At 39.9% G+C, this 72,089-nt stretch overlaps 2 protein-coding genes, 1 non-coding gene and 1 pseudogene across 4 annotated transcripts; all 4 read right to left on the minus strand.

Annotated features, from left to right (window-relative positions):
* Window positions 1–15,375: 15,375 nt before the first annotated feature.
* On the minus strand, window positions 15,376–27,678 carry MEPE (matrix extracellular phosphoglycoprotein). Of its 2 annotated transcripts, XM_062199168.1 has the most exons (4): window positions 27,625–27,678; window positions 23,184–23,237; window positions 21,791–21,883; window positions 15,376–16,836 (listed from the first exon to the last, which is right to left on the minus strand). In XM_062199168.1, the coding sequence occupies exons 1-4, from the start codon at window positions 27,676–27,678 to the stop codon at window positions 15,376–15,378; spliced, it is 1,662 nt and encodes a 553-aa protein (XP_062055152.1). The 2 variants fall into 2 exon arrangements, with proteins under 2 accessions (XP_062055152.1, XP_062055153.1); XM_062199169.1 differs by lacking the exons at window positions 21,791–21,883; window positions 27,625–27,678 and having other exon boundaries at window positions 23,184–23,252.
* LOC133766158 (U2 spliceosomal RNA) lies at window positions 27,075–27,299 on the minus strand (annotated as a pseudogene).
* A 19,305-nt stretch (window positions 27,679–46,983) lies between the features above and the next one.
* IBSP (integrin binding sialoprotein) lies at window positions 46,984–58,946 on the minus strand. Its single transcript, XM_062199170.1, has 7 exons — window positions 58,869–58,946; window positions 56,548–56,615; window positions 56,425–56,475; window positions 56,252–56,329; window positions 51,644–51,706; window positions 48,736–48,888; window positions 46,984–48,152 (listed from the first exon to the last, which is right to left on the minus strand). Exons 2-7 carry the CDS (start codon window positions 56,599–56,601, stop codon window positions 47,616–47,618), a joined length of 936 nt encoding a protein of 311 aa, XP_062055154.1. The 5' UTR covers window positions 56,602–56,615; window positions 58,869–58,946; the 3' UTR covers window positions 46,984–47,615.
* On the minus strand, window positions 51,912–51,983 carry TRNAM-CAU (transfer RNA methionine (anticodon CAU)). The gene has a single exon. It is a non-coding gene; the product is annotated as a tRNA-Met (tRNA).
* Window positions 58,947–72,089: the final 13,143 nt, after the last annotated feature.

Consider the following 72,089-nt stretch of genomic DNA (forward strand, 5'->3'; position numbering starts at 1 on the left):
CCCCCAATACTATTGTATTGGAGTCTAAGTCTCCCTTTAAGTTCCTTAACATATCTTTTAAATAACCCAGTGCCCTGTAATTAGGTACATATATGTTTATATAGTTACATCTTCCTGTTGAATTGATCCCTTAGTCATTATATAGTGCTCCTCTTTGTCTCTCTCAACAGTTTTTGTGTTAAAGTTTATTTTGTCTGATATTAAGATGGCTAAGCTCCATTTATGATCTCATGCATTCTTACAAGTCTCAAATTTATATCCCTTGCTTGATTGTTCTTAAATCCCCAAGAAAGAGTGGATATCTCTTTCCATGACATTGCCTTTTGGGTGTCTAACAGGTATTATTTTAATTTCAGTTGCACCAGAAATAGACTGAGAAAGGATCTAGGTGCTTGGCTTTTGTTGTTGTGATTTTTGATTGTTTTGTTTTGGAGGAGCAGATGATGATAAGGTAATCAGGAGGAGAAACCAAGCCATGAAGAAATCCAATAAAGCATTTATGGAGTTTGGGTTGGTGTGCACTGGAGTGAACAAGAGGACAGAGTGTAGAAGTATCAGCTGTCTGTGCCACAGACACTTCAAATTTAACATCTTCTGGTTTTTTCTACTTGCCACTCTGTTCCTCCTCATTTCAGAAGTGCAGCTCTGGGACTGGCAGCAGGGAAAGCTGCCACCTGCAGTGCTGGCATCCCATATGGGCGTTGGTTCGAGTCCCGGCTACTCCACTTCCAATCCAGCTCCCTGCTGTGGCCTGGGAAAGCAGTAGAAAATGTCCCAAGTCCTTGGGCCCCTGCACCTGTGTGGGAGACCCAGAAGAAGCTCCTGGCCTCTGTCTTTGGATAGGCCCAGCTCTAGCTGTTGTGGCCATCTGGGGAGTGAACCAACTGATGGACTACAGACCTCTCTCTCTCACCCTCTCTCTCTGTATCTCTGGCCTCTTTATAACTCTGCCTTTCAAATAAATAAATAAATCTTTAAAAAAAGGAATGCGGCTCCATCCTTTTATTGCTGAGGCTGAAAAGCTGAGACTCATTGTTGGGTCCTTTCCATATATCTCACACCCCAGATCCAATCCACCAGCAAACTTTATCCACTTTGCCTTCAAAATATATTCTGATTCCAAATGCTTCTAACTCTGTTACTACTCTGAGCCACTCTTGCCTCTTGCTGCCTTACACTGATGGCTTCCTAACCTGCCCCATTGTCTCTGCCTTTGCTTTAGTCTTTGCCTGGCAGCTGGATAATCCTATAGAAATATAGGACAGATAATGGCACTGCTTTGCCTGAAACACTCTGATGGCTTTCCTCTATGACTTAAACACCAAAGTATTTTGTACGAAACATAAAACCATTTGTTTTGGCATTCTGTCTGCCCTAACTCCGTTATACCTCCAGTCTCATCCCATAGTCACCTGGCTACAGTTCAGCTCTACAAGTCGTACTTGTTCCTCAAACATGCCAATCACACTCCAGCCTCAGGATCTTTGCACTGTCTATTCTTTCTGTTTGAAGCATTTATTCCACCATCAGTTTATCATCTTGCTTGCCTCCCTACTTTCTCTGGGCTTTGATTCAAAAGTCATTTTTTCATTGAGAGCACTTCTTGGTACCCTACATAAAATGTTAGCCCTTCCCACACAATCTTAGCAGTCTTTCCCAAGTTAGGTTTTTTCTTAGCATTTGTTGTATATACCATATATTTTACTTGTTTATTCTCTGTAACCAACAAATTTGTGAGATTTTTCTACAGGCAGGAATTTTAGCTGATTTTGCACAGGGCGATGTCCTACTTTGATGGCTTTCAATAGATACTTATTTATTAAATGAGTATAATTCTTACTGCTATCCTTTTGTTGAGATCATTTAAATTTGAAACATAAGGCACTTAACATTAATTTTTGTGCAAGATTAGACTACGGAAGACCATTTTGCCATGGCAAAAAAATTATTCAGTAAAAGAATAGACAAAGATTGACATACATTGGTATAATATGCATGGTTGGCACAATGTTTTAAGGGTGATGAAAAAGTAGCTGCAATGTTTCCCCTTTTCTAACCACATCCTTAGTTATTTGGGTGGTTATTGCTTAAGTAGTCGTTTGTCTTAGAGCTCAGCTTTCTGATTTGCTTTTGCCAATGAGTCTTTAGCAATCATGAACCAGCGGCACACTGGAAAGTGCTTACACATAAGATGATTGTGAGTGTACGCCAGAGATAGCCTGCTGGAGGTCGAAAGGTCACAAACGCAAGAACTGAGGCAACTGCCTACCAGCCAGCAGACCTGTGAGTGCTACACTGCATCATCCAGCTCCCAGCTGACAGGTGCTGAGGACAGCCTTGGCAAGGTCAATGGAGCAGCCCAATCAGGAAGGAGCACTTACATAAGCCAAAGGTCTATGAGATAAAAAAAAAAGTCAGTATTTTAAACCCTTTAAATTTTGGTGTGGTTTGCTGATATTTTAAATATATTTATCTGATGACTCAAGCCTACATTAGTTTTTATGTTATCTGATTTTCCTTTAGTTCCTGTCAGTTATTGTATTTATTTCAAATCTTCAGGAAGTGGGGCTCTACTCAAATATTTAATTCATATAGGTAATAATTAAGTTCAATTCTTAGTATTTTATGTATACACTATATATTTTATCTATACTCTATATTCCTCTACATCTAAACCACATAATATGATGTTTCCTGCAGGAAATATATTACCACTAAATAAAGAGGATTGGTGTAATATATTACAAGTATACAACCTATAAAATGTATCCCAACTATTTAGGCTGTTTGTTTTAATATGCTTGTATTGTATTATTGTGAATGGCCTAAGCTGATCCTGCTATTCACAATTCTCAGCTTCTTCTAGTGTGTGTTGGTAATACCCAGTAACTAGGAGTGTTATTTCTCACACCTTTACTGCATGGTGGTGTCTAAGAGTGAAGTTAAGTCTTCAACAAAATTCTGCCATACGTTTAAGCTCCTATCAGCAAGAAAACAACAGTGAAAATCCTGATTCCTACGGCATAATAAAATCTCCACCACTAAATACTCACCAATAAGCAACTTGCATGAAATACTCCCTTGTGGTGAATGCAAGTGTTATGATTCTGGAAACCTTCTAGTTAGGTCAGGAAATAGATGCCTCCATTAATGAGAAGATCCGATGATCTTACTGTGGAACAGTTACGTGACTGAGTGCTTCAGATTCTCTCACTTGGTTCATTCAGAGTGGGCAAATTTGTATGATTTTTCTAGCTCATTACAGATTTCTCTAGGGTTATACTGTTTGGGGTTCACTCAGCTTTTTGAATCTATAGGTTTTTGTCTTTTGCCATATTTGGAAATTTCCCAGCCATTACTTCATGTACTTTTTCAGCCTGGCTCTCTGTTTCATCTCCTAGAACTCCAGTGATACAAATACTAGATCTTTTGTTATAATTCCACAGGTCACAGACCACTAAGGCTCTGTTCTTTTTTTTTTTTTTTAAAGCCTATTTTCTGTGTTCAGACCGAATATTTTCTATCGTTCTATCTTCTAGTTCATGGGATCTTTCCTTTGCTCCTTCCATTCTTCTCATCTACTAAGCTTTATTTTTTTAAAGATTTATTTATTTATTTGAAAGTCAGAATTATATGGAGAGAGGAGAGGCAGAGAGAGAGAGAGAGGTCTTCCATCCACTGGTTTACTCCCCAATTGGCCGCAATGACCATATCTGTGCCGATCCAAAGCCAAGAGCTAGGAGCTTCTTCCAGGTTTCCCACGCGGGTGGAGGGGCCCAAGGACTTGGGCCATCTTCCACTGCTTTCCCAGGCCATAGCAGAGAGCTGGATTGGAAGTGGAGTAGCCGGGACTCGAACCAGCGCCCATATGGGATGCCAGCACTGCAGGCGGTGGTTTACCCGCTACGCCACAACGCTGGCCCCTAAGTTTTGTTTTTTTTTTTTTTAATATTTCTGCCATTATTTTTTCAGTTCTAATATTCCACATGGTTCTTCCTTATATTTTTCTATTTCTTGACTAGGAGTTTCTGTTTTTCATTTGTTTGAAGTGTGTTTATGAAGTTATCATTGAAGAATTTTTATGATGGCTTTAAATGATTTGTTCAATAATTCTAACATCTGTGCCTCTGAGTTGTTGGTATCCATTGACTGCCTTTTTCCATTCAGTTCAAGATCTTCCTGTTCCTTTGTATGATGACTGATTTTCAACTGAGTCTTGGATAGTTTCACCTTGTGTTATGAGGCTCTGGATCGTGGGTACTTCTGATTCAGCTGACTTTCTGTGACACCACTCCAGCAGAGTGGAAGTAGAAGCCTGGCTTTCCTCCATGGACATCTGGGGTCGGGGGAGTGGGCTCCTTCCTATCTCCAGGCAGGGGTGAGGGCACTGGCTCCCCATATGGTCTCTGCTGATACCCTGCATGGGAGGCATCCTTACTGATAGGCACTGGCTAATGACTCTCCACTAGATATCCTCTGCTCCACTCCAGCGGGGAGTTGCCAAGTGGAAGTGGTCTGCCTTGAGCTCATTTCAAGTTGGCTGGAATGGAAGTCTCAGCTCTAAGTTTTCTCTGATCAAAGCGTGGTGGTGATAGTGATGGTGGTGGTGGTGATGGTGGTGGTGGCAGCAGCCACGGTAGTGATGAGTTGGAGGCACATGTGACAGCCTCTCAAGAGCAGAAGTCTAGGCTCCCAGTTAGCCCTGATAAGACAAAGTGATCCTGCTTTAGGTAATCACTGTACCAGATGACCCCTAAGCTTGCTTCCAAGAGAGTATGAAAGAGAAAGTCAGAGTTGAGGGGTTTAGTCTCACAAAACTGAGCACAGCTGGTCTTCAGCTTTAATGACATCCAGACATTAGTAAGAAAGACAAGAGATATTTTTAGTCAAGATAAATTCCAGCTACCATCAAAGGAAACAGGAAATCCAGGCTTTTATTGGAGAGATGTGTGCAAACAAAACCGGAATTAAAAATTTCCAGGGAAAGCTATCACTGTTTTTTAAACAAAAGAGCCCTTATTTTTGATTATGGAGTTGAAACATAATGGGATATGGACATTATAAAAGAGAGGCACCTGCTTGTATATTTACACAATAACACAGTAAGGGAGATAGTCTCCTCCTCTTAATTTTCAGTACTTGAGAAAAGCATGTAAGGTTGCCATCTAGTGACGATTTTCTCGTTTTCAGTCACAGAGGCTCTTGAATATGGCTCTCCATGTCATAATCAGTCTCCAGTTCAAACCTGGCTCTGCATCTCAATAATCCTATTGTTTGTTTTGACAGGCAGAGTGGACAGTGAGAGAGAGAGACAGAGAGAAAGGTCTTCCTTTGCCGTTGGTTCACCCTCCAATGGCCGCCGCGGCCGGTGCGCTGCGGCCGGCGCACCGCACTGATCCGATGGCAGGAGCCAGGTGCTTCTCCTGGTCTCCCATAGGGTGCAGGGCCCAAGCACTTGGGCCATCCTCCACTGCACTCCCTGGCCACAGCAGAGAGCTGGCCTGGAAGAGGGGCAACCGGGACAGAATCTGGCACCCCAACAGGGACTAGAACCTGGTGTGCTGGTGCCGCAGGCGGAGGATTAGCCTATTGAGCCGCGGCGCCAGCTTTCAATAATCCTATTGTAAAGTGAAGATACATGAAGTAAAAAAGGCATTCAATACACTTACCATACTGAACATCACAGCCTAGCAACACTGTACACTGAGGAGCATCTGCTGTTTCCTCTCCTGATCACATGGCTCACTGGGAGCTGTGGTTGCTGGACAGAGAATTGCATCGCATGTCATTAACTGGGGAAAAGATCAAAAATCTAAATCCAAAATACAGTTCCTTCTGCCTGCCTGCCTTCCTTCCTTACTTCCCCTCTCTCATTCATTCATTCATTTTTAATTTGAGAGGCAGAGAGAGAGAGAATTTCAATCTGCTTGTTCACTCCCCAGATGCCCACAATGGCTAAGGCTAGAGCCATGAATTCAATCTGGGTCTCCCATGTGGGTAGCATGAACCAATTACTTGACCTATTACCTGCTGCTTCCCAGGGTCTGCATTAGCAGAATCCTGGAGTCAGGAAGTGGATCTGGGAATAGATCCTGAAACATGATTTCTACTGAATATATGTTGCATTTGTACATCCTGCAGTCAAAAATCCCAAGTTCAATCATTGTAAGTTGGGGACCATCTGTACTCACCTACTTGCTTTAAGAATCTAGTTTTATGTGCCAGGGGATTCCAATACAATCCCATCAAGGTGGCATGTACCAATGCCATCTCACTAGTTCAAGTGATCAACTTCAGTTCACAATTGATCACACTGATAGGTCTAACAGTCAAAGGGATCACACAAACAAGACTAGCGTCTGCTAATACTAACTGATAGAATCAAAAAGGGAGAGAAGGATCCAACATGGGAAGCAGGATACACAGCAGACTCATAGAATGGCAGATGTCTTAAATAGCACTCTGGCCTCAGAATCAGCCCTTAAGGCATTCGGATCTGGCTCAAGAGCCCATGAGAGTATTGTAGGCATGGAAAGCCAAGACACTCTGTAAAAAAAAAAAAAAAAAGACCTAAATGAAAGATCTCTGTGAGTGAGATCCCAGTGGAAAGAACGGGGCCATCAAAGAAGGAGGTACCTTTCTCTGAAGGGAGGAGAGAACTTCCACTTTGACTATGACCCTGTCGGTATAAGATCGAAGTCGGCGAACCATAAAGGCTTCCATAGCCTTGGCAACTCATGACTAGAGCCTAGGGAGATTACTGACGCCATAAACAAGAGTGTCAAATTGTTGTCAACAACAGGAGTCACTGTGTATTTACATCTCATGTGGGATCTGTCCTTAATGTGTTGTCTAATGTGAAGTAATGCTATAACTAGTACTCAAACAGTATTTCATACTTTGTGTTTCTGTGTGGGTGCAAACTGATGTGATCTTTACTTAGTATATACTGAATCGATCTTCTGTATATAAAGATAATTGGAAATGAATCTTGATGTGAATGGAATGGGAGAGGGAGCGGGAGATGGGAGGGGTGCGAGTGGGAGGGAAGTTATGGGGCGGAAGCCATTGTAATCCATAAACTGTACTTTGGAAATTTATATTTACTAAATAAAAAAAAAGGAACCTAGTTTTAGACATATGCAAGTTTATGATCCGTTTTTGTATCTGATATTTAAAACAAATCCAGGAATTTACTGTCTAGCTATACATGAATAATTTGTAACCAGAGATGTTTATTTTAATGCTGGTTTTAGTCATGATTAACAAAAAATATTTTTTTGACAGGCAGAGTCAGACAGAGAGAGAGAGACAGAGAGAAAGGTCTTCCTTCCATTGGTTCATCCCCCAAATGGTTGCTACAGCCGGCGCGCTACACCTATCTGAAGCCAGGAGTCAGATGCTTATCCTGGTCTCCCATGCGGGTGCAGGGCCCAAGCACTTGAGCCATCCTCCACTGCCTTCCCGGGCCACAGCAGAGAGCTGGACTGGAAGAAGAGCAACTGGGACAGAACCGGCACCCCAACTGGGACTAGAACCCGGTGTGCCGGCACCGCAAGTGGAGGGTTAGTCTAGTGAGCCATGGTGCCTGGCAACAAAAAACAATTTCAATGTCCATTAATAGAATTTAGCTAAAAATTGTCCAAGCAGTGAAGTGCTGTGCAGACATTTAAAAATAATGGACTGCTGGCCGGTGCTGTGGCTCAATAGGCTAATCCTCCACCTGAGGCGCCGGCACACCGGGTTCTGGTCCCGGTTGGGGTGCCGGATTCTGTCCCGGTCACTCCTCTTCCTGTCCAGCTCTCTGCTGTGGCCTGGGAGTGCAGTGGAGGATGGCCCAAGTGCTTGGGCCCTGCACCCCATGGGAGACCGGGAGAAGCACCTGGCTCCTGGCTTCGGATCAGCACAGTGCGCCAGCCGCAGCATGCCAGCCGTGGCGGCCATTGGGGGGTGAACCAATGGCAAAGGAAGACCTTTCTCTCTGTCTCTCTCACTGTCCACTCTGCCGTCAAAAAAAATAATAATAATAATAATGGACTACCATGATATACAATTTTTATTTGCCAATACCTCTTCAGTGAAGCGGAAAAAAGGTAGAGTAAGTATTATGGATAATGATGAAATACTAGTGGCATCAAGAGTTGATGTAAAAAAACAACCTACAGGGGAAAACACTAAATATTTTTTAATATTAAGCTAAACAAATTGTGATAGATTCATATAATGAAATTTTGAAATGATTTGAACATATTTAGTCATGCTGTAAAATGACATATTGAGATAACAGAACAAGATACCAAAAAGAATAAAAAGTTTTATTAAAATCTATGTAAGTAATACCTAGAAAGAAGACTGGAGAGAAAATGTGTTGAACCTAATTTTTCCTTTGTATTTTTCTTCACATTTACATTTTTGTAAGTTTACATACTGAAAACTTATTTTATGATTAGAAATATCATTTTGAAAAGCAAATCCATGCAAACAGACTCAAGGCTTACTGTCACGTGCTTTTACTAAGAGAAAGGTGAACAAGCAAGAGGAATTTGAAACCATGAGACCTCCTCATTTAACAGTCCCTGAAAGACCATGCACCCTGTCGCAGATCAAGTGGAGAGTTGGGTCTGCTGGCTTTGGGAGGGATTGGAGGCCTGGGCTTTCACAACTGTATGCGCCAGCTTCATTGGCACTGACCTCCAGTGGTAGGCCGGCGCTGCGGCTCAATAGGCTAATCCTCTGCCTGCAGCGCCGGCACACCGGGTTCTAGTCTTGGTTGGGGCACTGGATTCTGTCCCGGTTGCCCCTCTTCCAGGCCAGCTCTCTGCTGTGGCCAGGGAGTGCAGTGGAGGATGGCCCAAGTGCTTGGGCCCTGCACCCTATGGGAGACCAGGAGAAGCACCTGGCTCTTGGCTTCGGATCAGTGAATTGCGCTGGCCGCAGCGGCCATTGGAGGGTGAACCAATAGCAAAGGAAGACCTTTCTCTCTGTCTCTCTCTCTCTCACTGTCCACTCTGCCTGTCAAAAAAAAAAAAAAAAAAAAAAAAAAAAAAAAACAGTGGTGCAGCTGTGGGGGCTTTCCCTGGCAGGGCTCCATGGCTTAAAACAAGCTGATCTCCTGTGGAAAACACTGAAAAAGCACCGAACAAGGAGAAAAAGCAGATTTCATACAGCAACACTGACGCATGGGTCATTGCTCAAAAACTCTGCTAACCCAAGTTGCTCTTTGCAGGGAAGAGTCTACCAGAATGCAAACGTTTGTGCAAGGACAGGCAGCAAGGTCAGTCCCAGATCAGCACGCAGACTTGCTCCTCTGCACTTTGAGCTTTTACTCCCTTAGTTCCTTCTTTGTTTCCCTGTGACACTTTCCATTCTGTCTCGTCCAGAGACATAACTTTGAATAGTGTGGTCATACCCTCTTTGAATGACTGATTCCTACGTGACCTGCAGCACACCATGCATACATAACCACCAGAGGAGTTACCATGGGGCAGTGAATGGGGGAAGCTGTGTTCACACTCTGAACAGTTTCTGTTTCACAAGAGCCTGTCTACTGCTCGATTTTTGCATGCTGGCTTAGACATTCCATTTCATTTGTATTTTTATTATTTGTTGATGTTAATACAGGGAAGTTCTGGACTGGCCTAGACCACCAACAGAAGGACAACACTGGTTTGAAGGTGACTGAGAAAGATGGCCTTACAAGTGGTTTCCAAGCTTGGCCAGTGTTAAGTCATTTGAGGATCTGCTGCCAATGTAAAACCCTGGATTCTATTCATGGCCTTAGGCCAGCACCCACTAGTTAGTGTGGTGTTTCTAAGATTGTCCCAAGACCACCTGCACTAGAATCCTCTCTGGCTAAAAAGGAAGATTGCTTTCATCATATAATAGGTATCTTGTTATAATCTGGATTTTCCAGTAACCTTTTGAGGAAATTTCATATGTGTGGATTTCAAAACTTTTTGCAGCAAAATAAACTTATCTTTTCATCTCACGTTCTCACTAACTTCTTGAAGTACTCTCCTATCCCTGGGGTAATATACAGAGACCTTCTATCTTATTATTTTAAGTAAAAAAAGTTTAAATGAAAACTGTTTAAATACTGTTACAATCCATTAAATGAACAATCAAAGCAAACTGCTTAAAATTCAAATAGAGCAACAGCCATAATTCTAACTAGGCAACATGTAAGCTATACTAAACTGTCCCCATAAATCTATAAATTTATATTTAATGAAGCAGAGTCAGCTTGCAGCTCTTCTTAATCTAAGTTACCTATGTTCATACACATTTTCTAATAGATACCATGTGAGTCCACTTACCATTTTTACTTTTTTCTTAACAGAGTCTCTTCCCTTAAGATTGTATTGGAGTTTTGTTCTACTTTCCAGACTATATCATTGTTTTTTTCTAATCCTTTCTCACCCATCCATTTGCTTTCTCCCCCCAGTTCCCCTTTCATGTTTTTAAAGATTTATTTTATTTATTTGAAAGCCATAATGAGAGAGAGAGAGAGAGAGAGAGGGAGAGAGAGAGAGAGAGATTTTCCATCTGCTGGGTCACTCCCTAAATGACAACAATGGCCAAGACTGGGCCAGTCCAAAACCAGGAACCTGGAACTCCATCCAGGACTCCCTACATGGAGGCAAGATCCCTGTCCACTACTTTCCCAGGTGCTGCCTTAGTCCCCAGTTCCCAGGGAACTAAATTGGAAGTGGAGCAGCCAGGACTTGAACTGGTGCTTATATGTGGGATGCTGGTGTTGGAGGTGGTGGCCTAACTGCACCATAATGTCCCCCCACTCCCACAATGCTCCATTTGGGACTTTCATTCAGACTCACCTATTTCTTCTCTTTTTCCTTTGCGATGTCTATGACTGTATTTTAACACTGACAGTTTTAAGTATCAGTATCCTGACTAGTGGGGGCTGGCATTGTGATGCAGCAGGACAAGCTGCCGCTACAACACTGGCATTCCATTTGGGCACCAGATTGGTCTCAGCTGTTTCACTTGCCATCTAGCTCTCTGCTAATTTGCCTGAGAAAGCAGCAGAAGATACGCAAGTGCCTGGGCCCCTGCACCCATGTGGGAGACAAGGATGGAGTTCCAGGTTCCTGGCTGCAGTCTGGTCCTGCCCCAGCCATTGCGGCCATTTGGGGAGTGAACCACCGGACAGAAGAGCTCCCTCTCTCTACCCCTCTCCTTTTCTCTCCAACTCTGCCATTTGAAGAAATAAACAAAATCTTTTTAAAAATCTAGCAGAGATCATGTTTATAGAAGTTGTTTTTGGAAGCTGGGCTTCTGTGAGAGGGCCTTAGTGACTTTGAAACTTACATCATCTGAGTTCCTGCTTCAAAGCTTGTCCTAAAGCCCAAGTGAGGAGATACCATATTTGTTGTAGTTCTTTACAGCAATAGCCTGTTGTGTGACCTCCTGACAACCAGATTGCTTCCTTCCAATTCTCCCGGCCCCTACCTCATCCACCACCTCTTTCCAGTCCTCTGGAGGGGGTGATCTTTATTAATCCCTGAAACACTCATTGTAGAATTTATGATCACCTGCCATGAAGGTTCTTACTTGTTGAGACTTATTACTGCCTGTATCCTCTCTAACAGAATTCTGCCTTAGGGAAAATGGATTTTTACTATATCCTCACTCTTCCCTGCAGTTACTGTTCATCCTTCCTCAGAATGTGTGTGCAAGGAGATTTGCCAAAATTCCTGGAAAACAGGAAATAAAGAACTTTATTTTATTGCAGTTTTTAAAAAAATCCATGCAGTTTTTCATAATACTCATTTTCATGAACTATTGGAATATCCCTTGAATGTATGTATTTCATTTTTTAAAGATTTATTTTATTTATTTAAAGGCAGAGTTACAGAGAGAGAGGGAGAGACAGAGAGACAGGTTATCCATTCACTGGTTCACTCCCCAAATGGCCACAATGGCTGAAGCTGGGCCAGGGTGAAGCCGGGAACTTCTTCCTGGTCTCCCACATGAATACAGGGCCCCAGTCACTTGGGCCATCCTCCACTGCTTTCCCAGGTGCATTATCAGGGAGCTGGATTGGAAGTGGAGGAGCCCGGACAAGAATCGGCACCCATGTGGGATGCTGGCACTGCAGGCAGCAGCTTAACCTGCTGCCCCACAGTGCTGGCTCTCTTTCTCTCTCTCTCTCTTTCTTTCTTTCTTTCTTTCTTTCTTTCTTTCTTTCTTTCTTTCTTTCTTCCTTCCTTCCTTCCTTCCTTCCTTCCTTAATTCCTTCCTTCTTTCCTTCCTTTCTCTTTCTTTCTTTCTTTGCACCAAAATAAACTTATCTTTTAATTCAATTTTCCAGGACCTTTTTGAAGTACCCTTACTTTCTATTTTTGTTATTGAACTTACTGCTTTCTATCTTGGAACTTTGAATGCCTTTCTCCCTGACTGCAAGATCCCATTGATAAACGTCAGAGCATCTCTTCTGTTAATTCCCATAGCATTTTGCACAATATGATTGTTCAGCCAACCCTTTTCCACTGGGCTGAATGTTATGCTAAGCAGGATCAGCTGTGTTCCCTTGATGGTTGGCAGATGCCAAGAACAGAATAGTTAGGGCTAAGACAGCAAGGTAGATTCTTCCAAGCAGGGAAATCTGGGTAAGGAGAGGTTGGAAACAGTGGCGGGTGTGCAAATCGGTGACAGAGCCTGGAGCCTGCTCCCAGGGCTGGGCACAGTGAGCTTTTCCTTGCAGACACAAGGTGGCAGACTATGTCCACGTCAGTCATCGCTTACAGGGCAGTCACACAGAGCTGATGTTTCCTGTGTTCATGGGCGGGGAGGAATCAGGGAAGCTGGTGCAGCTTGCTGGCTGAGACATGAGTTTGGACAAAGCACAGGCCAGTGGCCTGCGTGCCGGCTGTCCCTGAGTGTGCTCTCTGGTCCTTCCCTGTCTGGAAGAACTCACCCATGTCTGCATCTGAGAACAGTGCCTGGCAGATGTGGAGCTGCTTCCAGTTTTCCTTAAGCTGGGGAAGGAAGCATGGATCTTGTCAGTGTTTTGAAGAAACAGCCACGAGCACTCAAGGTAGAAGACAGGAGACAAAACAGGACCAGGGTACAGAAATGTGCGATTTCCTCGCTAAAGAGCAGGCCAGGCAGATGACCTCTGGGAGGCCTCACCCAGAATTACCTGCAGAAAACATTTGTTCTCTCCAGAAGGTCGCATTTCTCCTTTACCACACCAAGTACTTTTCCTGTGAGCAGACCTCTCACACGGAGAAGTCTGATATAACCTGGAATACAAGTAGCAGGCTGATTTCAATTCATTTATCTGCAATTCCTATTTTGATAGTTTTATTCACTTCATTCAGCTTTTTTTTAATGCCAAATTGTGTTTTATTTAAAAAGCAAAGTACTATAAATAGTTTCTTACAGAACTGTGATGGTGACATGGGGTGATATGTTGTCTTTCCATTGATACTGGCCTCTGTTATGTCTGGAAGATGGAAAACACAAGAGAGAAAAAAGCCATATTCCTTGTCTTCAGATTCTACTTAGCATTTCTTCCCTCCCCCTCCTGTGTACACACATAGTCTTTCAATATCCATGTGTGTATATGTGTGTATAGAAGTCCCTGTACATCTGTCTACACATATGGCATCCATTGTATATTATGTATATCTATCTTTGTAATGTATGGCAGTGCAGGGAATAGGGGACAGCAGTCTCTGCAGCAGACTCCCTGGGCCCAGATTCCTGCTAATGGTTGGGACACTTACAGTTCTGTGTCTGCTTCCTCATTTGCAGAATGCGAAAATTCCCAGGTAACAGGGAAGCTGTGTAGACTAAAGGATTTACAGAAGCATGGCATTTGGGAGCCACTCAAGCCACGGCAGCCATAGTTACTTGTATGTATGTGGAGAAACTGACTTAGCCACAGCTCGTGCTCTCATTTTTGCTTAGGAGAGAAGCACTTCTAACTATCCATTGAGGGTGTTTGGATTTTTTTTGAAGGCATCATAATACTGTGCTGACATTGACTTGTATTTACACGAGTAGCAGACTTAACTCAGTAGCCTAGTGCTTTTTGCTGCTTGGAAACTTACATGTTAAAGAGACCAGAGACATAACATGCACCTTTCTCTCTCCACCTCCTACCTGTCCTCTTCTTTTTCCTATTGTCCTTGTTTAGAGGAATGTTCTGAATGGAGAGGCATATCATGAATTCAATTTAATAGCAAAAAATGACAAACACATTACAGCAAAGTGAATGGTAGCTTAGCCACTAAAGAACTATTTTTCTCACAGAACATAGGGTGCTGAAAGACGGAGCATGATGAAGTTGATTCAGTGGCATCTCTATGATTATTTTGTTCACTTCCTTATGGCCACAAAATGGCTGCTGCTCCTCCAGGTGTTATGTTCGTGCTGATCCAAGAAGAAGAGCATTAGAAAGGAGAAAGGGTTGTGGTTGGCTTTATTTTTATCAGGAAGATTAAAAGCCTTGTAACATGCCTTCTGTTCTTTTACTGGGATTTTTATATCTAATTGCCAGAATGGTGTTGCATTGGTAATGATGTCACATCTACATTAAATGACAGAAGAAAGAAGTAGGCTAGAAATAATTTAGGAATGGCCAGTGAACAGTATCTGTCTACCTACATTTTGTTTTGCCTTTGTCCTTGTCTTCCTCCTCAAATTTCCTGTCTTCTATCCACCCTCCATCTGCCCTATTCTCTGGAAGGAGGTAGAATTGACAAAAGGGCTGAGATTTATTTCAGGAAATAGCATTTGTGTTATAAGATGTTGTAAAAGAGCAAGGGGGAGGAACGTGGAAGGGTATGAAGTAGGAGATCTTCACCAGGGCATAGAGTCAGAGGGAAGAGGAAGAGGTAGCTGAAGCAGAGTGGTGGGGGAAGCACCTTCAGACTCCATCCAGTCTTTAATTACATGGGTGCTGCGTTTGCTGGAGGTGGGACTGATCTCCCTGCCTGGGTAATGATGCACCACAGACAACGGCCTTTCCTATAGATCATTTAATTAGAGATTATCACAGAGAGAGATCGTTTATCTTCAAGGCTACAATACAACCAACATAACAAGATGTTTGTGAGAGTCACAGACTATGTTTTAAATGACATACATTCAAGCAAATATTACTTATCCCATAAATTCTTAATAAGATTTTTGTTTTGCTTAAAGAACCTTATAACTTGGAATAGAATTTCATACTGTGACCATTAAAGTTGTGAAAGTTCCCTGGAGGAGACCAGGCTCCTTGGTTCACTTGGTTCTCCCACTCTATCCTCCCTGGCACTGGTTTGCTGTCGGGGTGGCTCTGGGCTGTTGTCAACTTGCAGGGAGCTAGGTATTCAGACCATGACCTGCTGGCATTCCTGGGGACTAGTCACCGTCACTCTCACTTGAACTGCCGCTGTCTGATGATTCACTGCTGTCGTCCTTTTTACGGAGCCTAAAACTCCTATTGGAATGGGATCTTCTGTAACCCCAAGAGCCTTTCCTTTGTGGCACACCGTTATTCCATGCCTCATTGTCTTGTGGGTGAGGTACATAATGATTTTTTCTGCTGTGTGTTATTGTATTCCCTTTGTTATTGGGGCCACCATGGGAACCTATTTCATTTTTCATTTCATTATCAAGACCATGAGAAGGACTGAGCAAGTCTTGACTTTTGCCCTTGGCAGAAAATCTTTGGCTTTCATGTGCTTTTACTTGGTTTCTATCAGAGTGTCCCGTACCTTTTCTGCTGCTCCCTTTGCCATTCTTAGGAATTTCATTGTAATTGGTACTTGGGGTTGCATCACGACTGCCTTCTTTCCCTTTTTCTTTTGAGGGTGCCTGAGGGAAATGAAATTCGACTTTTCCTTGGTGGGCATTTTGGCTGTCAGCATCCACTCTGTTTCCTTCTTTTCCGGGGAGTTTCTTAAAATTGGTACTACCTATGATGTCATTGCTGCCCTCTGCAAGGCTGACATCAGTAGCCTCTTTCGCTGTTTGATCTCTGGTTCCAAAGGCATTGCCACCATTTTCTTCTATCTCTGGGATCTCATTATAGCCTGGTCCTTTTGTGTCGGGATCAATAGCCTCAGCTTTCCTTGGACCTGAAAACCCTGTTTGGACATCTATACCTCCTGGGTCGGGACCAATCACTCCTCCTTTACGAGGAATGTCCTTGGAAGGTTGGCCATCTCCACTGAATGGGGTGATGTCATTGTCCCCTCTCCCTTGAAGATCTGTGTAACCACTGCCTTCAAAATCCCTAGAGACCTTTTTGACTTTGGGGAGCTGTTTTAGGTAATCAGCATTGTGTTGGATGTGACGGATGCTCTTGCTTTTTATTGGACTACTCTGCACTTGAGAATCTCTTTGATGGCTCCTTTTTTCTTTTGAGTGGATTTTGGCATAGTGAATACCTTCTGGAATGTTCCTTACAACGTTCCTAAGTTTACTCTTTCGGTTTTCTTCCCCCAGGGCTCCAGTCACCATCACGGGCCCCATGGTGTGTTGTGTATTCTTTCCAATGAGCCCTGTACTGTACTCTTCCTGGTCATGGAATTTGCCAGTGGTATCATCTCCATCCTCAACCCCTCTGTCCCCAGTGGGTTCGGGATAAATGGACATTGCTAGGTCATTGTGGACACCGGTGGTAATAACGCTGAGGTCTTCATTCAGGGTCTGCCTATTTGCGGAAGGCGTTTGAGATTTAACACTCCGGTCCTTTCCAATGGTTTCCAAAAGGGCCAGATCTCTTTCCTGCACAGTATCTTTAGGTGACGGCTGCTGATTTCTTCTCTTGTCAAAATGGTCGAGAGCAGCATTCTCTTTGTCTTTCTTCTCTTCTTCCTAAAGTACAATTTTCAATACATAGTGATTATCTTATGTTAAACTTTTAAAAATTAAGTCCTATGCATTATAAAAAGCTATCCATCAGATATTCGATAAAAAAAGAGTCTATTAACTCTACAGGAGTTTATTAGGAGAGACTGAATTTGAAAATGTAGCTTAGAGCCAGATTTTAAAGGAGGATCTGAAGTTAAGAATAGCATGATAAAAAGAGCGTGGTTCTCATTTTGTACGTAGGGGTCATAGTAAGTGAAATGAATTTTATTTAAAATTGGCCTTTTGTGGTGTGTGTGTGTGCATGTGTGCGTGTGTGTTTGTCCTGATATCATGAGTTACTGCAAGATTTCCTTTTTCTTTTTAACATAAAATCTGCAAATAGATGATCACAGGTAATACTCAGCTCTGACTTTCAATATAGGGCTTTGCAACAGTTTTGCAGCCCAGTTATTGTCTAAAAAACAGGATCTTTGTTTCTGCCTTTGTCACATAATAAAACAAATTTGATAGTCTAGATCAGTCGTCCTCCAGTTTGCCATTTATAGGAATTATCTGGAAGGCTTGCTTAAACAAAAATTGTTGGCCAATGGCCAGAGAGTCTGACTCAGTGGGTCCAGCGCAGGGCTGGAGAATCTGCATCTGTGACCAGGTTCTGGATGATGACAAAGCGGAGGCCTGTGTCTCTGTTTCTCCTTTTTCGGAGACTGGGGTAGACTCTGTGCAGATGCTACTTCTCAGCCAGTGCAACGGCCAACCTGGAATACACTCGGCAGAACACAGAACAAAGGAGCCGACTTGAGTTTGCCCTGTGCCACTCAGTGATTCTCTGTGACACAAGCTGGACACAGAAGTGTCCTGAGGGGACTGAGCGTTCGGCCTACTGAGGAGAATGGGTTAAGACACTCATTTCCCATGTCAGAGTGTCTGGGTACATCTCCCAGCCCTGCTGCCAATTCTAGCCATTAATGCAGATCCTGGGGGCAGGAGGGGGCAGCACAGATGCCTCAAGTATTTGAGTTCCTATCACTTATATGGGAGACCTGGATTAAAATTCTGGCTCTTGGCTTTAGTCTAGCCCAGCCCTGGCTATTGCAGGTATTTGAATAAAGCAGTGGATGCGAGTTCTGCCACTGTATTTCTCAAATAAATAAGTAAAAATAGCTTTCAAAAATTATAAAAAATAAAATAGGGTCTGAGAGTCCAGTCCAGAGATTTCCAGATGGTGTTATCATAGAGGGAGCTACGTGACCGTAAAAGGAGCAATGGAGATGGAGCACACACACTGGGGCCAAGTCTGAATCATCAACAAAGAGGGGTCAAAGCTGCTCGTGAGAGCCAAGAAAAGATGAATCACCCCTGGGCCCCACCGCGGTTGTACTGAATGGATCCTTAGCTGTGGAGCCAAGAACACACAAGTCCTGCGGCATCATCCCATGTGTGTCTGAAGATCCCAAGTCTTCCTCTCTGCTGTGAAGCAAGGCCCATTTGCACATGAGGTCTATGCTGTGTGGAGGTGATGTATGCCATACCTGGGTGTCGTCATTGAGAAACAAGAAAGGAGCGAGGGCCCGAGAATATTTAGCTAGAAGAGACTGCAGGATGTACCTAGAAAACTATCTAAATTGTCAGATAACCTTTAGTTTAAACAAGTTGACTTGAAGTTCTGCACTTTCTCCTGTCTCTGTATTAATCCCTTGGCTAGGAGTTCTTGTGTAACAAAACAATTATAGAAGAATTAATGCTACACTTTCTTTCTACCTCCAAATTGCAGAATGAGCTAGAGTTTACAAGGTCACTATGTGGGCATTTGAACTGGTGAGTAAGATGAAATCAATACGGGGTATTTATTGAGGGACTTGGACATGTGTGGAACTGAGCTGAGCACCACCTGTCCTAAGCAGTACCAAATGACTTCTTGAACAGCAAAGGCAGCACCTGGAGGGTACAGAGTGTTGATACTTGCAGTTCTCTCTCATTGGGTCCCTATGTTCAGACCCATCACCTGTCTAGTTCTCCTTTAGCTTTGAATCACAAATCAGCTGTAGACTCTGATGTGGCACAAAGCACACAGCATTTCTTAGCTTCCTTGCCTTGGCCACAGTCCTGTTCTTACTAATACAGCTTAATTCTGTCCTTTTCTGTCACACTTCAATCTGTGGGCTTTTGTTGAATGTGTGGACATCTTCTTGGAAGTGTTAACTAAGGATGTGGTAATAGATGAAAGGCCACTGATGGAGAAATAAAGATGGCCAGCTGGAAGCTCACTCTTAGGGGTGATTACAAAGAAGATGCAAAACTGGCACTGTGGTGTAGTAGGTTAAGCCTGTTCCTGAGGTGCCAGCATCTGCTATGGGCACTGGTTCGAGTCTCACTTCTGATCCAGCTCCCTGCTTATGACCTGGGAAAGAAGTGGAAGATGGCTCAAGTGCTTGGGCTGGAAGAAGCTCCTGGCTCCTCGCTTCAGATTGGTCCAGCTCTGGCCATTGTAGCCATTTGGCAAGTGAATAAGCAAATGAAAAACTGCTCACTCTGTCTCTCCCTCTCTCTGTAACTCTGATCTCAAACAAATAAATAAATCTTTTAAAAAAAAGTGGATCCAGGGGAACCAGGACCAAGTTGCCAAGTGGCCTTTCTTTTTTGGAATCAGTTACCAACTCTGTCACCTATGAGCTGTGTGAGCTTGGGAAGCCTATTTTATTTCTCTGAGTCTCAACTTCTTCAGCTACAAAATAAAAAAAAATTTTGGGAGAATTAAATGATTTTCATAAATGATATAATGCATGTGAAGCATCTAGCACAATGTCTAGCATAAAAATGCTTTATATCAACAACAGTTACTACCATTTAATACATAATTGTATGTGACCCTTTAATGAATGTTGGGTTGCTTTCTCACATAACGTTAATGCTATTGCATTCATTATAGGACACACAGCTGTTCTCCCGATTTCCAGGCTTCTTCAATATTATTTGAAATGGCTAATGGCCATGAACTTATTCTAGACCCCTCTGCCTGTGTACTGTCACCCTCTGCCTGTGGGTCCCATAAGCTTGTGGCTCTTGATGCTATGTTATCAAAAAAAGATTCTGATTGGTTGCTCCCTCTTCCTTCCTCCTCCCACTTCCCAAATCCCTGATGTCTTATTTTGCTCTCAAATAAGAGGATTCCCTGAGTTTACACTGCTGGAGGCAGTGGGGGAAGTGTTGAATCAGCTTGCACTTAAATCTCAAGATAAAAATGCCCTTGGAGATGCTCTCTACTCTCAAGAAGTTGGTTAATAAATGATCTGCAAAAGTGCTACCTCTTAGTATTTTTAACATGCCATATGAAATGATTTTTTTGTGGAAGTTATGACACCACTAATTCAGTAATATTTTATATGGCAGACATATTCTGAAAATATGTAAGACTTTGCTATGGGAAAAAATTAGAAATAAACTTTGTAGTGACTTATTTCTGGATAAAATTTTTAAACATTTGACTAAGTCATTAAGTCTTAGAGAGTTTAACTTGGACATTTGTATTTCCTTTTGTAATCACATTCATTTACTCCTTGCTGAAATAACCCTTTTAGTTAATCAAGTAGGTTAGAAAATTAGATTAGAATAGTCCCTTCCTAGTTTTTTCTGCCTTGCTCTGAAGTGGTAAGTTTTGCTTGATTTTTGATGCTCCACCAGTTTTAAAAGAGTAGCCTGCATAATAATAATGAATTGTGTACATCTCAGTAGAAAACTGAGTTTATAAGTTAGAAGAATGTTTTGTAAATGAAAAAACTTTTAAACTGTGGTATGTGATGCTTAATCATTTGTGCATGGCAGAAAATAAATGCACAAAAATGCAATTGCTTGTGTTAAATGATTCTGATGACACTGTTGACTGGTGGTCTGTGTATCATAGGCTTATATTATTCCTTTGGTAGAGAATGGCCTCTCCTATTCGCTTTTATGTATTCAAATCCCACTCATCATCTAAGACCCAGCTCAATTATTCCAGTACATAACTTCTCTTGAACACCAAGCCAAGAACTAATTTCTTTCCACTTGAAGCCCCTAAAGTATGCTTTTATTTTTTGCACCACTCACATAGTACTTTCCACATTCTCTCTCAGGCTATGGTGATTTTTGGAAGTACTTTTTATTTCTTTACTAACCCCAAGATCCTGGAGGGAAAGAATTAAATTTTCTCAATTATTTTCCCTCACATGGTATCTCACACAACAGCAAGAGCTCAATATCCACTTGTCACAATGAGTAAGTAGTAACGAATTTTAACAGGCAATTAGATGTAGCCTTAGAGATGTCATGGAAAGGATGTGGAGCAGAAGAAAAAAGCATTCTGAAAGGAAGCTACTACTTCCACGGGAAACAAGCCAGATTGGGAAAAGCAAATAGTCCTTTGACTGATGGCATCCTAGGCTCTTTCCAGCTCTTTGGCCCATGAATCTGCAAGAAGGCACTGAGTGAAAAGAACTATTGTCATCCTGTGACAGGGGCCTCATTCTTTCCCCTCTGAGCACCCTGCCCCAGCGGGAATTGTCGCCTGTAGACTGAGTCTGAGAGACACTTAGACGCGACACTTTTGGGCCAAAATGCTTTCTTCTGTTGAAAACCCTACCAACAGCACATGGTGGAGTCTATCCAGATGACCCGCTCCTGAGAGACCAGATGTGACGGAGAGGCAATAACACGGCCATCTTTGGGCAACTGGGATCCATCAGTACCGCACTTGTAGCAGCAGGTCTGGGAAGGCCCAGGGTATGGGATAAAGGTCAGGAAGTTCTGGAACAGAGTTCCATGGTAGAGGAGCATGAAGAGTCAGGAGTGTGCGAAAAGGTGGCAGCCACAGAGAGAAACCTGAGAGCAGGCAAAAACGAACTTTCTCTCCCCTACACTTCCCCCCAGTCTTGGGCCATGGTCTGGCTTACACTGAAGATGCTCACCTAGATATTCAGCTTACCTTTACGTTGGTTTGATTTTTCTTCCCAGGCAGTGTGTAAACACACTTAAAAATGTAATGCCCATGCTTCTCATGGTGGCCTTTGTACGTCATCTACAAAACCAGAACATTACGTTTAGGTGGGTTTATCTCTTACCGAGAAGCTTTCTGGTTCTAGTTTTCCTTGCACAATTTTTTTTTTTTTTTTTAAACTTGGAGGAAATTGCATTCTGCCTCTGACAATCAGTAGTACTTCTTATAACCACAGGAGGGTGCGCGTCAGCCAGCTCCTGAAGATAGTAATTTGTTCCTCCAAGTTTTCTACTTGGTGTCTCTAAGTCTGGTTTCTCTGAGCCTGTCAACTGCATTCTTTCTCAAGGTGCATCAGTTTTATTACTAAATTTCAGTGGAAATGAAGCATGTGGAAACAGTCTCAGATGGGAGAGGGCGGGGTTTTAGGAGAAAAGGCAGGTTTTTTACAATACTCATGTCTGATATCCAATTGATAAACCTCATAGTATGAACATGTAGGCTCTTAAATTTGTAGTTTTAGCCATTGTAATTGTCAGCTGAGATAAAGAACAGAAGATTGTTAGTTCTTAGAATGGATTTTTCTAATACTGACAGGAAAAATCATGATGTGTAAAAGTAGTCTGCATTTTGGTTACATGAAAAGCATCTAGTGTTTAATTTTCTGGATATTTATAGAAACTAACTTCATGTGAATGGAATTCCCCATTGAGACCTGTTAACTGGGGCCAGTGTTGTGGCGCAGCTGGTTAAGCTGCTGCCTGCAAAGCCGGCATCCCATATGAACATCAATTCATGTCCCAGCTACTCCACTTCCAATCCAGCTCCGTAGCAATGTGCCTGGGAAAGCATCTAAAGGTGGCCTAGGTGCTAGGAACCACCTGGGAGACCTGGATGGAGTTCCAGGCACCTGAGATTAGCTTGACCAACCTGGCCATTGTGGTCTCACCCTCTCTCTCTCTCTCACTCTACATTTCAAACAAACAAATAAATAAATATTTTATAAACAGACCTGTTTACCATCTTCACTTTTCCTCCATTATGTATACTTAGCTCTCACGTGCATGGGTGGAGAAATGCTGTTTACTAGTCTCCCATAATTCTTATCAATTATCCCTTAAATATTGCCTGTCAAACTATTATTTCATTTGAAGGAAGAAATCACACTGAAGAGGAAGAAATCTCTGTTTAGAATGCTTTCCTCTTTCCTGTCACATATTGTGTGCATTATAATACCTGATAACCAGAAAGTGTCAAAATCATGTTGTATAATTTGGCACTTCCATTCTAAGAACCCAGGCATATTTTGACAGTCAACATCTTCTCTTAGGGACTTTTTCCTTGACAGACTCCAAATAAGTTATTTGAGAAGAATCATGTTTACCCTCTGCTCTTCCACACAGCCTCGCTGGGTTTCCTTCGTCTGAGGTCGAAATGTCTGAAAGGAAACAAGAAATACAACTTCACCAAATGGAGCATTCATTCTTTCATTCATTGCTTCAAACAACAGCTGTTTCATTTGTTTTTCCCTCACTGGGTTGTATTATTCAATGTGGAAGGTCATTCTGACCAAAAAAGATAGGCACATACATCTTTTTTGTTTTTAAAGATTTATTTATTTATTTTCAAGTCAAAGTTACACACACACAGAAAGAGAGAGAGAGAGAGTGAGAGAGTGAGAGAGAGAGAGAGAGAGAGAGGTCTTCCATCCAATGGTTCACTCCCCAATTGGCCGCAATGGCCGGAGCTGCACTGATCTGAAGCCAGGAGTCAGGAGCTTCTTCTGGGTCTCCCATGTGGGTGCAGAGGCCAAAGGACTTGGGCCATCCTCCACTGCTTTCACAGGCCATAGCAGAGAGCTAGATTGGAAGTGGAGTAGCTGGGTCTTGAACTGGCATCCATATGGGATTCCGGTGCTTCAGGCCAGGGTGCTAATCTGCTGTGCCACAGCAGTGGCCCAGGCACATACATCTTCACTACTGATTTTGGTATGACAAAAGTGAGCACCCGCTCTCTTCCCCTACCGGGAGCAGTGCCATTTCCATCACAGAAACCAATTCCAGCACAGCAAACTGCCCTGTGGGTGGAGAGGGGGAGAAGGGCAGGATGGCACCCCAGGTAGAAGAGATTGGAGGATGAGTTTTCACTGAAAAAGTTGTTGAGTTTGCATGAATTCAAACTGGAGTTCAGGGAAGTGGACTACATATGTGCATTGACTGGGTAAAGTCCAGTAATTGTTAGATTGAATTAATGTGCTCCTGATGGCCCAGCAGGAGTGAAACCAGAGCCCTGTATATAAATAGTAGGGTCACACCCAAGCATGGAACTTGATTGTTGCCATCAACTGGGACAACATTAATTCAGAGAAGGAAAAATGGAGGTGGCTAGCAGATTTGGAAACATTCTTGCTTTTGGTTCAATATGAAAGTGCCATAATTTCTTGAGGATATCTGGGGGTAAGGGTGGCTATGGAGGCAGAGATAGGCCAGAAACTAAGCAAGAATAGATCCAGGAGTTGTCACAGGCCTTTGGGCCAAGGAAGACTGTGCAGAACAGCACCTGAGAATCCTGGAGCAAGCTTGGTGTACAAAGGACAGACCTTACAATTATTTTATTCTCAGTATGTGTATTTCCTGATTTCCTTTTGAAATTCCTAGTTTATTGCATATGTAGCAAGAAAAATCAATAGGTGGGCCTGGTTGGTGTATGAGTGCTTGTGCTAAAGTGGAAGCAGGTGCCATGGTAGGTCAGTCATTGAAGAGAGAGAAACCCTTCAGCGAAACATCAAAGGCATAAACAGTCTGCGAGCCACTTCCATCAGCTGTCCCACTCATCTAAAGATTGTTCTCACTGAATAAGCCTTCAAGTTCCGGCTTGTGCTTTATACAGTAAGATATTGACAATTCTGCTGCTTGCTCTTGGGTTATCTAGTCTTCTTTTCATTCTGAGAGATCCCTACAAATTTCATTTCCCAGGCTACTTTGCTCTCTGGCTTCAGTTTGGGTTTGGCTTATGGAGGCCTGGAAACACATTGGAGGGTGGGAGAGAGAAACTATATCTCTCTCTGCTCTCCCTGGCTTTGCATCTCTAGAATCCGATACATTTCCTTTGTGATTCTAGGTCCTGTGGAGGCCCGACCCAGGATACTGTGAACATCACCTCCTTTTGTTTCTTCCAGTCTTAGGCATAGTAGTAGCTTCAGTCTTTGGACTGCCTCAGAACCCTTGATATGCCCCTTATAACCTCCCTGTACTTCATAGTTAGTTCCCCAAATGAAATCCCTCTGCTGAAGTTGGAAATATAAACTACGGAACAGTATGTGGTCTAGTGATTAAGATGTCCCCATCCACCAATGGGAGTGCCTGGATTTGACCCCCAACTCCAGCTTCCTGCTAATGCAGACCCTGGGAGACAGCGCTGATGACTCAAGTTGTTGGGTTCCTGTCACCCACTTGGGAGACCTGGATTGAGTTCCTGGCACCCGACTTCAGCCTCTGGCCTGGCCCAGGACTGTTATGGGCACCTGAGGAGTGAACAAGCAGAAGGGAGCTCACTCTCTGTTTCTCTTGCTGACTCTCAAACTAGCAAAAGAAATAAGTAAAGAAATTTAAACTCAAAAACTTCAGTAAAAGTACCCCATTGACTGAACTCCAAAGCATATCTACATTCCATTCTAGAAACGAGCAATAGTCGGTCGACAACACTTTGTATAGCCCTTTGAAAACTTCTTTAGTATACAATTTCATTTGAGACCTGTCATAACACTTGTGAAATAGGCAGTAAAATAATCAAAATTGTCTACTAATATAGCTGATAGCAGTTGAAATAGGGGCAATATTTTAACCTTTATCTTCTGTCTCAAAGTCCCAGGGATAAAGAAAAGAAGTTTTAAATGACTAAATTTTAAAAATTTAATATTAGGTAATATACCTGAAGTTTATTGTTAAGTATCTTCAAGGCATGTTTTATAATTTTATTCTTTACTGCATTTCTTTCTTATGGTGATTCATGTATGATCTTGGTATCATTACATAATTCTTCAAAAATATCAGTTACATAATTCTTAAAAAAATCAAAATATCAAAATTGTTTCTCCTTTAATAGGAAGAAAAACCAAATTGAGATGGGCAGTTGCTGAGCAGAAAATGACCATAAGGGACATTAGGTTTCTTCTTTAAGAACACACACACTTATGTATGTTTTAAATATATACTTGACACTATAGAGAACCTTAGTATAATTCAGTACTTATTGTGACTTAGTCTTTCTAGGTTAATTACATACTGATGAATATTAATTGAATTGCAGGTCCAATAATCATCTATTTTCTTCCATTTTAAACTTGTTTGGTATTTGGAGTACAATTCCAAGCCATGTGTAAGTGACTCGGTATATACTCATGTCTTATACCACTGATCTATTATTAAACAATTGAGGTAATTGCTAAAGTGATATCTATATATAAGAGAGAAAAACCACATTTGACCACTTGCAGTTCTGAATTTCATCTCTCTGTTCTTGCTGACTCTTTGGTTTGAAATCTGCACCCCTCTTTCTTCCCCCATACCCACTTGGCAGTTGTCCCATGCTTGAACGTGGCCTTGTGATGAAGATGACATTGTCTCCCTCTGGGGAGGAAAGCTGGCACCCTGTTTTGACCAGTGGTTAGTGGATCGATGTTGACATAGCACTTTACTGGAAAATGGTCAGAAAGTACTACTCCAGCTGTTCCTTGGAATGTGTTGCTCAAAATAAATGCATCCTCAGCTGGTTAGATTGGGCTGGGTCAGCAAGACCAGGATTCCACCATCATCCCTGAGTGCACGCCTCTATGGCCCTCACTGAACCACATCGTGTGGATTGGACCCAAGAGAAGCCTGTTCTAAGCAGCTGGCCACCCTCAGGACTGTATACGGATGTGTGCTTCTACAGTCTTCACGGGATGGTGTGGTTTGTCCTTGTCAGTCTGGTACCAACTGGTCACCCAGTCAGACAGGACTTATATTTAAACATGACAAACAATGGGAAGATTGCTTGTTTCCAAGGTTCTCCAACCAAAAAGGTTACTCTGAGAAGTTGGGATGCTGTTCAGACATTATCTAATTAGCACTGTGTCTGCATTGCAGAAAATGTCTGTAACAGCATTGTCACAAGACAATTTGGTCACATCCTGAATACTCAACTGTGTGAGTCAGGAGAAAAGTCATAAAAGGAGTAAGGAACTTGACCTGGGGTTGAGCTTAGGGGCCCTACTTCCTATCTTTTTCTTCACTGATGAGGAAAACATCGTTAACACGATCCTGCAGTGTTGGGGTGTTGCAAGAAACAAAAATATTCTCCTCTCTTTACATCATCATTCATAAAATTTAGTTAGTAACTTTAATATGTTCATGCCAAATTCTTTGTTTCTAGTGAAATATTGAAAGATTCTTTTGATGTGTCATTAAACTTATAAGAACCGATACTACACTTGATCTTAGCCATAAGGCCAAGAAGTGATTGATGTGTCATTAAATTGAGCATTTGAGGATCATTCATTAGTCTCAGATGATTTGCGATGCTGTGACTGGCTATTAGTTTTCTCACAAATATCGTTTCCAGTGTTCCTTAGAAGGTAAGATATCTTGTAACTCAGGGTGTTTGCTGAGGGCCTGCTCAGTAACAGGCATGGTAGTAGGTTTTTGGATGCATTCTATTAGCTTGGTATTTTATTGTAACAGAATTAGGTAAATGCTACTAATTTAAATAAGCATTGCTTTAAAAGAAAAATACAGAGAGCAAGAATCACATGAAACAAATAAAGTTTAGGTGCTTACCATGCTCACTGGTGCTGCCCAGGACACACCTAAGAGGAGCAGTCCTATGTAGATAACCAGCATTTTTGAGAATCTCTGTGAAAAGACAATAATGCTTTACCCCAAAGTATTTTCAATGAAGAATTGCAGCAAAAATACTCAGGTAAATACATAAACATCCTTCCACCAGCAGCCCGTGGCCTTTTATTTTGTAGATATATAAATACATACTCTTATGTATTTATGACTAATTTATATGTGAAAAACTAGCATATATGTTTATGTGACTGTATAATTTATTAAAACACAAGTGTACATGTTATAATCTAAGAATGTTGTCTACCTGGTTATTCTAAAGTCAAAATAAAAATTGTTGAAAGTCATTAAAATAATAGATTCACTTATAGAAATGAATTTTATAAGTATATATTTATTTGCTTGATTGTCAATCCAAACTCATTAGAGATTATTTAATTTAATTACCTGTGTAATGCTGAGCGGCATTCAATTAATGTAGCAGCTTTCACCAGCCCTGTTAAGTCTGTCAGGGGTCAGAGACTCCTTTTTAATTTACAGATATTAAAGAGAAGGACTGGGATAAGTAGTCAAGCAATATTACTGCACAGTGTTCACCATGAGAACTCTATGCTGTCTTAAATAGTTCTCTATTTTATTTTATTACAGAAAGTTTACATGTGGTTGACTTAAAAGCAAATTATGGGGCCGGTGCTGTGGCATGGCAGGTAAGATTGCTACCTGCAGTGTCAGCTTCCCATATGGGCACTGGTTCAAGTCCCAACTGCTCCACCTCCGATCTAACACTGCTATAGCCTGGGAAAGCAGAAGAAGATGGCCCAAGTCCTTGGAACACTGCACCTGTGTGGGAGACCCAGAGGAAGTTCTTGGCTCCTGGTTTTGAATCAGCCCAGCTCAGGCCATTGTGGCCATCTGGGGTGTGAACCAGAGGATGGAAGACCTCTCTCTCTCTCTCTCTCTCTCTCTCCCTCTGCCTCTCTGTAACTCTGCCTTTCAAATAAATAAACAAATATTTAAAACAAAAAAGCAAATCATATAAATCATATGTTTTATTGGCTTCCACAAAATATTGCTTAAAACATCACAGCAGATAATGGTACATATTTATATTTTAGTAAATGTATTAAAAGGATCTAGTGAGCTCAATTAAGTCACATAGTCATTAGTTAACAAAAAAATTAAATGCAGCTTTGGACCACCAATTTTTCCACTTTAATGAACATTAAATATTTTACAAACTGTCACACAGACATAGAGTAACCCTTATAGCATACCACTATTTGAGATTACTTGGAAGAAAAACCACTTTCCAGGAAAGAAATAATGTAGATATTCTTCTAATCTAATTGATTCAAAGAAAAAACTTTTATTGGAAGACATATATATATATATATATATATATATATATATAACTTTTAAAAATATCCCCAAATAATAAGCTATTCTGGATCTCAGCCTTTCCAAGTAAATACCTTTTAGGTCAGGACAACATAAGTCACTTCTCCAATAACTTAGGGCAGATCAGTAGAAATATAAGCACAGATGAGATCTGAGAATAGGGATAAGATCAGATTCTTCTGATTCCAGTTTGTAAAGGAATACAACCTGGTTTGTGAAGGGATAGAAGAAAACTAGCATCTCTATATTACTATGGATCTTGATCATGCTGTTGATTGAAGCCAAGGCAAGGTTGCTACCAAACCATCCACTGTAGTTAATGGTTTCTAGAGTTTGGTAATACACATTCTATTTCATAAAACAAAGCACCAATTATTACACAGTTGTTTTCAGTAGAGAATATTTTCAATTTCATTAGCTTTCAAAATCAATAACCCTTCTTGAGTGGTATCTTGAAAATGTAAACAACTCCAGGATAAAGCTATTTGCTATCAAGAACATAAAGAGAGTTGAATTACCTGGAATCTTCTACCTTCAGAATATCTGCCTTCCTCTGCAGCATTACCAGGCTTGGGGGCATTTTGCTGAAATTTAAAGTTTGTTAGAGTTCCCAGGGGCCAATCAGCACTGACTCACTTAGCACTGGCAAACAATTTGTTACAGGTGCCCACAGATAACCATAGGGGGCAAAGTAATTTTAATCTAAAAATGTTTTGTGGTGAAAAGCTGCTATCAAATGTTCCAGAAAGTGGAATAAACAGAAAATATAAATACCTCGGTTTGGACATCATGTTGTCAGGTAATGAGAACTGATTTCATAACTATTAATTAGAATCAACTGAATGCCCGCCAAGTTTATAAGTGGGAAATAGGCTTGCTCTCCTTTTATGCAGAAGCTATATAATCTCAGTTTTGCCTGAATGAAATTCAGCAACATTGAGCAAAAATGCTTTGAGCACCTACTCTGTGACAGGCATGGGGCAAACAGCAGTGACCAGAATAAGCAGAAAAGAATCTTTGTACTTATGGAGCATAGAATCCAGTGTGAAGTGGATGTAGACAGACAATAAACAACACAATTGGAAAGTAAAATACATTATATTCATATTGGATGTTGACATAGGCTAAGTCTAAGGAGAAAATGCACTTTGGGTGCAGGGGGAGGAATAAGAATCATTGAGGGTGGGGAAATTTTTGGTAGGGAGTTCTGGGAAGGCCTCGTGAGAAGGTGACTGCGTAAGGACCGTGCTATGATCCGAACATATGAAGACATTTCAAAATTTCATGGAAAAAAAAATAGAATTGAAAGATAAGTATATAGTGGAATAAAAGATTCAGAAATCCATGCACTGTTTTTTCCGTAGCACATATTTGCTATGAGCTTTAGGAAGACCCCTCGTTTGTGTTTCTCTCAACTTCCTGTGTTGTGATTTTAAGCCCCATTATGACAAGTATCAAGAGGAGAGGCCTTTAGGTGGAGGGTAAGTCATGAGGACACAGCCCTCAGGAATGGGATCAGTGACCATCTAAGAGGCTGGAGGGGCTAGCCAGGCCCTCTTTGCTCTTCTGCTTTTCTGTCATGTAAAGCCACAGCGTCTGTCTCCTCCAGTGGGTGCAGTAACAAGCCGCCATCTTGGAGGCAGGATAGCCCCCGTCAACAGACACTGAAGCTGTTGGTGTCTTGATCTTGAGCTTCCCGGCCTCCAGAACTGTGAACAACGCATCTCTGTGCTATTTTGTTATGACGGCATGAATGCACTAAGACATCCCACCTCTGGCAGAAGGAACATGAGGAGCAGAGGGCCAGACACAGGAGCCTGCTGACCTGTCCCAGAAACAGAAAAGAGGCCAGGCCTGTCCCTGCTGGCCTGTCCCAGAACCAGAATTTGGTGGTAGGGACTGAGCGAGGGGAAGAGCAGCAAATGAAGTAAGAAAATGTATTACATAGATGATGATATGGGGCCAGTAGGTTGCGGCAAGGCCTTTGACTTGACCCTGAGTGGAAAGGAAAGCACTTGGAGGTTTTGAGCAGAGGAATGACTGAAGGAGAAACTGAAGTAAGAAAAGGAACAGACTGGCTCTTGTGATAATCGGAGCAAGTGGTGACTGGGATTTGACCAGAGTGGTGGCAGAAGGGAAGGTGGAAAGCCATCCTGTTCTGATTATATTTAGAGAGGAAAGCCAATGGGATTGCTGGTGGAGCTGGTATGGGCTATAAGAGAAACTCAAAATTAGGATGACACCAAAGTTTTTGCCCTGACCAAGTGTAAGAATGAAGTTGTTTTTATTGATACAGGGAAAATTCTTAAGATGGTTTTGAGGGAAATATTGAGAGTTTGGATTTGAATATGCATTTTATAAACTGGTTCATTTCGGATACTGAATTTCTTAGTGAAACTAGGGCACAGCTGTATTAGAGTAAACCTTTCCAGGACAATCATCTTCCCACATGCTTTGCTCAAACTGCCTGCCAAAATCATGATTATAACAAGTTGGAAGACTCCACTCAGTCTAAAATATTATAATATTTAATGGAATTATTTATATTAAATATATATGTGGAAGTGTTACTAACAGATTATGTAACCTACACTTTGTGATAAGACCAACTGATAATTAAAGACAAATTTTACAGACTAGAAGTGATATGTAATGAGACTGAAGTGTAAACTCTCAATTTCTCCAACCTCCCTGAATAGACAAAAACCAAAATAAACAAACAAAACAGCCTTGGACAGTTTTGGAGAGAGAATGGTGCCTTTTCTAGTTCAGGCCAAATCTCATTTTGCTTTCTCCAAATCCTGCAAATCCTCCTTTAAGTGTCCTGGGCTGGTTTTTTAAAAACCACTTAGAATTTGAGCTATTGGGGGTGGAGCTCTTATTGATTTACAACCACTTAACCCTGGATTTTAGAATATTTAAACATTGTCACTGATAACGGAGACATTTGACTCTGGTAGCTTGAGACTCAAATAGCCCTGTGTTCAAATCCAACCTCTAATCTTGGCTTGTTGTAACAAGTTGCTTAAATAACCAAATCATAGCCCTCGTCTCTCTATTTCTCCATCTGAAAATGTGGAGCCTACTAATAAGCTGAACTATCAGTGAGAAAGTGCTGTGATCCAAGCATTGTTTGTTTATATTAACTCATTTAATAAATCTGGGGTGTAGATGCTATTATCATACTTTTGATTTTATTGACATAACATTAAGCATTTAAGTGACTTGATTAGAGTCACATATCAGCAAACAAGCAGAAAAGTCAGAGATTACAATTAGATAATCTTACTCCAATCTGAGGTTTCGAAACCATTGCACAACTGTCTCATAAGATTAGCATGAACATTAGATTAACAAACCCCAGAAAGTGCTTAGCCCAGGGCCTAATTAGTTGATAAAGTAGCTACTCTTCTCATCAATTCTTCCCATTAATAATAATAATAATAATAATAATAGGACATCTGGTGCAGCAGTTAAGATGCTGCTGGGAGCACCCACATCCCACGTTGGAGTGCCTGGGTTTAGATCCAACACTGCTTCCAATTCCAGTTCCTGCTAGTGTGCGCCCTGGGAGACAGCAGGTGATGGCTCAAGTACTTGGGTCCCTCTCATCCATGTGGGAAACCTGAATTGAGTTACAGGCTGTTGGTTTTGGCTTGGCCCATCCCTGGATGTTGTGAGCATTTGGGGAGTGAAACAATGGTTGGGACATCTCTTATTACTCTCTCGCTCTCTTTCAAATATAAAAAATAAATACTTTAAAAAATACAATCTTGTATCTCCTTTCTGTCCTTTGTTGCTTTTCCTGCCAGTTGTCAGTCATGACCTATTCCATGCAGAGGCAAATGCAATGAAACATAGAGTTTAAGATTCCTCTAGATTGTAAATATTCATGATTTGGGTGATATGGAAAGAGGCTAAAGAGGAAGTGGAAGTGAAAGAAAGTAAGGCAATAAATACGAGCATTCGGTCAACTCTGGGACTGAACAGAGAGAGAGACACAGTGAAGTGCCAGTGACCTCCACTTTGTCCCTGGGTGTCCTCTAACCAGCGCACAACTGCTATCTGCTCAAAAACTAGTCTTGTAAGGATGTTATCTGTAAGGTTTGTTTGCATTAAGTGCTGGGAAACCTTGCTTGCTCTCGATTCTGCAACAAATGCTTGGCTTTATAATTAACTTCCAGCAAGATGCTGTTTTGCCCTTATGAGCTTAGCCCTGAGCTCAATCAAGGCTGCATGATTTGGAGGGCACATGCCCCCGGGCAGCCGCCAGCATTCAGAAATAAAGACTCCATAATTCGGCCCTGAGACATTGGCATCTTCTGTAACTCACTGTTCCCAATGTAACAACAGCTGTATAAACAGTAGACAGATGGGAAAATCAGGAAAATGCTCAATGTCAACTTTGCATGTTCTTGTAATAATGAATAACAATGAAGGGATTTCTATAACAATTTGTAAGCTATGCAATATCTTAAGCTATTAACACTTGTCCATAGCATTAAATGTGTATCTTGAAACATCTGGCAGCTGGTAATGTGCCTTGTATATGGTACAGCCTTAGGCAATGTTTCCCAGTTATTATTACTAAGATTACTGTACAGATGGTTTCAGACGTTTCTCAAGTGTGATTCTCATTAGTTTTTCTCTCTTCACAATTTTAGTTTGTGTGTTTCCCTTTCATTTAACTAGTGGGAAAATATCTAATTCTGATCTAGAAGAACTTGTGTTCTAGGAAGGAAAAATTCATAAAATTTTAAAAGAAAAAAACTAGTTCTACCAAGGAGGGAACTGGCAGTAGCTAAATATACATGCTCTCAAAATTAAAATGAATTCAAAGCTAAAAAAAATTCAACTCGAGTCTTAAATTTAGAACCTGCAATTGACAAACGCAAAAAAAAGGAACAGCCTGTTCTGGCTGGGAAGGATGCAGAGAAGAAATTCTGGGAAAAAAATTAAAAGGGTGATCATTTGCTAAAGTTCTGGGAAGTAGAGATTTTACTTCTAACTCTCTTGGAACTTGCCCCTTAAGTTCAAGCACTTAATGTAAGTGTCCTGAATGTTTTTGCTTAATAAAGAGTTTTACTATAATATTTCTTCAGAACCAATAACCAGAGTTAAAGCCAAGGTTGTGATCACTGTCATGTGTCCCTCATTTTGTGATGTTAATATCTCTGCTTTCAAGAAAAATAGTGTATATGAATATGTATGTCATATGTATATAGGAAGCAAATGTGGAAAAATGTTAAAAATTGTTAAATTTTAAGACTGAAAAATTCACTTATACTCAAAAAGATTATCTATCTTCACATCATCTCTATTTAACTGGAAAACAAAGCTAAGTAAGAGAAAAGGAGGAAGTGACGGAGACAGGTCCAATGGCCACTTGAACTTCCTCTGGTTCTTGGTCCATGGCTGGAGAATGGACACCCCCACTGATGATGCACTTGGCCTGGCATTTTCCGAGCATTACTGACAGAAAGAATTGCTCCTCCAAGAAATCTCAAATAAAATAACCCACGGGAACATGTTTCGCCTTGTGATAGCTTTTTAATTTCTTACCCCTCACTGGAGTGTGTTCAATCATATAAAATATTAAGTAGCCAGGAATCCATACATCAGTTTCAGCTGGTGGGTGATCACCTAGGAATAACTTTTTTTGTTTTATTTTCTCACTGTTTCTGGGACTCATCTCTGTGCTTTTGCCCTGGGCCCAAATGCTTTGATATGCATTTTTTAAAAAACTTGGAGTTGTAGGAGATTTTCCCCCCACTCTGTGATCATGGTTCCTAATTCCTTGTTAACACCAAAAAGGTAATGTATTTATATTTCTTGTCATCCTAGATGGTTAGAAATAAACGTCTATGCATCTTTGATATGTTCAACTGAATTTACTCCCTATTTCCTAATTCATGCAGCAAATAAACATTTTCCCTCCTGCATCAGTGGAGAAATCTTTACCGTGTGTGAGAACAGAGGGGCCCCTGTTGAGCCCTCTCCTCTTCGCCAGACACTGAGATTTGTCAAGCCTTTGGCATTTCATAGAAATATTTAGTTCCCATTGATGTCTGAAATAGACTCTGAAATGAGTGTGTTGGGCGTCTGGCCCCGTTTTTAGCAGAAGAAAATGTTTTTGTGTGAAATATATTCATTCAGGGATATCAAGATTCATCCTAAGCTAGAAAAGGGTCACTTTTTCTAAGATGTCACTTATGACCAACTTTCTCATTTACCCTCAAATTATTTTTATTTTTAGTTATTATTTTTTCTCTCAATGTTTGGGAATTTCAACAGAAGTACATAAAAATTGCAGCCAGCTCCAGAGTCATGGAGAGTCACAGAGCAGCACGAAGCTGGCTCTGAGCTATTTGTTTACCCATTCAGCTATTACTGAGCAAAGGGAAGACATGTCAATATAATTAGCTTTTATTTTTATATTAGAAAGATGTCTTATTACATCTTAAAATGTAGCTCAGAGGATGTAGTTAAAATGTAATTATAATGATCCCAGCCCTTTCCCTCAGGACATGGTGACACTGCTGGAAGTGGCTGCAGGACTTTGTTGTGCGACGTGAAAGGGAAAATATCTCTTCTTCTAAAAATAGTCTTTTGCAGGAGTTGTCGTTTTGTTTTTCAGGACTCAGAATCTTCTCTGCAGGAGAAAGAACATGAGGACATTACCAGGTAGTTATTCGTTGTATCAGGCACATATTTTCTTCCCCAATGAGGGCATATCTAGTCTTCTAAGTGTTTAATTTTTCACTTCGTGTTTATCTGCATCGCATTATCATTTTACTTTAGGTCTTCTTTCACAATGCTTATCACTTTTTGTTCCAAATATCATTTGCTCTATAATGCACCACCTGAAAAGTTAGTAGCATAAAGCATCAATTTCTTATTTTCCCTCAATGTTCTATATGTTGACTTGGCTCAGCTGCATTGTTTAACTTGGGAACAGCACAATCAGAGAGTAGCATGTGCAGGTGTCATCTGAACACATCACTTTGCTGCACATCCAACATGGCACCTTGGTGCTTCTCCACCTGACCTCTTAACTCACAAGTCCTAAAGCCCAACAGATTATTATCAAGCCCCTTCTATCAGGTTCTATTTGCCTCTCAATCAGAAAACTTAATTGTAGCTTAGACAGCACCTTTCTTAGCTCCTCAAATAATGACTCTGTCCTTTGTTCTAGACCCTGTCTAGCACACTCGGGCCTCATTCCTTTGTAATCATAACCTCTACCACCAATGGCTCTACTCCCAACCTGTGTGTACTGATGGTCCTCTTCCCCACTTAATGCTGTATAATTGTTCAAACCTGGTAAATGCCACTCTTAGGATCATTGGTTACTATCCTCACTCTGTCTTTTATGACCTTGTCTAAATATGATCAGAGTCGGCAAACTTGGAATGCTTCCATAGCCTTGGCAACTCATGACGACAGCCTAGGGTGGTTACTGGTGCCATAAACTAGAGTGTCAATTTGTTGGGTCAACAACAGGAGCCACTGTGCACTTGCTCCTCATGTGGGATCTCTGTCCTTAATGTGCTGTACATTTTGATTTAATGCTATAACTAGTACTCAAACAGTATGTTTCACTTTGTGTTTCTATGTGGGTGTGAACTGTTGAAATCTTTATACTAAATTGATCTTCTGTATATAAAGAGAATTGAAGATGAATCTTGATGTAAATGGAAGGGGAGAGGGAGCGGGAGAGGGGAGGGTTGCGGGTGGGTGGGAGGGAGTTTGTGGGAGGGGGAAGCCATTGTAATCCATGAGATGTACACTGGAAATTTATATTCATTAAATAAAAGTTTAAAAAAAGAAATCTAAGGGTTTTTAAAGGATTTATTTATTTATTTGAAAATCAGAGTTACAGAGAGAGAGAGAGAGAGCGAGAGAGAGAGAGAGAGCAAGACCTTCCATCCACTGGTTCCCTCCTCAAATTGCTATAACACCTGGGGCTGGGATAGGCTGAAGTCAGGAGCCCTTGTGGGTGGCAGGGGCCCAAGTACTTGGGCCATCTTCCACTGCCTTCCCAGGCATGTTAGCAGGGAGTTGAATAAGCAGCAGAACAACTGGAACTCAAACTGGCACTCATATAGAATGAGATACCTGCACCTCAGGCAGAGGATTAACCCACTGCACCACAGCACTAGTCCTGTTGAATTTGTATTTTAAAAGAAACATGGAGTGGATGTTTGGTGCAGTGGTTAAAATGCTGCTTGGGATACCTGGGTTTAAGTCCTGGTACTGCTCCCAAATTCAGCTTCCTGCTAATGTGCACCCTGAGAGATAGCAGGTGATGCCTCAAGTCCTTGGGACCCTACCACCCACATGGGAAATATGAAAGGAGTTCCCAGCTTCCAGGAATCTAAGGAGTGAACCAATAAATAAATTAAAATAAGTTCTGTGCACATTGGGAGAGGTCTTATTGGGAGAGGTCTTATCTTATAGGACCCTGGGAATCCTAGAATCCTAGAAGCCTCCTGAGAAAGAACAGGATAAGAATATCATCTGCATGGGAACTCTTTTTCAAAGACCAATAAATCAAGTTAATGGGTTTCTAACCCACTGAGTATTTTAAAGATCTAAGGGCAGGAAATATTTACTGCACTTCCTTTGGATAAACAAACAGTCCAAGAGATTGGTTCAGGGTTTATTTTTAATTAAAGTTGATTCCTTTTTTGAAGTGAGATTCATATTTCTTGACTTTAGGTTTTCCTTTTCAAAATAACATGTTTACATTTGTTTGTCTTTGTCACACTTGCACTGTTTGTTCTCATCATTCAGACTCATTCCCTTTTCCTGGAGAAGGACTGGGTCCTTAATATAAAGAAACCCAATGGGAAGAAAGTAAGCATTTCCTTTTTTTTTTTTTAACTGCTGAAATAGACTCTTGAAGTCCACATCAGATCATTTGGAAAGCCAAAGCTTTATTTTTGCAATGGTAAAATTTCATTAAGAGAAGAAAGGATGGTAGAAAATCAACACTGTCAACTCTGAATTATGTAGAGTGTAGTATTTATGTCATAATAATAAACCAAAAAAGAAAGGAGGATATGGAGTGTTCCCCACAAATTAAACATAGGTCTCCTGGGCTGCCATCTCTGGGGGATATTGATTGAGACATTACATTGAGGGAAATAAGAGGGACTTGGAATGAGAGGTTAGGACATGGGGTGGCCACAGGAAGGGAGTAGGTCGTCTTTGAGAAGCAGCTATCCTATGGGCACACTAATACCCACAGACCATCCACCTCCATATGTGGCCTGTACTGAAAAACCACTTAACATACCATGGCATGTAGAAGGCTTGCATGTCTTCCATGCGTCATTTTGTAGAAGTCACCCTCTTTCAGGCTCTAAAAACTTCTTTATCCTGGCTGAACTCTCATGTGTGGCTAGCCTCCTTTAGAACCATACAGGACATGCAAAGCGTTTGAGATCTGAAAGAGGTAAATAGGAGAGTACTTCTATTCTATCACCCTGACAGCCTTGCACAGCTCCATATAAGCTACACCTGGATGGGTTACATATGGGTCAAGAATTAACTTTAGCCCAACCGGAGTCCTGAAAAAGTGTCTGATTCCTTCTGGAGCAAGAAGAGATGAGTGGCTTAGTAAATAGAAGCCACTTCCCTATCCTGTGGAAGATGACCACAAGACCATTTCTCATCCATCTCCCTGGCTTCTGTTAAGCACTGGACATTCAACCTCATCCCTTTAGGGTTAACTGCGGACTCCTCTGCAAGCCTACCTGCTTAGATAAGGGTTTAAGCTGCTGGCTTCTCAACAGCAGAATGACCCTCCATCTGTGGCATCTGTCCCCTCCGTATCAGTGTCTTCCTGTGGGGAAAGGGACGCAGGGAGCAGACACTATGCTGAGCCTGCTTTTGCTCTCTGTGCAAATAATACATATTCTTATCTCATTTGAGCTCTTTATCTCCTTACTCGCTGAATCTATGGAAGTATGGCATGTGAACCAAGCAACTGTAGTCACCATTCTCTTGGCCAGGTTACCAATAACCCTGCAGCTTCAGGACCACTTGATAATATATGAAAGAAAAGTACGGGAAATCTGCACTCAGGTAAGGTAGAGAATCATGACATCTACCATAACTGCACAAGTTACTCAAAACTACATGATTTATCCTGGAATGCATGATGAGTCAAGGTGATTGGGTTTCCAGCTACCTTAGAAATGTAAAATAAATACACACACAAAAAAGACTCAGATTAAGGACTGATTGACAAGTGGAAGTCCTGCTACCAAAAGTGAAATGCATTTCAACAGAGGATAGGTGAGAGATAAACCTACAATAATGAAAATGAGGTGAGATTACTTTTAAAGTCCAAACTCAGTTGCTGTCCCATGTTAGAACAAGACAGTTTGGGTGTTGATAATGTGCAGGCACTATCTTGGCTAATTGGTTAGAAACTGAAAAAAGGCGAGACGACTATTTATGGTTAACCCTGTAAGTGCACACTTAAGCATCAACTATAGGATCACACCCAGTTGCCCTTTGTCTGTGTTTAAGTGTTCACTGATGAATCATGGTGCTCAGGTCTTGTATCTGGCTGTGAGGACCACCCCCTATAGGATTATGCTGTTACCTCCCTCTGTCTCTTTGTATGTGCATCGCTCAAGGATCATGGAACCTCAGAATTCCCTTCAGTGGACTCCATAAGGTACAGCAATAATCAGATAGGCAGCTACAGTAAGACTAAAAATAAGTATAGTTCAAGATTTTACCTCATTTTAATAAAACAGCAACAGAAACAGTACAAAGAACTATTTTTACCCATCTCTTTGTCTTCATGGAATTTTAAAAATATCTTAAAAGTATTCAAAACATATATATTCAACCTATATGAGGGTAATCCAAAAAGTTAATGGAAAGTAAAATTAAAAGTGTGATTTTATTTTGGTGTATTTTTTCATAATAGTTGGAAATACATATTATTAAAAAACCCATGCATGGATTTCTTTTTTTTTAAACTTTTATTTAATGAATATAAATTTCCAAAGTACAGTTTATGGGTTACAATGGCTTCCCCCCACCCCCCATAACTTCCCTCCCACCTGCAACGCTCCCCTTTCCTGCTCCCTCTCCCCTTCCATTCACATCAGGATTCATTTTCAATTCTCTTTATATACAGAAGATCAGTTTAGTATATATTAAGTAAAGATTTCAACAGTTTGCCCCCACATAGCAACACAAAGTGAAACATACTGTTGGAGTACTAGTTATAGCATTAAATCACAATGTACAGCACATTAAGGACAGAGATCCTACATGATATTTTTTTAAGAATTGATTAATTTTCTATGCAATTTCCAATTTAACACCAAGTTTTTTTTTTCATTTTCAATTATCTTTATATACAGAAGATCGATTCAGTATATACTAAGTAAAGATTTCATCAGTTTGCACCCACACAGAAACACAAGGTGTAAAAAATACTGTTTCAGTACTAGTTATAGCATTACTTCACATTGGACAACACATTAAGGACAGATCCCACATGAGATGTAAGTACACAGTGACTCCTGTTGTTGATTTAACAATTTGGCACTCTTGTTTATGGCATCAGTAATCTCCCTAGGCTCTAGTCATGTGTTGCCGAGGCTATGGAATCCTTTAGGGTTCGCCGACTTCGATCTTATTCTGACAGGGTCATAGTCAAAGTGGAAGTTCTCTCCTCCCTTCAGAGAAAGGTACCTCCTTCTTTGATGGCCCCATTCTTTCCACTGGGATCTCACTCACAGAGATCTTTCATTTAGGTCTTCTTTTTTTTTTTTTTTTCTTCCCCCAGAGTGTCTTGGCTTTCCACCATGCATGGATTTCAAAATTAATTTTGCATCAAAATAAACTCATAGTTTCAATTCTATTTTCCACTACTTTACTTTCAGCTATACATCAGGTCTTAGCATATTTCACATTGATTTTGAAATAATTTGAAAGTCTAATTCTTAACAGTTTACCTTTTCTTGTTTCTGGTGTGGAGTGCTACTAGAAGAACAGGAAGGCAATTAAGGTGTTGATGCAAACGGGTAAATATGGCAAGAGTGAGAAAGGTCCAAAATTCCAATCCTGACTACATAACCTTGTTGTGATGACCACAGTATTTTCTCTTGAGGAAAAATTCTTGAATTTCAGATTTGAAGCAGGGTAATCATGAAGTAGCACCTGCCAAGGAGACACTGAGACCAGGATCTGGGTGGATCTAATTGATTTGATGATCCTGGGAATTCTAGGTGAGACAGGAAGGGAGCACCACTGAGGACAACAGGGGCTCAACCTCTCTGGGGACACAACTCAATAATTTCATTCAGGGAAAGGAAATGTAGCCAATTTCTTACTGGCTAAGTGTTCCTCCTGGGAACCCCTGGAATGTCCAGATGGCCCCATAGGCGAAGACTTAGTACATTGTCTTGCTCTCCAGCTAAAAGAAGAAGAAAACTACGAAAACTCCATGTAGGACCTCTAGTGTGTATACACAGGAACAAAGATGCAGCAGTGATAGATTCTGCTAGAAACAGTAATTCTGGAGTAGAACATACAAATAAAGTTGTTCAAAACAGCACTATACAAGAGGTCTTAAGATGAAAAAACTGCATGGATTCCAAAATTTTTTGCACCCAGATGAACTTATCTTTGAATTCTACTTTCCAGACTTTTTGAGGTCCTCCAATATATGTTATATTATTCTTCTTATAGACTTAATAGACTTAATCTTTTTTTTTCCTCTCTCTCTCTCTCTTTTTTTTTTTTGCCAGGCAGAGTTAGACAGTGAAAGAGAGAGAGATAGAGAGAAAGGTCTTCCTTTTTCGTTTATTTACCCCCCAAATGGCCACTACAGCCGGCGTGCTGTGCCGATCCGAAGCCAGGAGCCAGGTGCTTCCTCCTGGTTTCCTATGCAGGTGCAGGGCCCAAGGACCTGGGCCATCCTCCACTGCACTCCTGGGCCCACAGCAGAGAGCTGGACTGGAAGAGGAGCAACCAGGACAGAATCTGGTGCCTCGACCGGGACTAGAACCTGGGGTGCTAGCACTGCAGGCGGAGGATTAGCCTAGTGAGCCGCAGCGCCAGCCCTATAGACTTAATCTTAATATCTGATATGTTCCACCCTCATTCATCAGCACAAGCACACAATTATTAATGGGACATCTTAGACAAGAACTTAAAATTGAGTAAGAAAGTTCCAAGCAAGAGGTAGATTTAATATGGATAGTCAGTACAATTCTGAAGACGCAGTGGTAGACATGAGTTGAAGGTCCTGATAGGTTAAAAGGAGACTGAAGATTCTTGCAGGCACCACGTGTGGATTCTGGTGGAGAGTGTTGAGTGATATCAGAGATAGTTGATGGACTTTGGGTTCCAGAATAGGACTAACATCCTAGAGTACGCTGACAAACCATCACATCAAAGACCCAGCTGGAGGTAAGACCTGGATCAATTTGAGGCTGACCTAAGGTTTGGGGTGAAATGATCTAACACGAAAAGGCCAGATGAATGGTATCAGGACTGGGAGCACAGAAACCATTTAGTGCCCTTTTTCACTGCACATAAATCAGTTTCTGTCCACTATTAAAAAAAAAAAACCTTTATCATAACACTGGATGTATTTAAATGGAATAAATTCCTACCTATTTATTGTTGTTCTATTCTGACAGCAACATGAAAGGGCATTTTCCTTGTTTATTGGCAATCTATTCTGAAAGAGGTTCTCCTTTGATCACCTGAACATGAAACCTCTAAAATGACATCATCTCATTAAGATCAAAGGACAAAGGAGTAAATAATTGCTAGGGTTGTTATATATTCTTTTTTAAAAAAAGATTTATTTTATTTATTTGAAAGTCAGAGTTACAGAGAGGCAGAGGCGGGGGGGGGGGGTCCTTCCATCTGATGGTTCATTCCCCAGATGGCAATCTGTGCCAATCTGAATCCAGGAGCCAGGAGCTTCTTCCAGGTCTCCCACGCAGGTGCCGGGGCCCAAGGACTTGGGCCATCTTCTACTGCTTTCCCAGGCCATAGCAGAGAGCTGGATCAGAAGTGGGGCTGCTAGAACTTGAACCAATGCCCATATGGGATGCCAGCACTGCAGGTGGTGGCTTCACCTGCTATGCCATAGCACCGGTCCCAGGTGTTATATATTCTCTTTTGTGAAATTTCTTCCTCTGATTTCCAGATAAATTCACTTATCTAAACAGAGTGACTTTTCTGTATATAGCTTTTGGTGAGCAAGCTCAATGGAGATTGGAGCCAGTGGTTAGGAAGCTAGTTAACTATGATGGTAGAAGGACACTAAAACTCTACCACGTAATCTAAGTAGGAAAAATATTTTGGCCAAGGAGGGACTATCATGTAGAAAATATTACATGATTTGGCTGAGAAAACTTCTGTGAGAGGCATCAGTGGCATGCCCAAGAGCTGTGCTAAATCACAGCGCTCACCAGGTCCTTTAGTCTTCCTCTGTGAACTTGATGTTGCCTTCAGCTGAGCCCTGAGTGAGTTGGTTGTCTACAGTCCTCCCTATCTGACTGCCTTCTCTTGCTAGTATCTGGCAGAGGCATGAAACTTCCCTCTGCTGCTGTTGGCTTCTCTGAGTGCCTGCTTTACCTCAGTTCCCCTCAGAAGACCCAGCGACCTAAAGGCAATGCCTGGATGCTTGGAGGAATGGCAGGGGCACTCTCCACACTTGGAATCAGAAATGAGCTTGCTTAATCCCCTAGGTAGGAGAGGGAGGTGTGGAAATGCATATTCCACAGGCCAAAAGCTAAAGGAGAAACTACGACAGAAGAGATTGATGTATTTTATTACATAAAAATGAGTAACTCCTGAATATTAATAATTCTGCTTCACAGGCTTTAAAGATTCTTCAAAATATATGACATGATGATTCTGTGATATACTGAAGTAGTTAGTGACAATAAGACAAATAACAAAGATTATCTATATTTCTTAAAAAAAAAATTATTGATTGGGGTCGCCGGTGTGGCACAGTGGGTAAAGCTGCTGCCTGAAGCACTGGCATCCCATATGGGCGCAGGTTCCAGTCCCAGCTGCTCCTTTTCCAATCCAGCTCTCTGCTATGGCTTGGGAAAGCAGTAGAAGATGGCCCAAGTCCTTGAGCCCCTGCACCCATGTAGGAGACCTGGAGGAAGCTCCTGGCTCCTTGCTTCGTATTGGCTCAGCTCTGGCCATTGTGGCCAATTGGAGAATGAACCATCAGATGGATGGTTCTGCCTCTCTTCTCTCTCTGTGTAATTCTGACTTTAAAATAAATAAATATTTTAAAAAAAGGTATTGATTACATTGGTCCCAACGCCTCAATCTCACCAAAATGAGTGTTTTGGCAAGGATGCATTAAGACAAGAAAAAAATGTGCTGGGTTCTCAAAAGACTGTTTTTGTGGCCCATTAATTTTATTACAATAAGGTACATCTCACTGCTGTTAAAAGGTAGCAAGGCAGGGGAGAGGAAGGGAAGGGAACAGGAGGGGCGAGGAGGGCAGGGTAGAAATGTGGTTACACTGAATATCTCATAACACTTCAGGTTCTGAACAACAACTAACTGAATGTCATCCTTATATGGAGATGATGGAAGAAAGACTAGGGCAAGGACAGACATTTGGTGCAATGGTTAAGACATCACTTCAGATACCCACATCCCATATTGAAGTGCCTAGGTTTGAGTCCTGACTCTATTCCTAATTCCAGCTCCCTGCTAATGCCCACCGTAGGGGTCCAAAGGTGATGGCTCAAGTAGTTATGTCCCTGACATCCACGTAGGAGACCTGGATTGAGTTCTTGGATCTTGGTTTTGGCTTGGCCCAGCCCTAACTGTTGTAGGCATTTGGAGAGCAAATTAGAAGATGGAAGATATTCTCTTTCTCTGTCTCTCTCTTTCAAATAAAAGACTAGAAATGTAAGTTAATTTAATCTTGGCAAAATCATTAGTCAAGCTCAGAGCTTATGTGCTTTGCACAATATCAAGCTGCCTAGAAAGTTATGTTAGGCAAGAAGTTAGAAATTAGCCTACGTATGTGTGAGAAGGGCCTGAAGACCAGCACCTACTGAAGAAGCTCCAGAAGCCCAGCATCTTGCACTTCAAAGTCCTACCCAGACCCTGATGTCCTTCCAGGTGATCCCAGCCCTTCTCCCAAGGAGAGCTCCCTGTTCTCTCTCCTCAGGACCAAATCTGTTCTCTCTCTTCAGGACCAAATTGGTTACCTGACCTGATAACATGGGGCAATAAAACCTACACAGACGCCCTAAGGGAATTTCCTTTACTCTGCCTGGTGCTAGCCAATCTGGGGAGGAATTTGCTAATTTTCACCCAACAAAGACTTCGTGCTCAACTCTCTGCTCTCTGCTGAGCCGCCCGCCTGGCCTGCTCAGGCATATTCTCGCCATTCAACCATGTAAACTCGCTCTCCCCCAGTCCAAGTGACTGGGCACCCCTCTATCTGTTCCTTCCATTCTGACGGATGCCGTTATCCCCAATAAAACCTTATTACTTAACTCACTCGCAGCTCTTTATCTCCAAGGACAGACACACAAAAAATAAGCAGATTGTATATTTGAAAATATTCTTTCATATCCAAGTCAGAAAAGATGGCTGGCCTCAGAAAATTGTGATAAGACAAGATTTTCTTTCCAGAATGCTCTCAACAGCAGATTTCCTGCCCATCCATTACCAATAAATATGCACTGATGAATATTGCATCATACTTAAGAGCACAGATGGCAAAGCCACCCTGCCTTTGCTCTGACTGCAGCTCAGCTACTTGGGACCTCTTTATGCCTCAGTCTCCTCTCACTAAAACTGAGGATGATAATAATTCTTACCTGTCCAAGTTTTGCGAAGATTAAGTGAGTTACAATAAATGACACTATTGGCACAATTGGGAAATTTTGAATATGGACAGATTCTTAGAAAATAGTGTTGTATCTATAAGAAATTTTTTGAGAATGAGAATCCTAGTATACCTGTGTAGGATAATTTTGTTGTTTTTCTTTTTTTAATGCTATATGCCATACTATCTAGGCATAAAGCATATTGAGGTCGTGCTGTCTGCAATCAACCTCCTCTTCCATGGTCTGGTAAAGATGTACATATAAATGCAGAGAGACACACAGGAGCAGAGAGGGCTTGTAAACACAACAAAATGTTAACCACTGATGAATCTGGGTGAAAGGTACAATATGGGTGCTCATGTAGTAGTGTTCCAACTTTTCTGGAGACTTGATATTTTCCAAAATAAAAAGTTATGGACAATGAACTGGTGCATGTGACACCATACATAACAGCAATTGGGACTCAAATCACTCTTAGGACAGCATTCTTCATTTTATCTGTACAATATGTAAACATTTGTCTGTATCTCTAGTACATGTTCAATATAGCTTATCAATTAGTAAATAAAAAAGATGCATACATTTTCCACTCTTCTTACTCCTTTCCACAATCCTTCACTACTTCCATTTGAAATTTGTTTTCATATTTATCTTAGAAGCCGAAATTTCTGCTAAGGCTTTGTGTATCAGCCCTTCTGTGGGTGTGTCTGTGTGTGTATGAGAGTTTTCTACTTTATTCTACCTCCTACCTCATCTGAAATCAAATTATGTAGGAGTAGAACTGCCAGAGAAAACACAGGACATCCAGTGAAATTTGAATATCAGATACATAGTGAATTTTTTATTGAGTTTAAATACTTCCTGAATATTTCACAAAGGTAAAACATTGCCTGGGATTTGTTTATATTAAAAGTTATTTGTTTATCTGGAATGTAAATTTAGATAAGCATCCTAAATTTGTATTTGCTGGATCAGTCAACTCATGGCTGATGCTGTCCATAAACACGGAAAAGGCTTAGCTATGTTGATTTATCTAAGAAAATGTTTACAGTCTTCTGAGTCTTAAATCACAGTGGAAATAAGCTTTTGTTCTTTAGTTCTAAATTAAGCTTTAGTTCTTTTGTTCTAAATTTTATCTATTTAACCTTTTTCCATTCTGATTTCCCACTTTTCTTCTTAATCATAACACATTTCAAGGATTGCATTTTTATTTGCGATAAAATCCCAAGAAAGCCTATACATCCAGGTGACATAAAAATACATGAGAATGTTAATTAAACTTGATACACACTGTTGCATAGATAGTATGACTAAGGAATTGTACATATATTGTATACAGTACCATTAATGTCAATGAATCTCTTCTTGGAAGCATTTCTGGTACAGAGTGTGCTTTTGAAGTTGACACTATTGCAAACAGGTTAAAAGTACTATTTGTAGTACTACAACCCCAGAGCATTCAAATTTGATCTCACGGACTGGTGTATCATTTAATCAGTGGCCCTCATTTACAGTGGCTCTTCAATAACACTATAGGGAAAAGCAACAAGAAGCCCATTACTTGTAGAAGCAATTAACAGAAAATCACTCCGGAACGGTAGACCTGTTCCACATTGTAATATGCACATTTGCTATAGTGAACCTTCCTGAGTTGAATTTTGGAAATGGTCGCCAAATGCAGAGCCAGAGTGGAGGAATTCACCCCTGGCTGGACCTTCACTGATGGTAGTAATAATCCTGACCCTCATAGCCCTCATAGCCACGCCCTTTGTAGTAACTGTACTCATCCTCATAGGCTCGGTAGTTGTCCCCACGAGGTTCCCCGTTCTCATTTTCATAGATTTCGTAACCATCGTCATATCCGTGGTTACCTGTGTGTTCGTACTCTCCCCCATATTCAGCGGCAGTGGTTTTCCCAAGAGGCGGGGAGGTGGTGCCATAGGCCTCCGGTGGCGGCGTTGTAGGTTCGAACCCGCCACTAGGAGCGGTGGTTGTCTCGGCGGCCCTGCTGCTCCACTCTCCCTGGGTTGCGGTTCCGGCTGCGTCGGTGGCTGTGACGCCCTCTCCTTCGCCTGCTTCCCCGTTGTCGCCATTGCCGTTCTCAGCCTCCGTGCTGTTGCTGCTGGTGCCGTTGACGCTCTGCTCATTTTCGTCTACCTCTGCTTCGTTTTCTTCGTTTTCATTTTCCTCTTCTTCTTCCTCTTCTTCATCACTTTCCTCCTCTTCTGATGCTTTGTTTTCTATGGCCCCAGCCTGGAAGGAAAAGTTTGAAATAACCCGAATCTAGGTGTGAAACTTTTTACATCTAAGGCCTTGACTTAATCCAACACAGTGCTCTGTACTGACCCGCTTGTTATAGGCGTCATTTTGAATGGAAACCAGTTTTATTTAGAAAAGGATTGGTAAGGCCTTGAAAAAGAAAAATTCAAGACAACGACCTTGGCATGGGTTTTGATGGGGCAGGGATGCGCCTGAGAAGCCTTCTCTGGGGGGGTGCATAAAGCTTATAGCTATGATACTTAACTCTCTATCTTGGAATCTGAAATGGGATTCCATCTCCCAGGACCTTCTTATCTGTTCCTAGGGGCTCACCCAGAATCTTCTGTTACAAAGTGAGGAGTTAGTGTGTTAACCACTGGCAAGAGAACGTGCCTGGGGAAAAAATCTTTCCTGATTTCTCTGTCAACGGGAAAATGGTTAATGGGAAAATGGTGACTGTTCTCCCTTTGACAAAGAGTTCATGAAGATAGTGCCAAATACTACGTGTATAGTACTTGGGACAGTTTTGGCTTCAGTCACAAAATGAAAACAGTGAATGTCTTGGAGGAATTATTACCTTCTTGGGAAGTTTGATTCCAGCTAATCCTATATATCCTGTTCCACGTGTGATCTCTCCATAGTCAGGTGTTGTGAAAGACAGCGTGCTATTCTCAGCCTCATCTTCATTTCCATTAGAATCTTCATTGTTTTCTTCTTCGTTAGAAGTCTCCTGGTCCATAGGAAGAATAGTACTTTTACTGGACTATAGCTCAAGATTTTAAGAAATTATGAACCGTTATTTAGAAAGATGCTGTATCCCTCAGCTTGCTTGTCACATAGAAGTGACAATTCTGCCTTCCATCAAGCCATTTCACATCTCACTCCTAAGAATTCAACTCGAAGTTATTTAATCCTAATTACCACTCCATAGTGTATTTTGGTTATTTCTCATTTCTCTATTATACATTCAAAAATATTTGTATTTCAGGCATTTGATCCCAAACCAATTTTTCTTTACAAGAAGAAACTAAATACTCCAAGAAATTCTTAGTAGTGTATTAGGTTATTATGTGAAGATATTTTAAAATTAATATTATTGAAATGAAGGTGTATTATAATCTTTAACATTTCATTCTTTTGCTTTTATTTCATGTTCCAATACAATTATTTATGAATCTAGCTAATCTACTAATGCAGTTCATAGATAATAGTAAAAGCTAGGATTTCAAGTTGATAGCACTTACATGCTATACATGAGAGCTGGAAAGTTGAGGTCCTTTCAGTGATATTTTTTAAAGAGAATGTGGTGTTAGGATAACTTCAGACTTCAAAACAAATAAATAAACAAAACCCAGCTTATTCTGCTTTGTTATTAAAACAAAGTGACTAAATAGAAATGTGTTTGTTTCATCAAATTGTAAATTATACTCTTTCATGAAGGGTCTTAATACTATTGGAGTCCACCCCAAAAGAACATCCTAACTAATAATTCCAAGTAATCCACAACACTAAGCTATCTATATTTTACATTTATACCTTATTTCAACAAACTAAATCTTTCAAGAGTATAGGAGAAATTAAAATTACAATAACTGGAAATATCCTTAGAGTAGGAGAATATTCAAGAGGTCTTCAAGAAGTTCCTAGAAAAAAAGTTCCTGATTAAAATTCTATAATTTCAAGGCACTCTACACTTAGAACAATTTTATGACATATATTTCAATAATTTTTTTTTATAAAAGTGAGGCTAAATAGTTTAGGAGTAGAAAAAAAAAGTATTATCACCAAGCATGTTTAGAAAATATGCCTAAGTACATTTCTCATCCATATACAACTTCTGCAGATTCTAAATTTAAGTTAATTTAGAATTAATTTTCCAACACAGTTTTAGGGAAGAAGTGGAGGAAGAAGAGGTTCTAGAAGCTCCTCAGGATGAACGCCTCCCTGTTTTATTCATCCACTTTTCCATTATCATGTTTACTGAATGATCTTTGGAATAGTTAGTCCTCTGAAGTTTCAAAATAAAAGCATCAGGTATTTACTGGGCATCATGCACATGGGAGTATTACGGTTATCTTCTTAGAATACATGAAATCTGTTCTCTTTATATCAATACTATTTTAAAAAAACAAATTATGCCTGTCAGTATAAGGAGATGTATATTATGGAACTGTACAGTTCTTCAAAGCAGGGATTTAAACTCAGAGGCTCTGAGTCAAGAGGGCTTTGCAGATACACGCTGGGAGGACTGTACGTATTTAGAGACTGCTGGCAAAGCATTGGGTGGACATTCTTTCACCAGAACCCCAAACCAGTCTTAACCTTCTTCCTTCTTCCGTTCTCAACCGCCATCACAATAAATGAAGGACCATTGCCCAAAAGTATGCAATCTAACTGGGAAATCTTCTTAGTAAGGCAATTGTACAGTCACTATGCAGCACAAATGGATGTTAGCTATAGCTTCTTGTGTAAGTCTGCTATGTGGAACTCCAGGCAAATTTCGTGGGATTCTGTAGGTGGTATTTTTCCGGGTACTGGCCTGAAATTCTTGTAAGGCCTTCCTTCAAGCTATTAGTGTAAATTATAGTATGGGCAATGTTACTTTTGTGGGTTAAAAAAACAAACTAACTAACTAACTAATAATTTGTCACCTTTCAGGTTCCCACACCACTTTGTTTTCAAAATGGTTGATATTTATACCCGATCCCTTTTTGACTGTCATTGTCCATTCACAAATAGCACTTAAGAATATCTGAATTTAGAAGTTTCCCAAACTAGTGGATAACTATAATTGCCTATCCAGGAAAATGCATTCTAATTGGTATGTTGCCTGAGGCAAGAGTGTCAGTTATAAACATGTTGGCACAATCTTCAGGATATGTAGATAACTTTTAGCCATAGATTATACTAAGTTATAGAACTATGTAGGAAAATATTTATACATCTTGAGTATTTGCATTTTTGTAAGAACATGAATAGTTCTATTAGACAAAAAGAGATGGAATTGCTATTAAAAAGAATAACCCTATCCTGTGAATTATGAAAGATGGATGAACCATAGTAACAGCTTTTATGTACTACCTCCCTCAGTACACGGAGTTTTTAAAGTATAGTCCTTTAGGAAGCTATGGCACTGAATTTAAGATTATTATTTACTTGTCTTCTGCCATTCTGTTATATCTGCCTAAATGTAAATAATACTTTCTGTTGCCTTTCTCAGGTTTTATGTTTCTTCCACTTAAAATGGAGATACTTTTATATTTGTGTACCACTTACAGGTAACTTTAACCCTGAACTTCAACAGTATTTTAAATGGTATTTTAGTTGATCCTGATTTAAATAATATTCCACTTGCCCAGAATGTAAGACTAGGCAGTTGGAAAGGTGGCAGTGGCGATTTGCTGAGTCCAGACTACAGTAGACAGGTTTCGTGGTTGCTTTTTTGTGCTGCCTGATTTGTTATGAAAAGACTGTAAAATTCTTACCTCTCCTTCCTCCTCCTCGTCTGAACTATCACCTTCTCCATTTTCTTCAGATGAGTCACTGCTCTATAATAAAACACACACACGAATACATATACATTCAATAATTAAAATTTCCTGTTGATTGAAATAAGATAAAATATAACCAAGCATTTACTCAGACTAAGTAATATTACTCTTTTGATTGAGCTATTTTTTTCGAACATATGAACACTTTATTGTAAATTAAACTATGGAATTTTAGGTAGAAAATTAAAGGGAAAAAAGAACTTAGCAGAGGATGGTTTCGATCCATCGACCTCTGGGTTATGGGCCCAGCACGCTTCCGCTGCGCCACTCTGCTTCCTGTGCTAATTCCTTAGAATAGGTCTTATGCTAGTGTGAGAAATATATGACAAGACTGCATAAATGAGATAAGATTAGGGAGAAGAAAGTGTTATACAATTTGGGATATCTCCAGTAACCGAAAGTATTGACAGTAAGTTGAAACATTTTATAGGTAAACACTAGAGCAATGAATCTTGGAATTATTTAATTCTGAGGAAACAAGGAAACCATCTGTTCCAAGTTTTAGATATTATAGACAAAGAATGCTGACTTCTCCAACTGGTTCAAGGAAGATACTGTGTTAAGGCACAAATCATATGCTTTTTATATAAAAAATAAAAATATGATTCAGTTTATTATAAGATACATGTTGTTGGTGGATGATTCTCTTATATAATAAACTGTCCTGGTGAATTTAAATTAGGATTTACTTTCAAAAATTGAATTGCATAAAATTTACAGTATCTTTTAATCTAATTAAAACTAATTCTAAAAAGAGGTTAATTTATGTAAGTGAGGCAAGTTAGGTAACAAAAATTTATTAACATTTATTTAGGAATTTATACAGTACTATACCACTAAAGTATTGAATGAAAGTGATTTATCCAATGCATCTGTGTCTAATAATACAGTTACAGGTTAATGAGCTGTGTGAGGTTTTGAAAGGAAATATAAACCTAAACACCCGCATCCAGAGGCTTAAAAACAGTAGGGAGACATTGAGGAGGATTTTCATATTTCCCCCAGTAATAACCCAAATCAAATAGTCCTTCCTTTTCCGCAGTCATCCCTAGTGGCATCACTTATACAAAAGGAAACCTAGCCAACAGTCTGTTGTTTCCACTCTGCAAATTTTAGCTTTGATTCAATGACTCGGTGAAGCATCATGCATGTAGAAAATAAAGCTGCAGAAGGATCTCTATCCTCTGGGTTAGACACCAGATATGAGAAAACCTCAGGTCCTGGCCTGTCCAGGGCCGGCCCTGTTGGCTTCATTCTTCAGATGGCCACGTCATCCACCCAAGGAAAGGGAATGCCTGTCCCCTTGAGCCAAGAATAACCTTGGGTGGAGAAGAGAATAATTAGACCTGCTCTTCCACTGCTATGACCTTGATGGTTGTACCTTCCCTAACCCAGAGGGTGAATACATAAGAAGATTATTTTTGAACTATTTCTATTTGCTGGTTAAATTAAATATAGAGGATGGTATATTTATGTAATGAGAGCTGTTTTTCTCAGTGGGGATGTTTCAGGCATTAAACTTGCTTCCTCACTGTTTTCTCCCTAACTCAATCACATCATTCTTATATTAGAACCTGAAGTGAGAAAAGTTTAAAAACCATATGAAATGTCTTTAAGCTCTAGAATTTTCTTTTTGTCACTAAGTTCTGTTGCTTCTTCCAGAAGTCTGAAATGAAGTCAGATATAAAATATATGCAAGAAAGACTTAAAAAATGGACAATAATCCTGGAAATCCACAATATTTGTATCCAGCTCTTGAGTGTGATTGAAGAAATATAAGTTCTTTCCCTATAAGAGTTCACATACTGATCAAGAATCATTTGAGGGGCCAGCACTGTGGCGCAGTAGGTTAATCCTCCGCCTGCCGTGCCAGCATCCCATATGGGTGCCAGTTCTAATCCCAGCTGCTCCTCTTCCAATCCAGCTCTCTGCTATGGCCTGGGAAAGCAGTGGAGGATGGCCCAAGTGCTTGGGCCCTTGCACCCACATGGGAGACCAGGAAGAGGCACCTAGCTCCTGGCTTCGGATCAGCACAGCTCTGGCCATTGTGGCCATCTGTGGAGTGAACCAATGGAAGGAAGACCTTTCTCTCTTCTCTCCCTGTCTATGACTCTACCTCTCAAATAAATAAAATCTTTTTTTTTTAAAGAATCATTTGAATGATAAAAAATTCTTTTTCAATTCAAACACCTTAGGGTGTTAAGTTTATTGATACTTTGATTTCTATAATCTAGCACCTAGATAATCTACAGTAGAGTGCTGATAGCTTTGTAACCCATGTAACATATGTCAGGCAAGTTGCTATTCTAGAAATGATTTGTAAGATTGGTGTTGTGGTATAGCAGGTAAAGCTATTGCCTGCAGCACTGGCATCCAAAATGGGCACAGGTTCATGTCCTGGCTGCTCCACTTCCAATCCAGCTCCCTGGTAATGTGCCTGGGAAAGCAACAGAGGATGACCCAAGTACTTGGGCCTCTGCACCCATGTGGGAGATCTGGAAGAATCTCCTGGCTTTGACCTGGCCCAACCCTGTCTGTTGTGTCCATTTGAGGAGTGAACCAGCAGATGTAAAATATCTCTCTCTCCGTGCCTCTGCCTCTCTGTAGCCTCTGCCTTTCATATAAATAAATAAATCTTATAAGAAAAGTAGGAGTGATTTGTATATACATAGATTTGTTTGAATAAAATGTGCATTTCAAAGCCAATACAGCTTAATGCATTTTGAGGTGACAATCTGGGCACTAAATACCTAGTTTAAGAGAAATCAGATTTTGTAAAGCAGGAGAATAGGTCAGAAATACAATAAAATAAAACAAGTCTGGTTTTTGCACCAGAACAAACTTACCTTTTAATTCCATTTTCCATAAACATTTGAAATACCCTCTTATTGGGTCAGAAGTCAGATTTGGAGATAGGTTGTATTAAATTTTATTTTATTTTCAATTTTTTATTTATATAAGATGAACAAATTTCATATACATCATATATATATATAGATACATTTACGAGTATAGTGATACTACCCACCCTACCCTCTCTCCTGCCCATGATCACACCCTCTCTCCTCCTTCCTTTCTTATTCTTTCTTTTAATCTTTACAATGACATACTTTCAATTTATTTCATAATCATAAGCTTAACCCTCCGCTAATTAATGTAAGAAAAAAAAATACCACAACTATCTTACACATTCTACATTTGTTGAAAGGGGCTTAATTGCACGTGATTTTATATATTTGTATATTGAAAATCTACTTAAAGATCTATGAACTTTGAGCCTATCAATAATGAGAAATTTAACTTGTAATTCATTTTACTATGGCCATTTTAATTGGATCACACATACATGTCTGTAAAAATATATAGATAACGGGAAATATCTTTACATAACTGTTATTTGGAAAAAAAAGTGAGGATCTAGTCAGAAAGCTGAATTGATTATCATTGAGTTTAAAAAAGAAAGCAGAATTAACTTCCAAATGAGCAGTGTTTATTTATGGGCCCGAGGTCAACCAAGGGATGGAAGATAAATCTGAAAACCCACAACTCTTATATCATTTATGCTCATATTTCTGTGGGCACCCAAATTCCCCATAATTATGATGGTGCTGGAACTACTTCAAGATGATCATTTCTCATTGTATGAGTTGAAGGGGAGTTAGCCCAACATATGGTGAGCTGCATTGCCAAGCCACTGTGCTAGGACATTGTTTTCAGCATCCTGACTGCTTTTAGTGTCTCAAGAGTCCTGGGTCAAATGGTGCATAATTGGTGCCCTGAGCCCAAACTGTATTTTAATAAAAATAGTACAATACTGGCTTGTCCTATATTTAAAATCAACACCACGCCCCATGCCCTCCACTTTTCAAAGACCCTCTTCACAGGTAACCCAGCAAAAATGGAAACTCTTATTTTTCATTTTAGCTATTTTCCCTTTTGTTTACAAATGTTATGGAGGTTTTGCTTTTCTCATAAATAAGCTTTTGAGCACTTAATGAATTCCTCTCTCCTCTGTGGTCGTAGGCCACACTTTGTTGTAATTATGTTCCTATGTATGACTCAGTGTTCTGGTCACCTACAAGGTCAAGGGTCCAGAAGATCTTCATTAATTATCCGGGATCTTTATTTGAATCATCTCTGCTGTTTATGAAGTCATTTTACTCCCCTGTTAATTACAGGACTTTCATTTGTCTGTTGGTCTGTTGTAAAACGGTTGTGTGACAGTGTTGAACCAACTAGAACAACTGTTGACTTTACTGCTGACTCAACTGCCAACAACCGATAAGGTTGTACACTTTGTCAGTGAGTTCATTCCATGGGCAAAGGTGTGCGTTTGTACTTGACCCAGATGATTATACTCTGTGTGTTAGCTCAGTTTCAAAAACAGAACATAGAAATAAACATTATTTACTGTACTAAAAACAAATATTTTATAATAAGTAGTCTTTTTGACTGAATTTCAGTGAGAGTTGAATTTTGCATTTAAATTTGCTGTCCTTTAAATGGTAATAAGTGAGAAGGAAAATTAATTTTTATACCTACCGGAACTGGAAACCGTTTTAGAGGAGGATAAAAGTAGGCATGCTTGTAAAGATAATACTGTGGCCTGAGCTTAAAGACCTGCAGAAACAAAATAAACAAGATATTCATGTTCAGTGTGCAATAAGCCTGTACTAAATGGGATCAGGCCAAGGAAGTATGCTAAAATTCTTTACCCCATTTTCTTCAGAATCCTGTAGTTTGACTCTTCGATGTAAATTTTTCATCTGTTTAAAAGAACATTTAGTCATTACATATCCTTTCTTTTACATAAAAAGTTCTTTCAATAAAGAACTTACCGAGAAAGCACAGGCCATTCCCAGAATGCTGAGCAAAATTAAAGCAGTCTTCATTTTGGCGATTGTTTCTGGAATGAATGAAATGGTAAGGTAGTAAGTGTTAAAACTAAGAGCGTTATGTTTTTGTTTGCACTTGAAGATGAAGTACTTAGTTTGTTTTCATTTGTGTATAATTATCATTTTGAATAATTAAAACTAAATTATCACCTCCATTTAAGTCATATGCATTAAGACTCAGCTTACTGTCTGTTTCCATCATCTTGAGTTTATATTTGGCTTTAACCTATTTGCAGTATGACGCAATCTTGGAGGATCATTTCATCATGCAAGGCGTTTGAATACTTAAGATTACTTCACACTGGGTTGAAGGAGTATCCTGTTGGCACTCACATAGAAGTGTCAGCTAAGTGGATTGAATTGCTAAAGTAGTAGTTATGTGCCTTGTTTGTTTATAATTAAAAACTAAGCAAAAATTGAATGTCTTTAAACGATCACGTTCATGTCAATGATCCTACAGGCAGTTTCCTGCTTCTGATAAGCTTTGAACTAAAATTTCGTTTGTAAAGTGGAGAGTAGAAACCATTTTCCTATTGATACCTCAGAATACTTGGTATTTATGTGTTTTGAAAGACTGCAATGGGGTGAATTAAGGCTCTTCAGGGTTAGGTGATGAGCATGGATGGAGACATAGATTCTGTCAAAAATTGAAGATGCAATTTTCAAAATGAGAACAGTTCCTAAACAGTCCTTGGGTTATGTTAACAGTCATGCAAAGAACCTCAGTTCCACATAAATTCCTCACAAGTAAAAGGAGGTAATGAATCCTATTTTAGTGTCACTCTATTTAATAAAATTCTACTTTGAAATTGCACCTTTAGAGAGCTTGAACCAGTTAGCAACCACCTACTTGCATTTACAGACACATTTAACTGAGAGCACTTTTGCACACATAGTTATGGCGCTGGCAACATTTTGGAAGCAATATGTAATTGTGATGGCAATTTCCCCAGAAACACAGTTCAAAGAGTAACGTATTTAATTACTCCCTACAGGTAGGTTTTGTATTTTGTCATTATCACTCACAATATATTGCATCCTTATTGAGTATTGACACTAAGATAAGCATTGCAGAGAGCAAGACATGAGGCCTGGAGAAGCTGTCATGCGTCGAGAATTATACTCTATTTTTATCGGCAGTTTGTCTTTGATGCCTACACACTTCTTTCTCTTAGATGACCATATGAAAATAAAAAAGTTTTGCCCTTGAAAGTTTCCATCTGTTTAAGAAGCTTCCATTGTAATTAGGGTACTCTAAATAATGCTTTGAATTTTGCCACTCAAAGTCAAGCCCATCAGCAGACTGGAAGACTATCATTTTGCAGATCTATGAAGAGTTGGAATATTTATAGTATGTTAAAGAGCTAGAGACACAAACACATATAACTGCAGAGGGAGTTTTGTTTGCATAAACTTTTTTTCATAACAACCATGAAATAACCAGGTAAGAAGGTGGCTGGGAGAACCAAATGATTCAAGTAAGTCACAGTTGGCTGCCTACATAAATCTCATTTTATTTATTTTGTGACTCATCAAAAAGCAAATACTTGTATTGTGACCACTACTAACCCAGACAACAATTCAGACATTCTTGAAGGACAGTTTTGAGAATTTAATGACACATTTTTATTGGGAAGGGTAAAATGAACCACTCAAGTTAGTTACTTCCCCAGTACCACACATTTTCTGTACTGATTTTATTTTATTTTTTATTTCTTTTTTAAACAATTTTGTTTAAGATATACAAATTTCATGTGTTCCTATATACAGATTCAGGAACACAGTGATACTTCCCACTCTATTCTCCTTCCCGCCTCTGTACCGATTTTAGAACTATAGGATAGTAACACTTTAAAACCTAATGCATAATTATTAAAAAGATATTATCTGCAATGCAAGTATAGACTAGATATAATTCATGGAGAAATTTACATATAACTAGGCAGATTTGCAAATGAAAAATAGTATTTCAGTTAGGTTAATGTGAATGCATCAGGATGAGAAAGCAAACACTTATCTATGATGTATAGAAATAGAAAATAAGAAGCATTTTCTAGTTCATGTGCATAACATTTTAAGAATATAATATGAACTTATTTACATACTTAGGTTAACAAGGTTAGCCTTTAAGAATCTAAAATCATAGCTATTCTACACAATGCAATAACATCAATATTTAAATTTAAAAAATCAAAGCCACGTCCAGAGATGTAAACCGTGGAGTGTCTGATTTAAGGTAATCAAACTGTCATATTTAAGCTTACCCTTCAGCTGTCCTGGAGTGAAGAGGCAAGCTCACTAGAGTGAGTGGCACAGATTGAGTGCTTTCTCTGCTCTCCCACTCACTCATTCACTTGCTCTTGCAGGCTATAAACCCTTCTTTGCCTTCCAACAGCCAATCACTGTTGCGGCCAAGGTGATGTCAGAATGTGGAGTCTCACCAGAAAACCCCCAAACTTCAACACTTTTTCAAACACAGGCTGAGTTGAATAAACATGAAACGTGGTTCTAGTGCCAAGAGGTTTGCATTGTGGAATTTAATTGAAGGTTTAGATGAAGATGAATAGTTTGAGTTCCGAATATACATAATAATATACTGGGTTTGAATTAAAATAAATGGGAAAAGATTTACCATTTAAAATTTCATAATTATGCAAATTTTTATTATGTTGAAAGAAAAAATTACTGTCATCAGATAAAATCCTATGTTAGTTTAGTTTTAAAATATTAAGAAACTCAAGGAAAAGGAGCTGATAAATAATTAATATTTCAATGTCATTATTTTACACTTCCTCATGAAATAGACCACAGAGACTCATAAATTAGAACTGATAATATAAATTAAATCCATTGGATTCTATCAGTTACATTTTCTAAACACAATGCTAAGTTTAGAAGTTAGAACTTTCAAGGAACATGCTACAGAGGGGAAGATTTTCTCTTTTTTTTCCTAAAATAAATAACTTTAGATTGTCCATTTGTGTGGTCCTTTTCATATTGTGCATTTTATTCTCTTGTACTTTTGTAAACCTCTTTTCTACTCATTTTCTTATTTATTTCTTTTTTCTTGTCAATATAGAAAAAAAATGACTATAGCTGGCAGGAGTCATCCATTGTTATGGAAAAAAATGCATGAAAACTGAAACTACAAGTACTAATTTTTAAACTTGCAATGGGAAATGTAGCTTAGTAGTTTGCACATTCTTGTTCAGTCACTTTTATTTTTCCTTTAGTTGAAAGATTTACTTGAGAAACTCAAAATTAATAAATATCCTTAAATTGTCTGCCAGTCACTCTGTAGATTCTTTGGATAAACTCCATTTTTATTTCAGAAAGTTGCTTGGAGAACATGGAATCATAACAATAGAAGTGGTTCTTTCAATTCAATTCAATCTTGTAAATATAGTTCAATTTACCAAACCTTGAATTACTGAGTTTGCTACTGAGCCAGACTATGTTACAGGACATGAGGAACCAAACAAGAAAAATCTAATCCCTGTCTTTAAAAATTTCACAATTGTGTAAGGAGACAGTCCTAGGGCTGTAGGGCACAACAGCCAAAGTTTCTGCAAAGGCCAGAGGTGCTGTGAAAGTAAGGATATTTGGCTAACTGACAAAAGGGCAGTAGAGCTGTCCTTGATGGAGCAGTAGGGATCTTCTGGGTTATCAGGAGGGAAAAAGTTGTCAGGAAGAGGGAAGCATTCTTGGGAATAAATTCAAAGGATGTGAAAAAGTATGAAGCCACGTAATATCACTATCTCATATTCACCAGATGTTTATATACTGGTTCTTCACTTGCACTATTTTGTTCAATACACACACACACACACAAACACACAGAAAGAGAGAGAGAGAGAGAATGATTCTGATTATGCTCATTATTCAAGTGGTGTACTTGAGGCACTGAGATGGTAAGTATGCTTTGGATTGCACATCTAGGAAATGGAAGGATCCAAGGATCAGACAAGTCTGTGCAATTCTAGAGTCCACTCACTACACATATCTGCTGTCAGATAAAGAAGATGTCAGTCCTTGTCTAAATATGATCTGAGTCGGTGAACTTGGAAGGCTTCCATAGCCTTGGCAACTCATGACAACAGCCTAGGGTGGTTACTGGCACCATAAACTAGAGTGTCAGTTTGTTGGGTCAACAACAGGAGTCACTGTGCACTTGCTCCTCATGTGGGATCTCTGTCCTTAATGTGCTGTACATTTTGATTTAATGCTATAACTAGTACTCAAAACAGTATGTTTCACTTTGTGTTTCTATGTAGGTGCAAACTATTGAAATCTTTATACTAAATTGATCTGTATATAAAGAGAATTGAAAATGAATCTTGATTTGAATGGAAGGTGAGAGGGAGCGGGAGAGGGGAGGGTTGTGGGTGGGAGGGAAGTTGTGGGAGGGGGAAGCCATTGTAATCCATAAGCTGTACACTGGAAATTTATATTCATTAAATAAAAGTTAAAAAAAAAAAAGAAGATGTCAGTGGTTCAGTGGGCTGGAGTGTAGTGAGGGGATAGATGAGGTTAGTCATAGTCAAGACCAGATAAAGATGGAGGAATAGATAGGTCACACTAAGGACGATAAACCTTATCATAGAAACTGAGATACCAAACAGTTAAAGCAGAAAAGTAAGATGTTCCAATTGGCAGTTTGGAAAACTCTTGATGACAAGGGAGAGGTGGTCAGGAAACCATGGTTGTTACAGAGGAAGGGTCCTTAAGTAGTCCAGGAGAGCACTGAAAAGGTACAAATCTCAGCAGGAGCAGTGGGATGGGGAGACAGGAATAAATGACAGAGATGGCAAGAACATAAAATCGGTGGGCACAAGTAGAAGCAGGAGATACAAGACTTGAATGACTTCTGGATTTTGTTAGTGACAGGACCATATCTGTGCAACGCCCAATAGAGTGTCCACTGCATTGCAGCTGGAATTTGTTGACCACCATGTGATACAAAGGGTAGAGACAAAGAACAAAAGTCTGGAATTTTATTCTTAACTTTCCCACTAACTTGACTCTATTACCTAATACTCTGAGGCTCCAGCTTGACCCATATTTTTAAAATAGGAAAATTTTTTAACAAGACTTATTTATTTATTTGAAAGGCAGAGTTACAGAAAGGCAGAGGGAGAGAGGAAGAAAGAGAGAGAGAGGTCTTCCATCTTCTGGTTCACTCCCCAAATGGCCACAATGGCCAGAGATGTGCTGATCTGAAGCCCGTCGGCCCCTGCACCTGTTTGGGAGACCCAGAAGAAGCACCTGGCTCCTGGCTTCTGATTGGCCCAGCTATGGCAATTGGGGCTATTTGGGGAGTGAAGCAGCAGATGGAAGACCTTTCTCTCTGTCTCTTCCTCTCACTGTCTGTAACTCTAACTCTCAAATAAATAAGTAAAGTGTTTTTTAAAAGTTAATGAAGATAGAATGAAAAGATGTTTATTTTGGTGTAAAATTTTAAAATCCATGCATAGTTTTCCCGTAATTTCCATGAACTTTATGAAGACCCCTTGTGGATGGATTTCAGAATTTTCAGGTTTTCACTCATCTTTTCATTCCATTTCCATGAACTCCTTTAAAAAAAAGATGTATTTATTTATTTGAAAGACAAGTGACACACGGGGGGGGGGGGGAGAGAAAGAGAGAGAGAGTGTGTGTGAGAAAGAGAGATAGAGATAGAGAGAGGTGTCAGGCTTACGCCTGGAGCCTGGAACTCCCCAGACTTACATGGAGGCAGAACCTGAAGTCCTTGAGCCATCATCTGCTGCTTTCCCCAGACATACTACTAGCAGGAAGCTGGACAGGAAACAGAGCAGCTGGCACTTGAAGTGGTATTCCAGTATGGGATGCCTGTGTCACAAGCAGACGTTTAACCCACTACACCACAAATGCCAGCACCCATGGACATTTTTTAAAAATTTACTTGAAAGGCAGAGTTGAAGGAAAAGAGAGACAAAGATCTTCCATCTATTGATTCACTCCTCAAATGCCCACAACAGCCAAGCCTTCCAGAGTGCATATAACAGAGCCAGAACTCAAACCCAGGCACTCTGATATGTGATGTGGGTGTGTCAAGCAACATTTTAACTGCTCTGTCATACTCCCACCTCTCCATGAACTTTGAAGCACCCTTATACAAGGCTAGATGAGCATGTAAAATGGATCCATTTAGCTATTATCTTAGTTTCATTATTATTTGTTTTTAAAATAGTTTTTATCTTTTTTTAGATGAAACAGATAAATTAGGGTGGGGATAACGATGAAAGAAGACTGATCATAAGTTGGTGTTTGGTGAACTGGTGATAGATTAATGGGATTCATGATGCTTCTTTCCACTTTTGTGAGTTTGAAATGGTTTGTAAACAAGGGTTTTTTTAAGGTACTGATTGAACTAGTTGACCTCTAAGGCTATTTCAGTTTCTGATATTCTATGATATCTTATTTTCAATACATTATTAAACCTGATATACCCTCACCAACATCTTATGGAAAATAAGTCAATTAGATTTATTCATATATAGTCTTTGGAGCATTCTTCCCAAGGAATAGTACTAGAGGGAGGAAAAAAAAATTACAGATCCTATCTAACTTTGCTTTTCCTGTATTCAGGGTTGTCTCAACAATACCTGACTGCAATTCTCACTATCACAACACTGCATTTAGATGGGTTGTTATGAATTGGTTCTCGTAGACAGAATGTGAACAGACATTCATCTTACATGAGCAGGTACATTGTAAGATGAGTCATTTTGGCCGGTGCTGCGGCTCAATAGGCTAATCCTCCGCCGGCACACCGGGTTCTAATCCCGGTCAGGGTACCGGATTCTGTCCTGGTTGCCCCTCTTCCAGGCCAGCTCTCTGCTGTGGCCAGGGAGTGCAGTGGAGGATGGCCCAAGTGCTTGGGCTCTGCACCCCATGGGAGACCAGGAGAAGCACCTGGCTCCTGCCTTCGGATCAGAGTGGTGCGCCGGCCGCAGTGGCCATTGGAGGGTGAACCAATGGCAAAAAGGAAGACCTTTCTCTGTCTCTTTCTCTCACTGTCCACTCTGTCTGTCTAAAAAAAAAAAAAAAAGATGAGTCATTTCTGGGAAAACCCCATCCTCATTGTAATGGACCCTCTTTCTTACCTGCCACACATACCCAGTTGTCAAATCCTATTAACACCCCTGCCACATTTCCTTTGGAATCCAATCTTCTCCCTTCTAGTCACTTGTATCTTTGTTCAAGTCCTCATTACTACTACCAGGCTATTGTAATAATATTCAAATCCTGGACATATTGCCTACTTCCCTTTCCAATCAATTCCATGGTCACACAACTTGGAAAGAAATATTGGAGTGAAATCTTGATGTTATGTCTTGCTAGCTTTTATTTTGTTAATTCTCTAATTTTTAAAATTTTATTTTATTATGATAAAACACTAAGATGAGATTTCCCTCTTTAAATCTCAGACAGTTCTGTTGACTACAGGCACATTATATAGTTGAGTAATCTGTAGAACTTACTTGTTTTGAATAATTGAAACTTAATGCTTATTGATTAGCAACCCAACATTTCTCCCTTCACCCAGCCACTGACAACCACTATTCTACTCTCGGATTCTACCAGTTTGACTATTGTAAAAATCTCACATCAGTAGAATCACACAGTATTGTTTTTCTGGGACTGGCCTATTTCATTCAGCATAATAGACTTTAGGCTAATCCATATTACCTCACATTGCAGAATTTCCTTCTTCTTCTTCCCCTTCTCTTTCTTCTTCTTTTTGAAGTCAGAGTTATACAGAGAGAGGGATAGGGAAAGACAGAGGGAATCTTCCATCTGCTAGTTGACTCCCTAAATAGCCACAACAGCCAAGGCTGAGCCAGGTCAAAGGCAGGAAAGAGGAGCTTTATCTGGGTCTCCCAGTTGCATGGAAGTAGCCCAAACACTTTGGCTAACTTCTGTTGCTTTTCCCAGGCAATTATCAGGGAGCTGGATCAGAAGCAGAGCAACTGGGACATGAACCAGAATCCATATGGGATGCCAGCATCACAGGCAGCAGCTTTACTACACTACAATGCCGACTCACCTTTCCTTTTTAAAAATTAATTAAATCATTTATTTGATAAGCAGAGAGATAGACAGATTGAGATCCCAACCACTGCAACCAAAGTCAGGAACTGGGTACTCAATTCAGGTGTCCAACATTGGTGGTAGAACCCAATTACTGGAGTCATCATTGCTGCTTCCCAGGCTTTTCATTAGCGGGAAGCTGAAGTCAGAGTGGAGCTGGGAGTTGAACCCAAGCATTCAAATATGGGATATGTCCTTCTGATCCAGTATCCTAACTGCTAGGCCAAACACCTGCCCCCCAAAATTTCCTTCCTTTTTGAGTCTGAAGAATGTTCCCTTGTATACATATGTGACTACTCTTCATTCAGTCAGTCATTTCTGGATATTTAAGTTGTTTTCACATCTGGCTATTGTGAATAGTGCTGCAGTGAACATAGGTGTGTTAATATCTCTATAAAGATCTTGATTCCAGTTCCTTTGGATAAATATTTATAGGTGGGGTCACTGGATCATGCAGTTCTATTTTTGTTTTAAAAAAACTTCCTAATCTTTTCCATAGTGATTATAATATTTTATAGTCCCACCAATAATATACAAAGATTCCAATTTCTCCACATCCTTTCCAATATTAGTATTTTGGCTTCTGTTTTCATAATAGCCATTTGAACTAGAGTGAAGTGATATTTCATTGTGATTTTTACTTAAATTTACCTGATAATTAGTGGCCCTAAAAAGTCTTTTCATATACATGCTGGCCATTTGTATGTTTTCTTTGGATAAATGCTTATTCAAGTCTTTAGCCCATTTTAAAAATTGAGTTATTAATTTTGTTTCCTTGTTTGCTATTGATTTGTGGGAGTTTCTTTTTTTCTGAAAAGTAATCCCATATGAGATTCATGGTTTGCAAATACTTTTTCCCATTCCATTAAATTGCCTTTTTCCTAGCATTTGGCTTTGACTAAAATGCTCAACCTAAATATAGCTAATCCCTACCTCCCTTTTTAATCTCACTTATTCCTTCTTGCCTGCTAGAATATATTTCCTTTATTTTTGTATAATACTTATAAATAGCCATGGCTAAAAAGTAGGTAAATACTTCTAAAATATTTTTTTTCATGTAAAATCTCTTTGCATCTCTGTTTTGAAAGTTTAATCAGCTTGAACTTTCTGGAATAACTGACAAAATATATCAGAAAAATGCTAAAATATTTGCTATATCAACATTATATTTATTTCTAAACTAGCTACTCCTCTTATTTCTCCCTTACCCTCCTGTTTATTATCTCTGAAACCAAACCTTTGCAGAATTCTTCTCAGCTGTCTCCCCATCACTCTCATTGCTCTTTCATACCCATCATTCAATCTTCCCTTCCCACCCAGACTTACCTGTTCAATCTTTCCCTAGTTTTCCTATCAATAAGTCTCTGGCTCTAGGATTTTAAACAATCAGTCAATTGTTGTTGCTTCTTGAGCTCTTGGAAGCCTGAGCAGTGGGGGACACCATACACAAGTTTTATCCTTAGAATTTATAATGCAGTCAAAGCCCTAGCGTTCTTTCTGCCCAGGCCTTCCCCATGTATGGGAAAGTTAAGTAATGCTTTTTCTAATGCCACCCAGCTTCCTAGCAAAGCTTTCATGTATTCCATGTGCCAGAAATAACAAACACCAAACACCAAACTTGGAGCTAATATAGGTTCTTATTTGAGACCATCAAGTTCTCGTGTGGTGGTGGTGGTGGTGGATGGTTCCACGTCGTCTGTTTTTTTTTCACTGGGATCGTCTAGAGGGCAAGGACTGCCTCTGTTTGAATTACTTTATGTGTAGTCAGGGAGACCACATCTATGGTTATTTACATAAGACTGGCAGTTCTAGTAGAACTTCCCAGCAGGTGGACATCAGGGAAATATATCAACTGATTCCTTATCCTTTCCCAAGAAGAAATCAGAGTTGGGCATTCAATACTGTTTGCAGATGGGAGGTCTGAGGGTGCAGGATTTGGAGATGGGTTTTTGTGATGTGGTTCCTGTCTACAAGCAAAACCCTCAACTTTGCTTCTCTTTTTCCAAATCATCTTTATTTAGGATTTGGGATGATTGAATTTAGGCTAAATCTTGTTGGATCTTTCTCTAGCTTTCCACTTTATTCTTTATCTCCCTACTATATCAATTTTTCCCTATTGGCTTTCTTTCATTGGAGTTAAATTTTCAAATATTTTTCCAGAAACAAAGAAACAAAACCCTCTCCCACCCATACACATTTCCACCTCTTATCACGTCTCTTGCTTCCTCTTTACAATTTCTTAAAAGTTACCAACATTATTTTTAAAGATTTACTGATTTATTTATTTGAAAGGCAGAGTTACAGAGAGAGAACTCGATCTTCCATCCACTGGCTTACTTCCCAAATGGCCACAACCGCGAGGGCTGAGCCAGGCCAAGGTCAGGAGCCAGAAGGTTTTTCTGGGTCTCCCACATGGGTGGCAGGTGCCCAAGCACGTGAGCCATCTTCTGTTACTTTCCCGGCGCATTGTCAGAGAGCTGGATAGCAAGTGGAGCCGTTGGGTCATGATTCAGTGCCCATGTGGGATGCCAGCATTGCAGGCAGCAATTTAATCCACTATGCCACAACATCAGCCCCCAGAAGTGGTCAACATTTTATATCTCAATTTCTTCTCTATCCACTCACAACCTACTACAAAATGGCTTTTGCCTCCACAACTGTGTGGTAACTGTTTTCATAGAGATCATCAAAGACTTCTTTCTTGTCCGTCAATGAGTTCTTGCTTGCTAACTGGAATGGACAATTTTCACTCCTTTTCTGAAACCTGTGTAGTCTCTACAGCAGTTGAGGCACAGGCTACTTCCTCCTCTTTCTAAAGCTCTGCCTTTCTACCACACCCATGCCACGGTACTCTCTACCTTTCCTTTTCCCTCTGTGTTATTGGCAGCTGCATTGTTTGCGACTCTTTCTCACCTGCCTTTTTTATTCTTATATTTCATGGGTCTTTCCTTATCCATCTCTTCTTCTGTAGTCTCTCTGGATGAGCCCTTTTATCCCCATGACTTCAATTACGAATCTGCTATTTTAGTACAGCCTTTCCTCTTTTGTCTCAAGGTCCTAAGTTAAACTTACAATGGAAAACTCCACTTCGAGGTTCTGAAATTTCCTCAAATTCCTAACTGTGCTTTCTTCTGTGTTCTTCATCCAGTTGCTCAAGGTAGAAATCTAACATTGCCCTTATCACCTACTTCTACCTGCCCCCTCAAGGTGGCACTCTCAGGCCCTGCTTCCACTGTTACTTCCATCCACCTGTACAACCACCATTACCTCATGGAGGCTACTGCTGCTTTATCTGGGTCAATATAAGAGCCACTTTACACCTTCCCTGCAGTGGATTTTTTTTCTTTTTTTTTAAGTAATAAATATAAATTTACAAAGTACAACTTTTGAATTGTTGTGGCTTTTTCCCCCATAACCTCCCTCCCAACCACAACCATCCCATCTCCCACTCTCCCATCCCATTCTTCATCAGGATTCATTTTCAATTATCTTTATATACAGAAGATCAACTTAGTACATACTAAGTAAAGATTTCAACATAGTGCACCCACACAGACACAAAATATAGAGTACTGTTCGAGTAGTCGTTTTACCATTAATTCTCATAGTACAACACAATAAGGACAGAAGTCCTACATGGGGAGTAAGTGCACAGTGATTCCTGTTGTTGATTTAACAATTGACAATTGAAGCAGAGATCCCAGCTAGGATCTCATTCACCGAGATCTTTCCTTGAGGCCATTTTTGCCACAGTGTCTTGGCTTTCCATACCTGCAAATCAGTGGATATTTTCATACTGTGATCAAAGCAAATGTTAAAATACCACTGACACATTTTAGATCTCTGCTTCAAATCTCCCATGGTTCTAGGGAAAATTTGAAGCCTGTGAGTTGCATGGAAAGCCCTTGAGAGCCTGCTTCTTATGTTTGACTCCATACCTACCCTCCTTACTTTCTCATATCAAGATCAACCATTTTAAAATAATCATTTCCTTCCCATACCGCATGTCATTTTTCTCAGGGCCTTTGCACATGCTATCTTTTTCTATCTCATTTTGCTGTGCTAACATTGACTCAGTTCTGCAGGCCTGTCTGGCAGGAAGCCTGGCCTGATTTCCAACCCTAGCACTCCTGGGTTGGGAAACTCCTTTTACAAGTCTCTGTAGCCCCTCCTCTGCCCAATGATAACAGATCTGCCTCTTCTCTGGCTGGTTACTTATCTTTTATGCCTTCTACATAAATTATGATTTGTTGAAGATAGGGGTGAGGTCTTATTGCCCACTGTATCTATGGCCTGTTAGCACAGTGCCTGATGTAGGTAATGCATCCAATAAATATTCCGGAAATAATCCCTGATTAATAATAAATGAATGAAAGATCAACCCTCATGGTATTTCCTACTTTTTTCTGTATCATCCTGCATAGGAGCAAAATTTAATTTAATTTAAAATTCTCCAAGGAAACAAATAAAATACCAAGGAATAAAGCTTTGTTGGATAGGATTCAGCTTTTGGAGCACCACAAACCATTGTAAATATCTAGGATTTTTTTTCTAACACTAAGAACTAGATTTTGTCTACCCAATAGGGAAATTTTTTTTGGCTCTGTATTTTCAGCCAAAACTACATTTTTACTTATCAGTGAGAAAGTTTTATATTATTTGATTATTCAATTACTTTGTGACTAACCTGAATGTTTCATGTGTGTTCATTTTGTTATGTTTAAAGGCTTAATGTTTTTATCATATCAGCACATTCTTTGCTGAAGAACTAAGAAATCTGTTCTCAGAAATCATGATTTCAGAGATTCCACAATTGACAAGTATAGTCTTAGAGTTACTGCTGTGCTATATTTTTGGTGTTCCCTAGGTTTTCCACTCCTCCGGACCTTTTGCAATACTCTGCAGTAATAACAGTTTGTGATTACACACACAGAGAAATCACTGCCAGTCTATTGTGGTCCTGTTGTGATTTTGTGCAATATGGCTCACTCTACTGCAACAACTATGAAGGCTACAACCAACCCGCAGTGGGTATCTGAGACCAGCTAATCACTTAGTGGACCTTTACTAAGAACTACAGGGGTATTTTGTGCTTGACTGTGTCCAGTATAAGTTCTTAGGAATACCTCTGGCCTGATGCATGCCAAGCAAGCTTCTCCCTCTGTAAAAAGAAGCTCTATATGTATTTCTCATTTTCTTGCAGCTGGCTCTTTCCCAACTGCCATGCCCACAACTGGGTTTTCATATATACGTCCTTGGGCCTAAACATTTCTACTTTTAGCTTTCTTTCTTTGTGCTTTTTCATTTTCTAGTTACTTCATTGTTTTTCTTTCTTTCAAATAATTCTCTGTGTTGTCATCATGGCTCAGCATTTATAAAAGAACTTCATTAAATACTTGGTGACTGACTGGATGATTTCTTGTAGTAGTCTCTATCCCCTGCTGTCAGTGATGCTATACCAGAATTTGTGCTTGAGACGTAAGTTCTGCTCTCCACCTAATCCCTTATCAACCCCACTAAAGATGAAAATACCAGTAATTTAGACCTAAAATGTTAAATGTTTGAAAAACGCCTCTCTCAGAGGGATTTTTAAAGTCAAGATAGTTATTCATACCTTTGTCTTCTCCTGGTACATCCGTGTTCTGAAGCAGAGAATGAGAGGACATGTGTCTTCACCATTTCTAAAATGAAAAAAATTAAATTTTTATAAAAACAAATGAAATTAAATGATAGCTGAGTGATAGGCCAAGCTCAAAAATAAAATAAATCAGATTATGTAAGAAATTTAACTACTCTAAAAATCACGAACTTTTGTCATTATAACCGTCAAAAAATGTGAGGAAATTTCCATTTTTATCTGATACCCAGCAAAGTGTTAGTTTCAGAAGAAGACTTAACCTCTATATTTTAAAAACTGTGTGTCAATTAAAGATAGAAATATCTAAAACCCTAGAAATAGTTGTTCCATGATTGAAATATAAAATTAAGTTGTCAAAGTAGATTCAGTACTCTCTAGTATAAAGAAAATAGTAAATAAAATTGTGAGACAATAAAGAGCCCATTAAAATTTCAAGCTTTTCCATCTAATTGCATAAAGTTATAAAAGTAAAACATATGGAACTCCTTGTTTTTCTACATCTGATGAGTTGGCATTGATGGTGTCCTCTCTTGGTCTTGTGGCTTTACATCTAGGGTGGGGGTCAAGGGATCTGCCTACAATTTCAGGCTGATTCAAAACCAGAGCCAAGTCCTCCTTGTAATTATGTTTTCCTGTAATAGCTCAAAAGCTCTCTCCATGTTCAAGCTCATACTTTATTAAGGTAAACGGGCAGAGGCTTTGCTTCTGTCAGTGCTACTATATCAAACAGTGAGAAGCCACTACCCGCAAGAAGCCAGAATGGGTCTCTGTGGTGGAAGGAGTGTTGGCCACCATGAGTGACATAACTTTCCTATGGATTTGGATGCTTTAAAATTGGAAGTAGACGATATAATTTTCACAAACTTTGGTTTGTCAAAAGGTCTAAAGTACAATATTAACAGCTTTTTGACCCTGCACATTTAAAGCAAAATAATGTTAGAAACAGGTGGCAGTATCCTGCAAAGGTACAACTGTATTGAGAATATTTTTCTAAGAAATAATCAACAGAATAACAGAGTATATGCTGGGTGGATAAAGATGAAAATGGAAGAACTCTTGAAAAACTCGCATCTCTCTTAAATTCATAAATATACATCTTGATGTGGTATTGCACAAATATGACATTAGTCTTGATATTATATATAGCCCTAGGAATTGATTTGAGTCAAGGTAGTAATAGCAACATAGGATGAAAATATGTCTTGTATTATTTTGTGCTAATGTTAATTGATCATATACAATATCACTTTATTTTAAACATAATTTGTCCAATTTATTATTTGCTTCCAAGACTAAATGTTGCTTCAATAACTTTTGCAATAATTCTAGTTGCTATTGGCTTCCCAGAACCAAGTTTTTCAAACTGAAATCATTAGAATGAAATTCAAAGACTGTAAAGCTGGTATTACATATTATTCAAGATCAGAGCGAAGGCTCACAAACGAATAAGTAAACTGAGAACAATCAAATCAAAGACTGTAAAGCAAGCAGGATAATGCATCAAATGAGAAGAGAAATTGGCTTGCAAGGGAACCACTCGTCCAACTCAGAGGCCCATTGAGAAGTTATAAGCACAGTCTCATCAGTGACTGGAGAAACAGGAGTGGGAACAAAGATCGTGGTTAAAAAAAAAATACATGGCTCTAAGGCAGAACCTAAGCGACTTGCTATTCCTAGTCAAAAAAGCGAAAGAAAATTCATGGTCAGACAAAGCTCCTCTGCAGCACTAGTT

Source organism: Lepus europaeus, chromosome 8, assembly GCF_033115175.1.
Source record: "Lepus europaeus isolate LE1 chromosome 8, mLepTim1.pri, whole genome shotgun sequence".
Taxonomy (NCBI): domain Eukaryota; kingdom Metazoa; phylum Chordata; class Mammalia; order Lagomorpha; family Leporidae; genus Lepus; species Lepus europaeus.

Excerpts from the sequence above, each read along its gene's own strand:
- MEPE (XM_062199168.1), bottom strand. The coding sequence starts at position 27,678 with ATGCTGGTTATCTACATAGGACTGCTCCTCTTAGGTGTGTCCTGGGCA. Across the intron at positions 23,238-27,624 it reads GTGTGTCCTGGGCAGCACCA|ACATTTCGACCTCAGACGAA; the intron begins GTGAGCATGGTA and ends GTTTCCTTTCAG. Across the intron at positions 21,884-23,183 it reads GCTGTGTGGAAGAGCAGAGG|ATGACGTACAAAGGCCACCA; the intron begins GTAAACATGATT and ends CTGGTTTTGTAG.
- IBSP (XM_062199170.1), bottom strand. The coding sequence starts at position 56,601 with ATGAAGACTGCTTTAATTTTGCTCAGCATTCTGGGAATGGCCTGTGCT. Across the intron at positions 56,330-56,424 it reads AGGATTCTGAAGAAAATGGG|GTCTTTAAGCTCAGGCCACA; the intron begins GTAAAGAATTTT and ends TTGTTTCTGCAG. Across the intron at positions 48,153-48,735 it reads GAATCAAACTTCCCAAGAAG|GCTGGGGCCATAGAAAACAA; the intron begins GTAATAATTCCT and ends TTTTCCTTCCAG.